This window comes from Pinus tabuliformis, chromosome X, assembly GCF_031772625.1.
Source record: "Pinus tabuliformis cultivar Carrire ecotype Pingquan chromosome X, CPIR1, whole genome shotgun sequence".
NCBI classification, from domain to species: Eukaryota; Viridiplantae; Streptophyta; class Pinopsida; order Pinales; family Pinaceae; genus Pinus; species Pinus tabuliformis.
This window is the reverse complement of record NC_142308.1, coordinates 332,849,156-332,913,474: the sequence shown is the minus strand read 5'-3', so window position 1 is coordinate 332,913,474 and position 64,319 is coordinate 332,849,156. Positions and strand designations below refer to the sequence as shown.

Sequence of the window (64,319 nt, the reverse complement as noted above, 5' to 3'; positions counted from 1 at the left end):
ACACTCATTGGATATGAAATTTAATTCCGCATCCAATGGGTGTGTACACTTGAATTTGAGTGAACATATAAAGAGATAAACCGAAATACAATTAAAAAAAAATAGCTTCATTTCTTTTTCTTTAAAATTTCATATCTATTATCTTACTATTTTAACTATTATTTTATTGTTTTCCTTAGAAAGCCCATTTTAGACATCAAAATTCCATTAATGTTTTTAATATAACTATACCAAGTAGGTCTAGATATCAACTTTTGTAGGAATTAATCATGATGTTAGAATTCCCCACACATGGAAAGAAATGTTGTCCCTGTGGGGAAAAATCTATAAAGTAACAATGCAAAACAAAAATGCCTTAAAGGAAAATGGGACGCCCTCTCTAAATATATATGTTAGGAGATATGGCTTTCTAGGAATAATGTAGTATTCAATCAGAAAAGATAAATCCAACCCTAACAACAACAAAGACAAAAGGACTCTTAGCAAAATATTTAGTTCATAAGTCTAAAAAGGAAGAACAAGCCCTGAAAAGGATGAAGAGGTCCAACTCAATCAACTTCAAATCCAAAATGCCCCTCATCCGCCCTCCACCTTGGTCAATCCAAGGTCATCCACATTAGATAATTTGGCTATGTAATTAGGAATTCATTGACTAGTGAAGGGAATTCAATCCAAGGAAGAACAAGCCCTGAAAAGGATGAAGAGGCCCAACTGAATCAATTTGAAATCCAAAATGCCCCTCATCCCCCTTCCACCTTAGTTAATCCAAGGTAATCCACATTAGATAATTTGGTAAGGTAATCAGGAATTCATTGACTAGTGAAAGGCATTAGGTAAAATCTGAGGTTTAAAATGGACATTATAAGCAAAATGATAAAATACTAATTAAAATAATAAAATAAAAATTCTAATTTTTTAAATAAAGATAATAAAATAGAAATTCTAATTTTTTAAAGAAAGATAATACAATAAGAGTTACGATTTTTTAAAGAAAAAAATGAATTCTCTATTGTATATTCAACTTATCTACTCATAGGTTCTATTCAAATGTCAAGTGTAAGCACTCAATGGATGTGGAATTAAATTCTACATTTGAGCACCCACTTTGCATAGTTTTGAGTAGATCCACACCAAGATAAATTGATACATGAAAAAATGTGTTTCTTTGAAAAATCACATTTTCTCATGTATCTTTAGTTTATCTCGGTGTGGATCTACTTAAAAGTATGCATAATGGGTATTTGTTAAACGCAGAATTTAAATTTGCAACCAACGAGTGCCTAAGCTTGACATTTGAATAAATCTATAATAAGTCAAAAATATGATTAAAAATTTATTTATTTTTCCTCCTAATATATTTACCTTTGAAATTGATATCATCTTCTTGAATTACCCCCTATGCATAGTTTTGAGTAGACTCACAATAAGATAAATTGAAGTTAACATGAAAACATGTGTTTCTTGCAAGAAACACATTTTTCAATTTATTTCAATGTGAATCTACTAAAAAGAATGCATAGTGGGCATTTGGATGCATAATTTAATTCCAAACAAGTATATCTATAAGGAGACAAATCCAAAATACGATTAAAAAAAAGTATTTTTTTCTTTTCCCTCCAAAAAAAATCTACCTGTGAGGTTGATATCATCTTCTTGAATCTTATTAGTTCTTTTAAAGTTGGTACATTTTTGTTTTGATGCCCATTTTGGACCCCAAAATTCCCCTACAGTTAAAAATCACACTTTCTATTCTTCAATGGTGCTTCAAACAGAAATCCAAGGTGGCAGGTGCAATGAGAATACTCTTTAATCCTAGGGGAAATACAATAGCATTTTTTGCATGGGGCCTAGGTCATGTAACAAATAATCAAACAGAGGCTTACACCTTATTTCAAGGCATCCTCATAGCCCAGGAAGAAAGAATCAGATCATTGATGATAATTGGGGATTCTATGATAGTAATCAAAGTCATGATTGATAAAGTGACACCAATGAACAACAAATTGGCCAACATTATACCAATGGCAAAAAGGAAGCAAGTTTCTTCTTGGATTCCTCCTTTTTGATATGTCAAAAAGGGCTTCAATTCTATGGCTAATAAATGGACTAATTTAAACACGAGTCTTGAACCAGGAAACCTTAGGAAAAATGGGGGTAGAAACAACATTTTTTATCCCATCAGGAAACCTTAGGAAAAATGGGGGTAGAAACAACATTTTTTGTCCCATAAAGTTCAGCTTGGATTGACATTCAATCATCATTTAATTCCCCAAGAATAAATGGACAGAGCATCATTCTCCATGCTTCAATATGGGAGCTCGGGGGACACAATATGGTACTTGTAGCATGCAAGCATTTAGACCGTCATCAATATTTAACAGCTCAGAGCTTTAGTATGCTTTCGCAGTGGGAAAATGACGAGAGCAGATGACCAAAATTGGCATCATAGTAGCCTAAATCCAATGAGTATCAACCCTTTTGTTTCACTCGAAATTTCTCTTTAGGCTATTGGTCGGCACCATCTGTGCTAATGTGGATTTTGGATTTGCTTCCGGTGATTCGGAGTTGGAGGAAGATTTTGGTTCAAAAACTCTGTAGGTCAATCTATATAATGAGCCTAACAATAAGCTCCATTTACAACTAAATGCCTCTTTGGTCTTGCTTTGGAATTTGACTTCTAGTATCGTATGCAATTCTGTAAGTCTTAATGCTATAGAGTCCGTCTCTGAATCCCTTTTCGAGCTGGTGATTTGCACCAAGGTAAGACTCAAAGGAAATTGCACTGTGGGACCAGGTTTGACATGTTTTCTTACGGCCCTATCCCTATTCTTCTAGGAATCTCGTGGAACCCTTATGTCTTTTATTAAGCTAATACTGTTAGAATTCCTATGGAAATAGTTTTTTACTCTATGTTCAGTTAGTTCAGTTAATTGTCCTGTATTTGTTAGCTTTGGTTCAGCGTCTCGTTCTGAGTTGGTAATTTGGGACAAGTCTAAAGTTCAAGGAGTCTTGTTAAGAGGTCTACTTATAGGCAATTTTATTGTTGTGTGTCTTTGTCCTCCATATTCTGAAAACTTTTTGAAGTACTCCCTTTCTTTCATTGCAAATTGGGAATCTACCCTAAATTCGAATTTCTCTAAGCACAAAAGCCACAATCCTTTTGGTGCAAGGATATATGTCTTAGGGAATTAACTATGTCTCTAATCTGGACTTAACTTTTAGAATTCAAGGAATAGAAGACTTTTTCCATCAAGGATTTAAGATCCTCCTCTACAAGTCATCTCTCCAACTTTCTGGATAGCTAAACTGCACGGCATGGACAATAGGGACCTTGTGGAATTCAGAAGAATCATAAGTAGGCATGAGGAAAGCATCCATTTCAACAAGAAAATCTTCCTTTCAATTACGACAAAGATCAATGGGATTGAGCTCCATTGTTTATAAGAACGTGCAAATATAATAAACATGCTAATGCATCAAAAGCAAAGAATCAATACTGATGCTAAATGCAACAGGGTGAGAAATTTAGCCTTTGTAAAAAATCCCTATTTTTAGCATCCAATAATATAGCATCCGACAATTATGAAAGAGAAAAAACCAGTAGCCAACTCAAGAAGCCAATGAACCTGGAAAAGCGGAGCTCCCCTTCCTTTGATGCGGGGCAAGATGACTCAAATAGAAACCGGGCCTTTCATTGAATTTTATGTATTTCAAACTCATAAGATTCTTAGGAAATTTTGTGAAGCAAACCACAAGCAAGAACTCTTGGACTGTTTTTTTATGTAGGCTATTTTGTACTGCCATGTCTCGACTTTTGGAACTCTGAACAGCTCTATGTAATTATTGTTAACTCTACTACATTTCACTTATTAATATAATATTTTTTTAGTTTAAATATTTTTACTTTTTCACTATTCATGAATTATAAATAGATAAACTATCAGTGACTTTGAAAGCCGGACACCCCAAAAAAAATCAAATAAAGTTAAAAAACTATTCAGGACCCTTTTAACTAACCTCCAATCTTTAAATACTCATTCCGAAAATTCATATCTGCAATTAAAAGATGCGGACTATATTATACAGTTCTTGTTCTGTGTGAAAATAAACAAAGAAGAGCCGAAACAGTTTGCTGTTGATCTTTCTTGGAATTTAGTAGGGTCAATGTAAATGGTTTATTCCATTATTTACAGTACATATTAAAGCTTTGGCAATTAAGACGCAGATACTAAACCGTATATGCTGTTGATGCTCTTTATCCAAGGAGTTGTTTAAATAATTTATCTTATTTGATTTTGTCCCAATGGTAAAAATGTTCAGGAATGGGTATAATAGTGATTTCAAATAAATTGAATTCACATGAAATAGTTTTTTTTAATCAGAATATAGTGATGATTTCAAGCAATAATTTGATTTTTTTATTATTTAAAATATATTTTTGAATATATAAATAAATTTAACATTCTGAAAAATATCCAAAACATATAAATTCTACATAATTTTACATATTAACTCAATTTTTTTCTACATAATTTATATATGAACTCAAATTTTTTTAATTTTCATCAAATTTTAATTAAAATTAACCAGAAAAATATCTTGAATTTTTTTTATAAGTTACACTATATAAAAGTTTTAAGCCTTTCTACAGATAAATTAAGAAGATTAAAGAATAGATTGCTTGCAGTATCTGTTTTCTAAATAAAAGACAAATAAAAAAGACCAAACAATTATTTAAAATATATTTTTAAATATATAAATAAATTTAAAACCCTGAAAAATATCCCAGCACTAAAATCTTACATAATTTTACATGTGAATCAAATTTTTTTAAATCTTTACCAGATTTTTTTAAACCTTTACCAGATTTTTTTAAATCTTTACCCAATTTTAATTAAAATTAGCCTCAAAAAATATCTTAGAAAAAAAATCATGAGTTACACTCTATATAAAAGCTTTAAGCCTTTCCCATAGAAATTCCCATAGAAATTAAGAAGATTAAAGGAATAGGTCGCTTGCAGTGTCTGTTTTCTGAATGAAAGACAAATAAAGAAGGCGAATAAAGAAGGCGAGGGAAGCTTTCGATTGCCTACGTGGTCCCTTTGCGGGTGCTGACAGGCTCCACATCAGACTCGCCCATCGACATGGACGTGAGATCGGCGGCAGTAACATCAATATTTTCATCGCCTGTGCACCTGACCTCGAGGTTGAACTCCACAGTACAACGTTCGCAGGTGCCATCGCCATCGCAGGCATCGCAGTCCCTGGCGTACAGCATGCGGAGTGCGGAGTCGCTGACAAGAGGGATGAGTCCCAACCTGTGGGCCAAGAATTCGTCCGGAAGCACGCTACTGTTTGCCGTGATATCGACCAGCTCGATGGCCACCGTGGGCACCTCCCCTATCATCACCCTAAGGAGCGCGTTGGCAATGCTCAGATCAGTACCCTTCAGATCGAATTTCATGGAATCCTCTTTCAATTCTCGGATTTCCACAGTGGGGTAGCGCTGGTAAGACACGCCCGCCATTTTCCTGTTTCTGGACCTTAACACTTACACTTCCCCCAATTTTAAATTTCGCTAATCTTGCACTTCTGTTCAAGATGGCCATTATATTTGACTAGTTCGTTATTGTGTTTCTTGTAACTGCCCTCTATATGGCTGCATGAGGTGGCATTTTTTTTTGTTGCAAACAAATATATTTGAGAACTAATAACGAACTAGAACCAAAAAGAAAGGGGTTCGAATGGCGGCACTGCTAAGGATCCAATCACTGCGATTTGTGTTTACGAGCTAACTTGGCTTCCATATAGTGCCGGGGTGGGTGAAATAGAAAATGCGGTTGGAAATCCCAGCAATCTTTAGCTCTCGACTTTGGGAAATAGATGAATAAGCAGTTGCAATCAACAAGCAGGCAAGTTATTAGTGCTTCCCTTTCTGGGTTTCCCGCGCTAAACCTCTCCCAACACAACGCTTCTCCAGTCCGCTCGGACAGTAGTTATAACGGCTTACTACGCCCCTTTTTCTATCAAATAGTACGCAATGGTAGGTAAGTCGTTTGTTATGAGCGTTACTCCGCAATAGTATATAAGTCACTTGTTAGAAATTTGAGTATGCACTAATATATAATATCTGTGAACATGTGAGGTATGTTATTATGTGTGAATATGTGAGGTATGTTATTATTTATTTTTATATGTAGTTTTTAGTTTATTTGGTTAAAATGATATTGAGGATGAAATTATTTAAAATTAAAAAATATTATTGCAAATTTATATATTTAAAATTTCAATTATATATTCTTAAATCAGGTTGTGTTTAGAGATCATGGGTAGTTGTTTGGGTGGTATGCCAGACACATATTTGTTCTATGAGCTAGGTAGGGTGGCAACGTTTGGGAGAGGGAGGTAGACATCCCATCGCTTTAAATTTCACTCATTCTTTATGGACTGGCACAAGTAAGAACGATGGAGGATCGAAGGTGAGGTTCATACCTCAACCTCTTTCAACTTTAATTCATTTGTTGTGAGTAGTTCCTTTGATGAGATATGTGCTAAGGAGGTTGGGTCTTGTTTCTTGATTTCCTGAATATTTATGCTTCAGTGTAATTGGGTCATTCAGTGTCAATGTTTTTCGTATTGTACCTACATAATTCTTATTTTAGGCTGGTTTTTTAATTGGTGATCATTTTCTCATAGTTACCTTTTTTAGATATTGAGTTTCAAGGTATTTCTTATGCTTGTCCTCTTTTGGTTTCAGGTTGTTGGTATTTAGGTCACTTTTTGTCTTGTTTTACCCTGGTGGGTTTTGTGGTAGTACAATGGCTCTTTTATTTGGCTTTGGACTACCGTTCCTAGATTTAGGTCATACTGAGTATACTTTGAAGATTGGGTGGTTTGAAGATTTAGATAATTGCAGCAGGGTTGTCTTTAATTTGTGTGGTTTCTCAATTGGTCATGGGGTATGGTTTTCTAGGTTCTTCTTTTGGAGTCATCTTTGTTTTTTATGTGGGTGGTGGCGGTTATTTTCGTGGTGTTGCATGTCTCTACAGTGACCTGAATTAACCAATCTTCTTGGATTCGAGCCCTTGATTTGGAGGTTGAGGGATGACCTGTTAATTTTGAGGTCTAGATTAGAGGGGGTGATAGTTCGACCTTTTTATTATTATTTTGGTGGAGGGTTGTTTTGGGTTGTTTCCCTTGTCAGGTTGTAGAATCCATTATGGCTCCTTGGCAATGTATGGTGCCTCGTCATGGTGGTTTGGGGCATGTGACTGTAAAACAATCACGACCTTTTACATGTGAATCTGGCAACTCTTTTCGATTTTTCCCTCTTGAAGTTCGCAGGGAAATGCTAATCCTCGAGTCTCAGTAAGATCATGAAAGGGCTGACTTTTCAGATTCTGAAATAGCTAGAGGGAGACTTAAATGGGTTCCTAACTTAGGTTGTTTTAAGAAAAGACAACTCAATTTCTTATATTCCATGTCTCTGCATCAACAATTATATAACCTGCTTCAACTAGTCTTCAAAGATAACCAAGATATTAGTTACAATGTTTTCTCTTGTCTTGAAGACATTAAACGCATTTGAGGAATCACCGTTTCAGTCTTAACAATATTGATGCTCATTTGGGTTGTGTGGAAGGTTGCTTGACTTTGGATTCTACTTCCAGTGACTTAACGAATCCTCCAGTGGATCCTACTCTTCCAATTGTAGTAGCAATCGAGAATGCATTGTTGTCTACTTAGATCCCAACTGAAGGTTATAGTTACTTGTTTTACTTTTGTCAGGACAATCTCCTTCAGTGAGGTATAAGACCCCATTGCACTATATGGTAGGGCTTTGCGAGGGTAATCGACATCATGTTTTGTATATTTTGTTGGTATTATTTTTTGAAGAGTGCAGGGCTCTATGGCTCACTACACTGATGTTTGATATTATCATGCGGAGGTTGTTTTGGTTCTATGTTTCTATCACCCTCGTGCATGTTGTTCGTTCAGGTTTTTTAGCATGAGTTTTTGTGATACGACTTTTCAAGTTGACTTTTATGTTTCTCTTCACAGAATGGTTGTGGATGGTGAGTTGTGCAACTCTTACTTTGTGTTGATTCTCCTTGGCACTGTGGCACTGAGTTACGATGTTTTTCTTTCCAGTTGGCACAACTCTTATGATGTGTTGGTTTTTTTTGGCACTGTGGCACTGTATTATTATGTTAGTTGGTCACTGTGTGTTTCATGAGCTTATGTGTTTCCTTAGTCTGTGATAGACAGATGGTTTATGTGTTTGTCATCTCTTGTGTTGTCTTTTTGGATTGTGCAAGTTGTTGCAAAACTCACACCTTTTTCTTGGGTTGTCATGATGAGTCTATTAGTGAGTTCCTCTAATGTTTTTGTTATCATTGGATATTCATGATGTAACCCATTTTTTGAATCAATAGAATTGTTTCAGCTTACCAAAAAAAATCAATTATGTATTTATATTAAAATGAATTGATAAATTCGAAAAAGTTTTTAGCTATAATTAAATTAGAAATGCAGTTATTTGAAAATAATTTTAAATGATTTACTAATTAAACTTATATCTGGTGAAATATAAATTAAACATATCCTTAACTAAATGTTTATATTTAGAATTTTAATTATATTTTTATTTAGAAATAAATTAAATTTATTAAAATATTTATATATTTAAAATTTAAATTACATTTTTATTTAACATAAAATGAATTCGTTGGAAGCTTTATTATTTTTGTTATGGTATGGACATTAAGCATTCTATATATTGAAAATCTTAGTTTTGTTAATGATTTATTTTCTCGTGGTAGACTAAATATTAACAAAGATGATTTTAACTTGTCATCCATATAAGTCAACGAGGTCTTAGATATATGACAATTGGGTGCATTGTTAGGGCACTCCTAGTTAAGTCACTAGTTCAAATCCTCACCCTATTCGGGTGTTATTCTTGAACATGACCATGATGTAGCCTCATTGTTGTCGAACTTACAAAAAAATTACCCTCCATATATATCAATTTATTTTTAAATTATATATGAATATTAAAATTAAAACTAAAAAAAAATATTTTAAATATTGTTTTGTTATTAGTCTTTAAAAATAATATTGAAAATATTTATGTTGTTTTCAATAATAAAATATTAAAATAATATATTAAATCAAAAAAAAATCCTCATAAATTATTCTCTTAAATTTAATCATAGTATTTTTTAAAATATAATTATAAAAAATAGTGTAAAATAACATCACTAATTTTTTTTTTTTAATTTTTAATATTATAAAAAATATACCTATTATAAAAATTAAATTACGTATTAAACTAAAATATGTTTTACGGTGCATATGTTTTACAGTGCATGTAAAAATAACATTACTAAATTTATTTATTTTTTTAACTTTTAATATTATAAAAGAAACATTAAAACAAATGATATTAGTTTAGACCCCTATGTGGTCAGTTGCTATGCCACAATGTTATAATGCATGTGCAGCGTGTGTAGGATCTGTGGCCTAATTCAGGGGGTACTTTATCAACTCGTGCGAAATATCTAAGGCTTTTCCATCATCCATATACATGAAAAAGACCTTTTGGACAATGCCCTCTATCACACATATGCTCCCTAATATACCATCTTTGATTGCTATCATGGTGTTGTTTGATGCCTTAGCTTGCCCTTGCCTTTGAGTACATTGCCACATCACTATTGGAACAACATTGGCTTTACTGTTGCATATATTGATCCAATGCAAGGCGTTACTCATAATTTGGATTTTGACACACCCCTTTGTCAATGTCTTGTGCATGCAAAACACTCAGCACCACTTCTTATCCATTAACCATCCTCTGCTTTGCACTATCCTTCTGGGACTTCATAGTGTTGTTTAATAAGATGACAAAGAGCATAAGAATATGCAACCGCAGGAGATAACCCATTTGATCATGCCTCATCGCTTGACTAAGAGACAAAATGCGATGGGAATTAGGCAGGTCGCATTGGTTGTGGGTCGCAAATGTGGCCTTGAATGCAAGTCGCACACCACCTGAGGACGTAGGTCACAGTGTAGACGGGTTAGTGTAGGTCACATTTCACCAACGCCATTGAAGAGGAGGTCGTAAAGTTGCAGACTCTGGGAGGTCGTGAGGTCTGCTGGCTCAAAATCATGTGACTCTGCGACTGGTCGTGTTCAGGAACTGCGCCTTGTGGAAGTCACATGTTCGCATTTGACCAAAGGTCACACCTTCAGTTGCTTCTTGAGGTTGCGACTCAGCAACTGGTGAGAGAGGGTTGCAATTGAGGGTCGCATTTCGGAGTGCATGGCTAGGGGAATATACCGCACCAGCGAGGGTCCGCTCACTCTATTGACGCATGACCTCATTACACAGTGTGGCTTTGCATGCATATCATATCATATTGGTTCATGTTTGAATTTGTTTCAAGAAAATATTCTTGAGACATGGCATGAAGGCATGCATCATACTGCTTGCTACATCCAGTACCTGCAAGTATTCGTCACCCTATCCACTAGTCACCATGACTTGTGAGCAGAGAACGAACTCATTAGTCAGCTATTTAGTCAAGTGTATTTCAGATCAGTAACAGCATTCTTGGGTCATATTACACAAGGAGCGCATTGCATTGTTGGCTACATCAAGCAGCTGCAGGTATTCATCAGCTTTGTCAATAAGGCATTTATCAGCCTCAACTAATCTCTGGGTTATTCGTGCCTTTGTCTCATCAAAAGTATCTATAGCTTGGACTACCATGTCGTACAACTAAGAAAAGATTTGGGATGTTGGTTGTCCCTCAGCTATGATGTCTAAAACGTCCTTCTGCGCCAAATCAAATTAGCCAATTATGCATGCTTGAAACAATGATTGGACCACCTCCTTTGGTACTATCCCAGAAACACTAATGAGGTCGGTGTTGGAAATGGATGATCCATAAAAGCGAGCAACACTTTGCAAATACATGATAGTTCATCGAAGATCACCTTCAGAAATAGAACTCAACATTCTCAAGGCATATGAATCAAGATGAACTCCTTCCTCTTTGCAAATAAAACAAAACCTTGTAACTTTGAAGTATGTCTCCATCGTACGACGCAAGGAATTTTGGGCATCTCTTGTCATAGAATCTGCCTCATCTAAGATGATGAGTTTGAAAGGTGGACAAAGATAACCATCATTCATATTTCCAAAACCTACTACAACTTCTGCAAACTCCTTTATCTTTGTGCGTACAACATTAATACCACGATCATCACTTGCATTAAGCTATAAGACTCTTGATTTGTATTCAGGCCCGAAAATCTAGTGTGCGATTGCAAGAGTTGTAGTTGTTTTCCTTGTCCCTGGAGGACCATACTTGAAACCGTCTTCTTTGCTATCATTCTCTCAAAATACAGAGAACACTTGATTATTTGAAAGGTTTTTGTTGTAATATGAAATTGTGGTGCCACTTCCTTTCTGTATTGCGACTAATTACAATGCATCCCTTCGTGCCCCTTTAATGCCTTCCGTTATAGACAGGTACTGATGCAACACGTGGTCTTGGATGATTCAAAATAGATAAATCTCAGTGCTCTATCATTCGGCGTGATGCCAGTTATGCCACATGTATTAGTTTCATTAGTGTATATTTCAGCCAAGTTGCCAGTGCTATGAGTAGGTTGATATTGTCATAGCAGGTCAGTCCTTTTATACAAGTTTGTTTAGTTCCGAACACATGCATTAACCTAACGACCAAGGTGGTGTTAACATATCAAGGGGTTCTTGCCATGATGCAAATCTAGTGTGATGTGATACACATGGGGCATAAGGGTGAGGTTGAAACATGAAGGTGACTCCCATTCTGACCATCTAGGGTTTCAAGGATGCGCATGATGAGGATAACAATACATCAACCCTCATGAATTTGGAATGGGTGAGGATGATAGTGAGGCGAAGTCATTGACAAAAGGTAATCCCATAAACCCTAATGCTACTGATGTGATCATGCTTCACAATAAGATGAGAAGGGTGAAGATGATAAGCACCCTAAAGAATGACGATTAATTCAAAGCAGGGTTGGACCTTCAATCACATAACTCTAGGGTTACAAGGATGCAAGGGGAATATATAATTCCCGCAAACCCTAATGCACATGCTGAGGTGTAGGACTAGTCAAGGACCTAGGGTAATATGTTTTGCAATGACCCTCACTGTGATGTCGTGCAAATTCGATGAGAATGCAACCCTAAAGGCATGCGAATTAGGTCAATATAGGAAAGGGATCACACTTTTGCCAATTTAGGGTTTCTCTCAAACCCTAGTATGGTCAACATAACGAAAGCAAGATCAAAGTCTTGTTTGTTCACACAAGGTTCCACCACTAATTGAGCAATGAGTACTATGGAAAGTTAAGTTTTAAATTCATGGGAGACTCTCAATACATCAATGGAGCAACAAACCTTCAAAACCCTAATGCAATCATAAGGTCAGTATCTGAGACACCACATTATGTGTGGATTCAATATGTGAAGGATGAATGGGCACACCAACAGGGTTTGATAGGAAGGGTCGCAGGGAGTGTAACCAGTTGAAGACCTTATCAAAACCCTAATAGCCTAGGGCAAGCAGAGGGGGAACCAAAATTTTGGGTGTTGTTGTAGCGGCTACAACACAACCCTAGGAGAACTACAACACAGTCTTTCTTGCAATTTTCCACCAAGGCTTCAAGTCCAGATTTTGTTGAGGTATTGCTCAACTTTTCACGAGTATGGGATTTCTCTGTGGGTGATTTATCTGTTCTCTTTTCAAGGAAAGCAATGCAAGTCTAGTAGAACATTATCTGGGTGGTTTATCAACTTACTAAGCAAGCACCGGGTAGTTTATCAACCTCCTTGGAAAGCACCCAATGGTTTATCAACACCTTTCTACAAGCACCCCCAGTGATGGCTACCCTTCCTAGTGGTTTAGCAGCATTATAGCAATCACACGAGTGGTTTATCGACCTACTAGGCAAGCATTGGGTGGTTTATCAACTTCCTCAACAAGTACCCAATTGGTTTCTCAACCCTCTTTCGGCAAGCACTCGTCACCCAAATTTTCTCCACTAATCCTTCCAACTTGGGCATCACAATCCAGCTACTCCCATGCATCAATGTTGAGGTCAACACACCTCAGTTGCGCTAATAAAAAGATTTTGTGAACTTTGTCTTGCATTTTTTTTGCCTCTCTTACACACAACCTTCTCCTCCCATCCTTGCTATACCCTCCTTTCTCTATTATCTTGAATAACAATGCCCCCTTTCTCTGTGTCCTTTTTACTTTTTTTCATCCTCCCACGTGATGGGAATCATTCTCCCTTGAGGAATCTCGACGTAGCCTCTTTCCATCATCACAATTGTAACCATATGGTGGTGGGAATGCTATTATGGTAGCTCCCCCCAATCAAAACTCTCCCTAAACCATGTATATGTCAATCCCATTACTTACACCAACCTACCACGTTTCATTAAATCATTTGCAATTATATTTACAATTACAAAATATACCATTTGTTCATAGTCCTCTATGTTGGTGACTCACTTCATCATTTGTTCATTAGAAAATAGCGGTCACGCAAGGGGTGCTACACCCCAAGAATAAAAGAGGTCGTGGGGTGAAGGATCCTCCACAATCCAAGCATACTTGGATACCAGGAAATGGAAAGAAAATATCTATTTGGGAGGACAACATCATGGGAAAGAAATCCCCTTCTCTCAAGGTAAAATTACACCCTCTAAAGCTATGGATGGATAGTGAAAATCTCAAAACCTTATTGACATTTCAAAAGTGGTTAGTGAGCTCTAATCACTCACTAGGATCGAACATAAGTACTCCTTCTGTTCACCTCGCTCATTTAGTTTCAAAGCTTACTAATGCATTAAGTGGATGCGCATCATGGGATATCCACTTAAGAGATCATAAAAGTTGGGGGTTTGCTGATTACTCTGAAAAAAGGGGCATACATAACTCAGTTATCATATCTTCCTCTACCTTTTCAATCTCGAATCTAGATATTCATTTAGCACGATGATAGGCTTCCCAAGAGTAACATATGTTGTGGGATTATGGTACCTGGAAAGCTCCTCACATCGAATAATTTGAAATAGAGAGGAAATCAAGGACCCTCATACATAACTCAGTTATCATATCTTCCTCTACCTTTTCAATCTCGAATCTAGATATTCATTTAGCATGATGATAGGCTTCCCAAGAGTAACATATGTTGTGGGATTATGGTACATGGAAAGCTCCTCACATCAAATAATTTGAAATTGAGAGGAAATCAAGGACCCTCCAAGTGTGAGTTATGCCAATCTAATGAAACCCTCCAAGTTTGAGTTATGCCAGTCTAATGAAACCCTCCAAGTGTGAGTTATGCCAATCTAATGAATAATATCATCTATGGGAAATTTTAAAGTCAAAAATGAATCTCAAGACAAAAAATGTACTAACAAAATTATCTTTAAAAGAACCAATAGGATTCAATATGAAGTCATCACTAGGAGTAAATAGTTTGTAGGGAAAAGAAAACTATTTTTTTAATTGTATTTTTGACTTATCTCCTTATAGGATTACTCAAATGTCAAGTGTATACACATGTTGGATGCGAAATTAATTCCGCGTCTAATGAGTACCCACTTTGCATACTTCTAAGTAAACCAACATCGAAAAAAATTGAAAATACATGAAAAAAACTATTTTTTTAATTGTATTTTGGACTTATCTCCTTATAGGATTACTCAAATTTCAAGTGTATACACCTGTTGGATGCGGAATTAATTCCGCATCCAATGAGTACCCACTTCGCATACTTCTAAGTAAACCTACATCGAAAAAAATTGAAAATACATGAAAAAAATCGATGTTGTTCTACTCTGAATATGGTTTTTTCATGCATGTCATTTTTTTTCGATGTGGATCTACTTAGAAGTGTGCATAGTGGACACTCATTGGATATGAAATTTAATTCCGCATCCAACAGGTGTATACACTTGAAATTTGAGTAATCCTATAAGGAGATAAGTCCAAAATACTTCTAAGTAAACCTACATCGAAAAAAATTGAAAATACATGAAAAAAATCGATGTTGTTCTACTCTGAATATGGTTTTTTCATGCATGTCATTTTTTTCGATGTGGATCTACTTACTTAGAAGTGTGCATAGTGGACACTCATTGGATATGAAATTTAATTCTGCATCCAACGGGTGTGTACACTTGAAATTTGAGTGAACATATAAAGAGATAAACCGAAAATACAATTAAAAAAAAATAGCTTCATTTCTTTTTCTTTAAAATTTCATATCTATTATCTTACTATTTTAACTATTATTTTATTGTTTTCCTTAGAAAGCCCATTTTAGACATCAAAATTCCACTAATGTTTTTAATATAACTATACCAAGTAGGTCTAGATATCAACTTTTGTAGGAATTAATCATGATGTTAGAATTCCCCACACATGGAAAGAAATGTTGTCCCTGTGGGGAAAAATCTATAAAGTAACAATGCAAAACAAAAATGCCTTAAAGAGAAAATGGGACGCCCTCTCTAAATATATATGTTAGGAGATATGGCTTTCTAGGAATAATGTAGTATTCAATCAGAAAAGATAAATCCAACCCTAACAACAACAAAGACAAAAGGACTCTTAGCAAAATATTTAGTTCATAAGTCTAAAAAGGAAGAACAAGCCCTGAAAAGGATGAAGAGGTCCAACTCAATCAACTTCAAATCCAAAATGCCCCTCATCCGCCCTCCACCTTGGTCAATCCAAGGTCATCCACATTAGATAATTTGGCTATGTAATTAGGAATTCATTGACTAGTGAAGGGAATTCAATCCAAGGAAGAACAAGCCCTGAAAAGGATGAAGAGGCCCAACTGAATCAATTTGAAATCCAAAATGCCCCTCATCCCCCTTCCACCTTAGTTAATCCAAGGTAATCCACATTAGATAATTTGGTAAGGTAATCAGGAATTCATTGACTAGTGAAAGGCATTAGGTAAAATCTGAGGTTTAAAATGGACATTATAAGGAAAATGATAAAATAATAATTAAAATAATAAAATAAAAATTCTAATTTTTTAAATAAAGATAATAAAATAAAAATTCTAATTTTTTAAAGAAAGATAATACAATAAGAGTTACGATTTTTTAAAGAAAAAAATGAATTCTCTATTGTATATTCAACTTATCTACTCATAGGTTTTATTCAAATGTCAAGTGTAAGCACTCAATGGATGTGGAATTAAATTCTACATGTGAGCACCCACTTTGCATAGTTTTGAGTAGATCCACACCAAGATAAATTGATACATGAAAAAATGTGTTTCTTTGAAAAATCACATTTTCTCATGTATCTTTAGTTTATCTCGGTGTGGATCTACTTAAAAGTATGCATAATGGGTATTTGTTAAATGCGGAATTTAAATTTGCAACCAACGAGTGCCTAAGCTTGACATTTGAATAAATCTATAATAAGTCAAAAATATGATTAAAAAATTATTTTTTTTCCTCCTAATATATTTACCTTTGAAATTGATATCATCTTCTTGAATTACCCCCTATGCATAGTTTTGAGTAGACCCACAATAAGATAAATTGAAGTTAACATGAAAACATGTGTTTCTTGCAAGAAACACATTTTTCAATTTATTTCAATGTGAATCTACTAAAAAGAATGCATAGTGGGCATTTGGATGCATAATTTAATTCTAACAAGTACATCTATAAGGAGACAAATCCAAAATATGATTAAAAAAAAGTATTTTTTTTCTTTTCCCTCCAAAAAAAAATCTACCTGTGAGGTTGACATCATCTTCTTGAATCTTATTAGTTCTTTTAAAGTTGGTACATTTTTGTTTTGATTCCCATTTTGGACCACAAAGTTCCCCTATAGTTAAAAATCACACTTTCTATTCTTCAATGGTGCTTCAAACAGAAATCCAAGGTGGCAGGTGCAATGAGAATACTCTTTAATCCTAGGGGAAATACAATGGCATTTTTTGCATGGGACCTAGGTCATGTAACAAATAATCAAACAGAGGCTTACACCTTATTTCAAGGCATCCTCATAGCCCAGGAAGAAAGAATCAGATCATTGATGATAATTGGGGATTCTATGATAGTAATCAAAGTCATGATTGATAAAGTGACACGCATGAACAACAAATTGGCAAATATTATACCAAGGGCAAAAAGGAAGCAAGTTTCTTCTTGGATTCCTCCTTTTTGATATGTCAAAAAGGGCTTCAATTCTATGGCTAATAAATGGACTAATTTAAACACGAGCCTTGAACCAGGAAACCTTAGGAAAAATGGGGGTAGAAACAACATTTTTTATCCCATAAAGTTCAGCGTGGATTGACATTCAATCATCATTTAATTCCCCCAGAATAAATGGACAGAGCATCATTCTCCATGCTTCAATATGGGAGCTCGGGGGACAATATGGTACTTGTAGCATGCAAGCATTTAAACCGTCATCAATATTTAACAGCTCAGAGCTTTAGTATGCTTTCGCAGTGGGAAAATGATGAGAGCAGATGACCAAAATTGGCATCATAGTAGCCTAAATCCAATGAGTATCAACCCTTTTGTTTCACTCGAAATTTCTCTTTAGGCTATTGGTCGGGCACCATCTGTGCTAGTATGGATTTTGGATTTGCTCCCGGTGATTCGACGTTGGAGGAAGATTTTGGTTCAAATACTCTGTAGGTCAATCTATATAATAAGCCTAACAATAAGCTCCATTTACAACTAAATGCCTCTTTGGTCTTGCTTTGGAATTTGACTTCTAGTATCGTATGCAATTTTGTAAGTCTTAATGCTATAGAGTCCGTCTCTGAATCCCTTTTCGAGCTGGTGATTTGCACCAAGGTAAGACTCAAAGGAAATTGCACTGTGGGACCAGGTTTGACATGTTTTCTTACGGCCCTATCCCTATTCTTCTAGGAATCTCGTGGAACCCTTATGTCTTTTATTAAGCTAATACTGTTAGAATTCCTATGGAAATAATTTTTTACTCTATGCTCAATTAGTTCAGTTAATTGTCCTGTATTTGTTAGCTTTGGTTCAGCATCTCGTTCTGAGTTGGTAATTTGGGACAAGTCTAAAGTTCAAGGAGTCTTGTTAAGAGGTCTACTTATAGGCAATTTTATTGTTGTGTGTCTTTGTCCTCCATATTCTGAAAACTTTTTGAAGTACTCCCTTTCTTTCATTGCAAATTGGGAATCTACCCTAAATTCGAATTTCTCTAAGCACAAAAGCCACAATCCTTTTGGTGCAAGGATATATGTCTTAGGGAATTAACTATGTCTCTAATCTGGAATTAACTTTTAGAATTCAAGGAATAGAAGACTTTTTTCATCAAGGATTTAAGATCCTCCTCTACAAGTCATCTCTCCAACTTTCTAGATAGCTAAACTGCACGACATGGACAATAGGGACCTTGCGGAATTCAGAAGAATCATACGTAGGCATGAGGAAAGCATCCATTTCAACAAGAAAATCTTCCTTTCAATTACGACAAAGATCAATGGGATTGAGCTCCATTGTTTATAAGATCGTGCAAATATAATAAACATGCTAATGCACCGAAAGCAAAGAATCAATATTGATGCTAAATGCAACAGGGTGAGAAATTTAGCCTTTGTAAAAAATCCCCATTTTTAGCATCCAATAATCAAGCATCCGACAATTATGAAAGAGAAAAAACCAGTAGCCAACTCAAGAAGCCAATGAACCTGGAAAAGCAGAGCACCCCTTCCTTTGATGCGGGGCAAGATGATGCAAATAGAAACCGGGTCTTTCATTGAATTTTATGTATTTCAAAGTCATAAGATTCTTAGGAAATTTTGTGAAGCAAACCACAAGCAAGAACTGAAAAGAGCAGAGGCGCACAGCTCTCTAACTCAACACACAAACACTGAACACAAGAACATCTGAACACTTGCTTCATTCACAGATTAAACAGGTATATATACAAGCTGGAGAAGTTTCTGGAGATCAGTTGAGTCGGTGGCTTGCTGGAGAAGCTTCCCTGTTTTCAACGGTTTCTAGAATCAACATTAAATCGTTGTTGAACATTTGTGACAGGTAGTTGGAATTAATTAGTTTCTTCCAACACTCCCCCTTAATTCCAACTACATATAATAAACAAGACACTATACTCTTAATGGTCATGCCTGCTGGTCTAAGTCTCAGCTAGGCTTACAACAAAATTTGGATTTTCTACAATGTACAACATATTTCTACATATTTCAAATTTAGCCTTTCCAAGAGGCTTGGTGAATATGTCAGCCACATTTTCATTTGTATTACAATATGATAAGTCAATTTCTTTTGATTGCAATTTTTCTCTTACAAAATGATGTTGTGTCTCAATGTGTTTTGTCCTTGCATGATATATAGGATTGTTTGCCAATTTGATAGTGCTTTGATTGTCACATCTGATTACTGTAGGTGCTTGTTGTGTTTCTCCAACATCTTCAAGGATCCTCCTAAGCCATATTGCTTCACAGGTTGCACTGCATAATGCTTTATATTCAGCTTCAGTGGATGACAATGAAACAGTTGGTTGTTTCTTACTGCTCCATGATATTGGTCCTGAACCAATATTGAACACGTATCCAGTAGTGGATTTTCTATCATCTGGATTTCCAGCCCAGTCAGAATCAGAATAACCTGCCAATTCAACATCAAATTCATCAGTATACATAATACCAAAATTAAGTGTTCCTTTCAGATATCGAAGGACTTTCTTTGCTGCTTTCCAATGGCTTTCACAAGGCTTAGCCATGAACTGACTAAGTATGCTGACAGAATATGCTATATCTGGCCTGGTAGTGGTGAGATAATTTAGACTTCCCACCAGTTGACGGTACATAGTTCCATTCACCTCTTTGGTTCCATCATCACTGCACAATTTGACATTCTGTTCTAAAGGAGTAGATGTTGCCTTGCATTCAATCATATTGAATCTTTTAAGGATTTCCCTTGTATATTTGCTTTGTGTGATCAGTGCCTTACCAGGCTCCCTCCAAACTTCAAGACCTAAACAATAATGCAATTCACCAAGATCCTTCATCTCAAATACATGTGACAACTGATTTTTAATTTCTTCAATCATCTTGCATGCATTTCCTGTTATGATTAGATCATCAACATATACTGATATTAAAGCAACATTCTTGTCTTTATCTTCCTTGATGTATAAGTTAGGATCATTCTTGCTTCTTATAAAACCTTTCTCATAAAAGAAAGAATCAATTTTCACATACCATGATCTTGGTGCTTGTTTCAAGCCATATAAAGCTTTCTTTAACCTGCAAACCAGATGCTCCTGTCCCTGTTTTACAAACCCTTCAGGTTGAACTAAATAAACTTCTTCTTTTAACTCACCATTCAAAAATGCAGATTTGACATCTAATTGGTGCATTTTCCAATTATATTTTGTAGCTAATGCAATCATGATTCTAATTGTGTTCAACTTAGCTACAGGTGCAAAAGTATCTTCATAATCAATTCCCTCCTTTTGTGAATATCCTTTAGCAACCAATCTAGCTTTATGTTTATCAATACTTCCATCAGCATTAAATTTAGATTTATAAAGCCATTTGCATCCTATGGGAACTTTGTTTTTAGGCAATTCTGTTAATTCCCATGTGTCATTCTTCATTATAGAGTTATATTCTTCATTCATTGCATTTCTCCATTCTTCATATTCTTTAGCTTCATCATAGCTTGAAGGTTCTACAACATTCATAACCTGAGACATTAATGCATAATCTTTATACTTTACAGGTACCTGACTTTGACGTGATGACCTTCTTGGAGTTTTACTGCTTTCATCTTTCTTTTGGCTTTGCAGAGTCTCCTCTCCTCTCTTTGGAGTGTCATGACTGCTTGATGCTACTTGTTCTTGATCTTGTACCTGTTCCTGTGCTTGTTCCTGTTCTTGTTCAACTCTTGTGTCTAATTTGACATAATCATCAATATTATGCCATACACTATTATTTATTTTATTACCTTCATTTGCATTCTCATGAAACACCACATCCCTACTTGCAAGCAGTCTATGAGTACTGGGATCAAACAACTTGTATGCTTTCTGATTATCACAATAACCAATAAATATGCACTTAATTGACTTTGCATCAAGTTTTCTTCTTTCATCTTTTGGAATGTGAGCAAATGCCTTGCAACCAAAAACTCTTAAATGACTCACTTTTGGTTTGTACCCATAAAATGCTTCAAAAGGTGTTTTAAGCTCTAAACTTTTGGTTGGACTCCTATTTTTCAAATAAACAGCAGTATTAATGGCTTCAGCCCAAAAAACATTAGAGATATTTTTACCTTGAAGCATACTATGTGCACATTCAACTAGTGTTCTATTTTTCCTCTCAGCAACTCCATTTTGCTGAGGTGTATGTGGAACTATAAATTGTTGCTGAATCCCATTGATTTTACAATATTGATTAAATTCTCTTGATTTGAATTCTCCCCCTTGATCAGATCTCAAGATTTTGATATAATTACCAGTTTGTTTTTCTACCATGTTCTTAAATTCTTTAAAGTACTCAAAAACATCACTCTTCTTTCTTATGAAATAAACCCATGTATACCTAGATCTATCATCCACAAAAATAAGAAAATACCATGCTCCACCAATAGATCTAGTTTGCATAGGTCGACATACATCAGTATGAATTAATTCAAGTATTTCCCTTTGCTTTTTTTCTTTATGTATAGGAAATTCCTCCCTATGTTGCTTGCCAAGTACACATGCCTCACATTCAACAGGATCATTTTTCAAGACAGGAAGACCTTCAACCATAGTGTTATTTTGAAGTAGCATTAAATCTTTGTGATTTAGATGTCCATACCTTTGATGCCATAAATCTACTGTTGATATTGCTGTAGATGCCAATGCTTGATGACTTTTCCTGGTCACATCCAGCGTATACAAGCCTCCAACTTTGGTTCCTGTGGCAATGACTTTGTACTTGTCTTTCACTACACACTGTGATTTAACAAATTCCACCTTCAAATCTTGGTCAGTAATAGTAGAAACAGAAATTAAATTCTTTTTGATATCAGGAACATACATCACATTATGGATCTGTTTCTCTTGTCCATTAGGCAAATTCACACCTATTACTCCATAACCTTGAACTTTAAGTGATCTGTTATCTCCTAGGCAAACATATGTTCCATCAATATTTTCATGATATTCATCAAACCACTCCTTATTACAAGACATATGGAGTGATGCCCCAGAATCAATGAACCAAGCATTCTTATCATCATTTTCCATAGACAATGCAGCATCAGAAACAAACAATTTAAGATTTTTAAATCCATCATTGATATCTTTGTCCACTAAATTTCCATTATGCCTTCTGTTTCTTTGCCTAGACTCATTATATTTCCTTTTATAACAATCTTTAAAATGATGCCCAGGTTTGCCACAATAATAACACTCATCATTTCTCTTTAGAAATTTAGACTGTGCCATACCTTTTTGCTTTGCTTGAAACTTGCCTCCTTTGTTCTTGTCCCATGGCTTGCCTCTGTATGGATATTTGCCCTTGGCCACCAATGCCAAATCTGAACTGCTAGAGCCCAAAAAGTTCTTCATCCTCTCCTCCTCTTGTAGAAGAATTCCTGTCAATTCATCAAATGAAGGGGGTTTCTCTCTAGCTGCAAGACTTGAAACAAAAATTTGATAATCTTGCACTAAGCCATTTAATATGATGGTGACTAAGTCAGTATTAGACACCTTTTCACCAATATCTCCTAACTTATCACTTAAATCTTTGACACGAGATATGAAATTGCTTATACTTTCATTTGCTTCCATTTTTAGAGATAAAAGCTTAGTCTTTAAAAACAAGATTCGGTTTGTATTTTTTGTTTCATACAAACCCTTCAACGTATCCCATGTTTCTTTTGATGTCTTGCAATCTCTGATATGAGGAATAATGTTGTCCTTTATGGACATACGCAACAATACCTTTGCTTTTGTCTCCCTTCTCTCCCAATCTGGAATAGAACCTGCAACAGTGGGTTTGGGTTCTTCCACTCACAATGGACCACAAACTATTTCCTTCTAAAATAGTCATTAACTTAAATTTCCAATTTACATAATTTTCTCCATCAAGTTTGGTGGATTCATTCATATAATTATCAAGCAACAAATTTGCCATGATGAAAAAAAAACTTTATCCAATCACCAAAATACCACCAAATCCAAATGCACCAATTTTTCACTAAATCTTAGAAACCTTTTCACCACTCATGCACCATAAAAATCTTCTTCTTCTTTTTTCTTTTTTTTTTGTCTTTCACAATTTCAATGTTTCCTTACTCAATAATAAAGTGTCAAGATAAACCAAATTTCCGACCAAAAATACCACTGGACTCCTATTTTGTGGTTTATCACATCTACCATACTCGTACCTCCACACTCCTCTTTAACTACTTAAAAATTTCCAAATTTTTTAAAGTTGCAAACAGAGTGGGACATAGAATTAACGAGTGGGACATAAACTGATTTCTGACATTACTGTAGTTTGCAGAAGATAAGTTCCTCCTAAATTAGATTGAACTCTTTACTAAAATTAACGAAAAGTGGGAACTTCATACATGCAGACCACAACACTGATTTTTTTTTTCATATCCACGCACAAGTTCAAAATTATCATACTTCATCCATGTATCAAAAGACTGAAACTACAGACTCTTAAATCTTCCAGCCCACAAATTTTAAATTAAGAGATTAAAACACAGATGACTCCGATCTTAAACATCCACAAATCTGAGACCTTGTAGCTTAATGTGTCTATAACATTCAAGCCTTTGATTTCTTCGCCGTAGTCTTTCAACAAGAAGCTGGAATTTCAGATGCCCTTCGAGCCCTGGGGCGCCTCTTAGATTAAGAACGTCAAGCTGGAGAATTCAAGATTTTCACATAATAATAACATTGGCAAAACAATAATGGGATTTTAAAAATGCCAAACGGCCATCACAATTCTAGCCTGAAGAGACCTTAAGCATCAGCCGCACCAAAACTTGAAAAAAAAAACATCACTCATCAGCATAAAATAAGGCATCCAGCATTTTAACGCACAGTCACAGAACTTACTCAAATGCCGTTTTCTGCCACGGTCGCCTCACTCACAAATATAGAATACTCACACAGAACTTCAACTTCTTCACACGGCGCTCACCACTAAGGTTCACACGACGCTCACCATACTTTCGCAACGTGGCTCCGATACCATGAAAAGAGCAGAGGCGCACAACTCTCTAACTCAACACACAAACACTGAACACAAGAACATCTGAACACTTGCTTCATTCACAGATTAAACAGGTATATATACAAGCTGGAGAAGTTTCTAGAGATCAGTTGAGTCGGTGGCTTGTTGGAAAAGCTTCCCTGTTTTCAACGGTTTCTAGAATCAGCATTAAATCGCTGTTAAACATTTGTGACAGGTAGTTGGAATTAATTAGTTTCTTCCAACAAGAACTCTTGGAATGTTTTTTTTATGTAAACTATTTTGTATTGCGAGGTCTCTCGACTTTTGGAACTCTGAACAGCTCTATGTAATTGTTGTTAACTCTACTACATTTCCCTTATTAATATAATATTTTTTTTAGTTTAAATATTTTTACCTTTTCACTATTCATGAATTATAAATAGATAAACTATCCGTCATTTTGAAAGCCGGACACCCCAAAAATAAAAATAAAAAATCAAAGAAAGTTAAAAAACTATTCAGGACCCTTTTAACTAACCTCCCATCTTTAAATACTCATTCCAAAAATTCATATCTGCAATTAAAAGATGTGGACTATATTATACAGTTCTTGTTCTCTGTGAAAATAAACAAAGAAGAGCCGAAACAGTTTGCTGTTGATCTTTCTTGGAATTTAGTAGGGTCAATGTAAATGGTTTATTCCATTATTTACAGTACATATTAAAGTTTTGGCAATTAAGACGCAGATACTAAACCGTATATGCTGTTGATGCTCCTTTATCCAAGGAGTTGTTTAAATAATTTATCTTAAAAAAAATCAATTAATTTTGTGCCAATGCTAAAAATGTTCAGGAATGGGTATAATAGTGATTTCAAATAAATTGAATTCACATGGAATAGTTTTTTTTTTAATCAGAATATAGTGATGATTTCAACCAATAATTTGTTTTTTTTTATTATTTAAAATATATTTTTGAAAATATAAATAAATTTAACACCTGAAAAATATCCAAAGCATTTAAATTCTATATAATTTTATATATCAATTCAAATTTTTTTCTACATAATCTACATATGAACTCAAATTTTTTTAATCTTTATTAGATTTTAATTAAAGTTAACAAAAAAAAATCATAAATTACACTATATAAAAGTTTTAAGCCTTTCCATAGATAAATTAAAAAGATTAAAAGAATAGGTTGCTTGCAGTGTCTGTTTGCTAAATGAAAGACAAATAACAAAGGCCAAACAATCATTTAAAATATATTTTTAAAACCCTGAAAAATATCCAAGCACAAGAATCTTACCTAATTCTACAGTGTGAATCAAATTTTTTTAAATCTTTACTAAATTTTAATTGAAATTAGCCTCAAAAAATATCTTGAAAAAAAATCATGAGTTACTCTATATAAAAGCTTTAAGCCTTTCCCATAGAAATTAAGAAGATTAAAGGAATAGGTCGCTTGCAGAAGGCGAATAAAGAAGGCGAGGGAAGCTTTCGATTGCCTACGTGGTCCCTTTGCGGGTGCTGACAGGCTCCACATCAGACTCGCCCATCGACATGGACGTGAGATCGGCGGCAGTAACATCAATATTTTCATCGCCTGTGCACTTGACCTCCAGGTTGAACTCCACAGTACAACGTTCGCAGGTGCCATCGCCATCGCAGGCATCGCAGTCCCTGGCGTACAGCATGCGGAGTGCGGAGTCGCTGACAAGAGGGATGAGTCCCAACCTGTGGGCCAAGAATTCGTCCGGAAGCACGCTACTGTTTGCCGTGATATCGACCAGCTCGATGGCCACCGTGGGCACCTCCCCTATCATCACCCTGCGGAGCGCGTTGGCAATGCTCAGATCAGTACCCTTCAAATCGAATTTCATGGAATCCTCATTCAATTCTCGGATTTCCACAGTGGGGTAGCGCTGGTAAGACACGCCCGCCATTTTCCTGTTTCTGGACCTTAACACTTACACTTCCCCCAATTTTAAATTTCGCTAATCTTGCACTTCTGTTCAAGATGGCCATTATATTTGACTAGTTCGTTATTGTGTTTCTTGTAACTGCCCTCTATATGGCTGCATGAGGTGGCATTTTTTTTTTGTTGCAAACAAATATATTTGAGAACTAATAACGAACTAGAACCAAAAAGAAAGGGGTTCGAATGGCCGCACTGCTAAGGATCCAATCACTGCGATTTGTGTTTACGAGCTAACTTGGCTTCCATATAGTGTCGGAGTGGGTGAAATAAAAAATGCGGTTGGAAATCCCAGCAATCTTTAGCTCTCGACTTTGGGAAATAGATGAATAAGCAGTTGCAATCAACAAGCAGGCAAGTTATTAGTGCTTCCCTTTCTGGGTTTCCCGCGCTAAACCTCTCCCAACACAACGCTTCTCCAGTCCGCTCGGACAGTAGTTATAACGGCTTACTACGCCCCTTTTGCTATCAAATAGTACGCAATGGTATGTAAGTCGTTTGTTATGAGCGTTACTCCGCAATAGTATATAAGTCACTTTGTTAGAAATTTGAGTATGTACTAATATATAATATCTGTGAATATGTGAGTTATGTTATTATTTATTTTTATATATAGTTTTTAGTTTATTTGGTTAAAATGATATTGAAGATGAAATTATTTAAAATTAAAAAATATTATTGAAAATTTATATATTTAAAATTTCAATTATATATTCCCAAATCAAAGTGTGTTCAGAGATCATGGGTAGTTGTTTGGGTGGTATGCCAGACACATATTTGTTCTATGAGCTGGGTAGTGTGGCAACGTTTGGGAGATGGAGGTAGACATCCCATCAATTTAAATTTCGCTCATTTTTTATGGACTGGAATAAGTAAGAACAATGGAGGATCGGAGATGAGGTTCATACCTCAACCTCTTTCAACTTTAAAGGATCGGAGGTGAGGTTCATACCTCAACCTCTTTCAACTTTAATTCATTTGTTGTGAGTAATTCCTTTGATGAGATATGTGCTAAGGAGGTTGGGTCTTGTTTCTTGATTTCCTGAATATTTATGCTTCAGTGTAATTAGGTCATTCAGTGTCAATGTTTTTCGTATTGTACTTACATAATTCTAATTTTAGGCTGGTTTTTTAATTGGTGATCATTTTCTCATAGTTACCTTTTTTAGATATTGAGTTTCAAGGTATTTCTTATGCTTGTCCTCTTTTGGTTTCAGGTTGTTGGTATTTAGGTCATCTTTTTGTCTTGTTTTAGCCTGGTGGGTTTTGTGGTAATACGATGGCTCTTTTGTTTGGCTTTGGACTACCGTTCCTAGATTTGGGTCATACTAAGTATACTTTGAAGATTGGGCGGTTTGAAGATTTAGATAATTGCAGCAAGGTTGTCTTTAATTTGTTTGGTTTTTCAATTGGTCGTGGGGTATGGTTTTCTAGGTTCTTCTTTTGGAGTCATCTTTGTTTTTTATGTGGGTGGTGGCGGTTATTTTCGTGGTGTTGCATGTCTCTACAATGACCTGAATTAACCAATCTTCTTGGATTCGAGCCCTTGATTTGGAGGTTGAGGGATGATCTGTTAATTTTGAGGTCTAGATTAGAGGGGGTGATAATTCGACCTTTTTATTGTTATTTTGGTGGAGGGTTGTTTTGGGTTGTTTCTCTTGTCGGGTTGTAGAATCCATTATGGCTCCTTGCCAATGTATGGTGCCTCATCATGGTGGTTTGGGACACATGAGTGTAAAACAATCACAACCTTTTGCATGTGACTCTGGCAACTCTTTTCGATTTTTCCCTCTTGAAGTTCGCAGGGAAATGCTAATCCTCGAATCTCAGTAAGATCATGAAAGGGCTGAATTTTCAGATTCTGAAATAGCTGGAGAGAGACTTAAATGGGTTCCTAACTTAGGTTGTTTTAAGAAAAGACAACTCAATTTCTTATATTCCATGTCTCTGCATCAACAATTAGATACCCTGCTTCAACTGGTCTTCAAAGATAACCGAGTTATTAGTTACAATGTTTTCTCTTGTCTTGAAGACATTAAACGCATTTGAGGAATCATCGTTTCAGTCTTAACAATATTGATGCTCATTTGGGTTGTGTGGAAGGTTGCTTGACTTTGGATTCTACTTCCGGTGACTTAACGGATCCTCCAGTGGATCCTACTCTTCCAATAGTAGTAGCAGTCGAGAATGCATTGTTGTCTACTCAGATCCCAACTGAATGTTATAGTTACTTGTTTTACTTTTTGTCAGGATAGTTTCCTTCAGTGAGGTATAAGACCCCATTGCACTATATGGTAGGGCTTTGCGAGGGTAATCGACATCATGTTTTGTATATTTTGTTGGTATTGTTTTTTGAAGAGTGCAGGGCTCTATGGCTCACTACACTGATGTTTGATATTATCATGCGGAGGTTGTTTTGGTTCTATGTTTCTATCACCCTCGTGCATGTTGTTCATTCAAGTTTTTTAGCATGAGTTTTTGTGATACGACTTTTCAAGTTGACTTTTATGTTTCTCTTCACAGAATGGTTGTGGATGGTGAGTTGTGCAACTCTTACTTTGTGTTGATTCTCCTTGGCACTGTGGCACTGAGTTATGATGTTTTTCTTTCCAGTTGGCACAACTTTTATGATGTGTTGGTTTTTTTTGGCACCATGGCACTGTATTATTATGTTACTTGGTCACTGTGGTGTTTCATGAGCTTATGTGTTTCCTTAGTCTGTGACAGACATATGGTTTATGTGTTTGTCATCTCTTATGTTGTCTTTTTGGATTGTGCAAGTTGTTGCAAAACTCGCACTTTTTTCTTGGGCTGTCATGATGAGTCTGTTAGTGAGTTCCTCTAATGTTTTTGTTATCATTGGATATTCATGATGTAACCCATTTTTTGAATCAATAGAATTGTTACCAAAAAAAAATCAATTATATATTTATATTAAAATGAATTGATAAATTCGAAAAAGTTTTTAGCTATAATTGAATTAGAAATGCAGTTATTTGAAAATAATTTTAAATGGTTTACTAATTAAACTTATATAATTTGACTAGTGAAATATAAATTAAATATATCCTTAACTAAATGTTTATATTTAAAATTTTAATTATATTTTTATTTAGAAATAAATTAAATTTATTAAAATATTTATATATTTAAAATTTAAATTACATTTTTATTTAACATAAAATGAATTCGTTGGAAGCTTTATTACTTTTGTTATGGTATGGACATTAAGCATTCTATATATTGAAAATCTTAGTTTTGTTAATGATTTATTTTCTCGTGGTAGACTAAATATTAACAAAGATGATTTTAACTTGTCATCCATATAAGTGAATGAGATCTTAGATAGATGACAATTGGGTGCATTGTTAAGGCACTCCTAGTTAAGTCACTAGTTCAAATCCTCACCCTATTTGGGTGTTATTCTTGAACATGACCATGATATAGCCTCATTGTTGTCGAACTTACAAAAAAATTACCCTCCATATATATCAATTTATTTTTAAATTATATATAAATATTAAAATTAAAACTGGAAAAAATATTTTAAATATTGTTTTATTATTAATCTTTAAAAATAATATTGAAAATATTTATGTTGTTTTCAATAATAAAATATTAAATAAAAAAAATCCTCATAAATTATTCTCTTAAATTTAATCATATTTATAGTATTTTTTAAAATATAATTATAAAAAATAATGTAAAAATAACATTACTATTTTTTTTTAACTTTTAATATTATAAAAAATATACCTATTATAAAAATTAAATTACATATTAAACTAAAATATGTTTTACGGTGCATATGTTTTACAGTGCATGTAAAAATAACATTACTAAAAAAAATTATTTTTTTTTTAACTTTTAATAATATAAAAAAAACATACATATTATAAAGATTAAATTACATATCAAACTAAAATATGTTTTACAGTTCAAAATGACACAACAACAAAATTAAAAACCATCATAATATTACTCAACATAAACTCAACATATAATTTTTTAAATAAAAAATTTCTATTTAATTATATATATATATATATATATATATATATAATTTTTTATATTATTCCATAAAATTAAAAAACAAATACTTATTTCTTAATAATAATAAATAAAAATTAAATAAGAATATTATGATTTATTTATTATCGAAAAGTTTCAAAACCTAATCTATTTAAAATTATAAATTGTATTTTATTAATGTTATAAAATCCATCTTTATTATATCTAATAAAGAAGATATTAAATTTTAAATCATGGTAAGTAATATAAATTTTTAAGAAAAGTTTTGTTTTTTCATCATTTCAAGTAAGCAATTTGTAAAAATTTATACATTTTCTTAAGTAGCGATAGGTGCAAGCTTTAGAAGACCTAATATTGGATCTGTGTCCCCCTTTTTTTTTTGGCAAAAGACTATTTTTAGTTTCCTTCTTTTTAGATTCGTAGAAGAAATTTTCTTTGTAACAATCACTCCAATATACCAGCTTTCTGTTCCAAACAACGTTAAAAATCCTAGTGACCTAGTATTGGATTTGTGTCCCCTTTTTTTTCGGGCAAAAGATTATTTTTAGTTCCCTTCTTTTTAGATTCGTAGAAGAAATTTTCTTTGTAACAATCACTCCAATATACCAACTCCGTGTTACAAATTCTTCTTAATATTTAAAAATAATGATAATAAAGAAAAGCATAAAATATATTACTATGCAATATTTTTTTTGATAGGTAAGCACCCACGAGGGATTTAAACCAATGACCTATCACAAGGAGTGCCTTTACAGTGCACCCATTCACTATCAATCCAAAGCCCCATGGGCAAATTACTATGCAATATTCAATTTGTAAACATTTTACAAATATATTTTCAATTCAATTTCCTATATCATTGTTTGGAAAAATTCTTTATAAAATTTTAAAATAATAACTTTTTGAAATATACCCTAAAATTACATTTAATCAATTAAGAAATTCTCTTCAAATATATGAATAATAATAAATTAATAATTTATTATTACAAAAAACATATAGGTCACAACAATGTCATTACACATCAAAATCTTGAAAATATATCACAAAAATGAGGATGATTGTCTTTGTTGTTATAAGCTCTCCTTGCATTAGAAAGGACAAAAAAACTTGCGAAATGAAATGGTGCACGTGCTAAAAAAAATCTTTAAACAAATAATTACAACACATGAAGTGATCTACCACCAAGAAAAGAGATTGTATGGCCAGCACAAGTATGATAACAATAAAAGACGAGGAGGATGATTTAGGTCAGGTTGGCATCACAGAGAACGATGGGTGTAAAAAAACCATTGGTAAAGGGTTAGAAGTAAACACCACATGGTTAAAGAACTTGTGGATTCCCATCAAGATATACTTGAAATAGCTAACTCCAATGGCTCCAGCGAAACTCAAACAGTAAGCAGTGGGGCACCTCCAAAGCCATAGGGTGTAGGGAAAGAAATTTCATGGAGTTGAAGAGAAGTCACTCAAACAGTAAGCAGTGGGGCACCTCCAAAGCCATAGGGTGTAGGGAAAGAAATTTCATGGAGTTGAAGAGAAGCTTGGGGTTTCATAACTCCAAAAACCAATAAAATGAACGACGGGCACTATCTAACATGTCACTCATTAAAAGCCACATTAATTTTGCCCTTGTGTTTATTGTCGTTGCATTGGGTTTTGGAGCCCATATGCAGCAACGAGCCATTGTCAATCGCATAGGGAACCCCAAAATCTAAGTTCAAACCTAAGTTTTTTTCTATGTAGGTAGAAATATTTGATGTACAATTAAAAATAATATAATGCAATGGATTTTATATGTCATGCAGTGACATAATAATAGTATATGAGTCTCAATATATCATGATTTTTATGTTAATATGAGATTGGTGATTTGTGTTATTAATATAATGGTTGAATGGTTCCTTAGCATTCCCCTCTTCTTATAAATATTAAGATTGATTCACAATAACATATAAGTCTTAATGTGATTCTTATGTCAACAGTCATAGCAATAAGAGAATGATGTCTCCTATGAACATTATGGTTAAATAGCCACTTACTCAAACTCCTCTCCTCCTTTAAGTGTTGATCCATGGTAGCATATGAGTCCCAACATGATCCTTATGCTAATAGGGGTAGCCATAAGGGAGGCGTGTCTCCTACTAACTCAATGTTAAATGTTACCTTGCTCAACCTTCTCCTCTAAGCATTGATTTATGATAGCATATTAGTTCTAACATTATCCTTATGTCAATGGGGTAGCCACAAGGGAGTTGTGTCTCCTCTAACTCAATGGTTAAAATATTCCTTTACTCAACCTTCTCCTCATCCTCCTATGTGGGATGTGTTGTGTGGATGAAAGTATGTGAAACAATAGTGGGAGGGCACCTTGGAATTGTTTTTATGACTATAGCATCTCTCATCCTCTCTCCTCTCAAATCTATAGATATTAGTCCAAGGCCTAACTTTGTGACTTTGTCCTTATACAAATTTTAATGTGGTTTTCTATTGTTCAACTCTTTGGGAATTCAATGTTATGTACAAGCATTATTTTTCTTGAGGCGTGAGGAATGTGGAAACCAAGACATACAATCTTTTCATTCTTCTAAGATGGAGGAAGATTAAAATATATGTCTAGAACGGCTTCATTCAAATATTTATCCTAGAAAATTAGCTTTATTCTATGCTCTTGGTCTAATTCTAAATAATTCTCCAGCCCTTCCCTTCTCTCCATCTCATGAAGAAGCTTGTAAGTTCACAATCATGAAGTTTCTCAACCTAAATCTCTCTCGCTATGAACTTGGATCCCACACAACTATAGAGAATTGTGATTATTATTGACACTATTAAATATGTACGAGAAGTTCAAAATTGTGTGAAAAAAATCTTCAAGGAATATAATTGAAGTGGTGAGAGCTAGCTCATTTGTGGTGTCAAGGTAAGAGGATGCATGAAGAGCCTAAGTTGGATCAAAACTTATGGAAGCCAACAAAGCTAATTATCATCTCTACATAAAAGTAATGAGTCACATTTTGGTTCTATGATATTGTGAAGAAGTCACAAGTGTCCTGCTATCCTTAGGATGAAAATGACTAAATTAAATGTGGCTTTTATCTTGAACTCTCAAGTCCTTGTTTCTTTGAATTAGTCATGTTAACCCAACACCACATGTTTGTTTAAATTAATCATATCAACCTACCACTGCATGAGATGTTTATGAGTACTTTACAAATTACGAAACAAGGAAGATATAAACAACTAGCGAAGTGGATTCAATGGCCAATTTGAAAAGCTTTTATTTTATTATTAGTTAAAATGTACAATAATGTTATAAAAAAGCAACTAGCCACATGGATTCAATGGGCAATTCTAATACTAAATAAAATGTACCATTTTGTTTTTAGTTGCAAAATTCATAATAATTTTAACTCACAAGTTTGGGGGAAGGAATTTTATTTTTACTTTGTATTTTTGAGAAAAAATGTAGGTCTCTCTCATCATATTAATAGATTATCTTATGAGTAAATTCACAATAAATTTTATTAATAAAAGTAACCATTTCATATATGTATAGAATTTTATCAAAACCTTCCATAAATGGATAAAGCAAAATACAAATCTATTATTATTTAACAAAATGTAGAATAATAATAAATTTATGCTTATTATTTATTAAATTCATCTCTTTTACCTTAAAAGTTAGATGTTTAATTTTTCATATTAATTTAGATATATTAAGTTACATGACATGACACTTTTATCTTTTATATTATTTATAGTTGTTATTTATAGAATGTATTACAAGTTTTCTCTCTTTCACAAAGAGTAACTATCTATTTTTTGTTATATGGAATTGAAACCATGAGATAGTCACTTCAATTTTTCTCACAAATACACTATGAGTCAAAAACAAACTAGTTATAGTAAAACCCTATTAATCTACCAAGGCAACAACCCGAACGACATGTAAAAAGTAGCAGATATTAAAAAGAACATGACAATAATTGTAAATCTATGTTATATTAAGTTATATTACATAATTATTAAACTAGCAATTGTCCCAAAAGGTACAAATAGAGGCCGATAGGATTATTAAATTGGAATTGTTGAATTTTTTTAGAAGAGATATTGGTTCAATCAGCCTGGTCGCCTACACTGCCACAACTCTTCCCGGTAAACCCTGACAACGATTCTGCTTTTGTAAAAAATTAAAATTTGCACCAGTAAACGTCACACATATACCTATACAACTGGATTGTTGATTGATATCATTAGACGTTGAATAATTTAAGGTAAATCTAATCGCTATTACGCATTTGTGAAAAAACGAAAATTTGCACCAGTAAGCATCACAAATATATACAGTTGGATTGTTGATTCATACCTTTGGACATGCTCGATTAATGAATAATTTAGGGTATAATCTATTACGTAAACAAAGGATCAAAGGGGGAAGGGGTGGGGTTTGTGTACTGGATCAAGCCTCTGAGATTCATGGGAGAAACGAAGGAAGAATCCCCGCCCAAAACCTCCTCTGCAATCATCCACTGTACCCTCTCAGTTGGATGAAATTTGTCCCAGTAAACATATTCCTTGGGATCCTTGCAGATTGAGCACCCTGGACCCAACCCACAGCCTACATGGCCATTGTATGGACCATCTCCACAGAAAACTTGTTGACCCACCCCGTACCTCCTAGTCTTCGTCATCCAAAATGAGGTCTAGTCTGCAGCACCCTAGGCTGATGGCCTAGGCTACCCTGGTTCGAGTCCTCCTGCCGACAGAACCCTCATCGCTCTCTTTTTCACATCCCCCCTCAAGTGAGAAAGGATTCATAACCCTATATAATCTTATTAATGAATATTATTATATATAATATAATATTAATATTAAGGTTTAATCCTATTCATATTACCAAAAATAATTTAAGAGAGTCATAAACTAAGCAATATGGGGATTAACAAAAAAAATTAATTAATTAATCTATAAATAAATAAAAATAATTTTTTTAGGAAGAAAGCGTAGGAATCTAGCATCTGTTGATACTCCAGCCATCATCTCTATTTAAATTAACAAGTCTTTTTTTTCAATTTCTAAGGCCTCTCTAAATTTACAATAATGAATATGGTCAATCCTCGCAATGACCTTAGCCTCTTCAATGGAGATGTGATGATTGGTTTTTTCTGCATGCTCTACCAAAGCAGAGGAGCGAGACCTTCCATGCCTGATGTCGGCAACATGTTCACAAATCCTTTGGTTAATGGATTGACCGGTCTCACCAATATAAGGAGCTCGACAAGAACAGGGAATGATATAAACACCCTTCTAATCCTTGGGGTTAATCGGGTCCTTAACAAAATGAAGAGAACTTCATATAATGTTAAGAGGTCTAAAAGAAGAATGAATCTCATGCTTCCTCAAGATCCTAGCAATTTTATCCATGGTCCCTTGAATAAAGGGAAGATGAACACCAGAAGACCAATCCTTGGGGTCAATCTTACTCTTAGGACCCTTTTCAGCATTTTGAAAAGCCTTAAGACCTTGAGACCTACTATAACCATTCTTATTAAAAAATTCCAAGAGGTCAGTTTTCTCATCTTCAAGGTGATTTTCGTCATAAACTTGCAACGCCCGCCGAAGTAGCTAAGGTGTTGAGAACGCCTATCTTTTGAGCAGGAAAATGATGGGAGCTAGCATGGAATTAAATTGAGTTTAATTATTTTAGAGAGATGTTACAATGTTTAACATTTTGACTTAGTCAAATTAAAATTAAAATATAAAATATAAAATTTTCGAACCCATGGTTTTTCCTTATCATATTTTTAATCTATGGTTTTTTCCCATGGTATTTTTCTCTAATGTGAGTTATTTAAAGGTTAATATTTAAACTAATCTAAATTCATTTTAACTCTACATCTACCAAATGCCAAAAAAAATCAAATCTCTTTTCACTCTTAAAAAATCAATACCTAAAAAAAAATCCCTCTTAACACATAATAAACTTACAACTAAAAATAAATCTAAACTAATTTTTAAATATAAAATTTAAAATTTATATTTCAATTAAATTATAAAAATAAATTAATAATACATTGCATTTAAAAAATAAAATTCCTCAAAAATCTTTGCTTTTCTGAGCTTTTTTCTTTCGATCTTTGATTTTTATGATCTTTTTCGTGCTTTCTTGATTTTTTTTTGCATAGAATCTTTTTTGAGCTTTTGTGCTTTCTTGACTTTCCGTGCTTTCTTGATTTTCCATTGTTTTGTTTTCTGGTTTAGATCAACGATTGAAAGTGTTTCATCTGATCTAACGGATCAAAGTAAAAGTGTTGACGAAAAGTTGATGCATAATAGAATCTTTTTTGAGCTTTTGTGCTTTCTTGACTTTCCGTGCTTTCTTGATTTTCCATTGTTTTGTTTTCTGGTTTAGATCAACGATTGAAAGTGTTTCATCTGATCTAACGGATCAAAGTAAAAGTGTTGACGAAAAGTTGATGCATAGGAAAGGCCTATCGGCCTAATTAAGTAAAACCAATACATTTTGAGTAAACACTCCACTTTCATTGGACATAAATTGTAGACAAAGAAATTGCTATTAAAAAGAGAATATTTTAAAATAAAACTAATAATAATATGATCATTTAAAAAACATATAAACAATTTAATGGGGTATTTTGAGTGTTCGAGTGATTTGAGAGTCATATAAGAGGTCTCACAATTAATTCCAGAGTTAATTTTTCTTATGTCATTTGATGTCCTTGTTATATTCAATGTCATGGTATGTTCCAATAGTGTATTTACACTAGATATCATCCACGTATTACAAAAAGGTGTCAAGGAATTTTTTTTTTGCAAATTTTACCAAAAAAACATAATCAAAATAAGTTTTATAAAATTAGAAAATTAATATACATGCACATATAAAAGAAAGTAATTTACTTTGAAGAATGTATGATTTAGAGAAGAATAAAAAAGACTTAATTTGTAAATAACTTATTTTTAAATTTATTTTTGAGGATGCATGTGTCCATCATTGGGAAAACTAGGAAGTGGGAGTTGTTGACCTAGTCTACATGAATCCTTTTCATTGAAAGCTTAGTCACCACCAACCATATGCCTCTTTGTCAATGGACCTCTCAAACTTGGATCTTGGAGGAGGACCTTCCCAAATTTCTATTGAAGCTACCTTCTAGGCTTTCATTAGTTCTCTTTGTCAGTTGGTGGGAAAGCCTCAACTCTCAAAATTGGTCAAGCACATGGATTTCATTTCGGAAGCTTCTCTCATAGAAGTTGTTGTGTCTCAAATTTGTGTCCCCAGCTGAAAGGGTTCCAATCAATGAATTTATTGGGTTATGGCCATCCCCTCATTCCATGGACATATGGATGAAAAAAAAACTAGATGGCTATGATTATAGGAAATCTTTCCTATTACTTTTGTAGATAATGGTTTTACAACTTTATGTTTTGACTTCGAGGAAGATCGAGATCTAATATTCATTAATGGCCCCTATTTGATGGATTATAAGGGATCTCAGCAACTGGATCCCTAATTTTGATTTCAATATTGATGTTCCCTTCATGGTATCGATGTGGGTTTTCCTACCTCACCTTCCTCTTCACTATTGGAATGATTAATCTTTAAGATTGATTGAGAGTGCACCAAGTAAATACATAGATAGATCTAAGCCAAAAGCTAGAATATTTATTGGCACACATATCTTGGAGTAAAGCTAAAAAAGGTTTGTCTGAAGTGATTAAGCTTACTTTAGATAACTAGAGACATTTGCAAAAGCTTGTCTATGAGAAACTCCCATTTAAATGCAATATATGCCATGTATACAAACATTATGTGAAGATTATTGAAAGGCAACGTTGATATGAACCCATTGTAAAAAACAAGAGAAATGGAAAATAGGTAAGAGCACAACAACTTCCACTAAACATTTAAGACAAGCAACAACCTCATCCTCTATGGCTCATTTTGGAAAGGGAGTGCTTATATATCATAGATATGATGTATTGTGTTAAAAAAAACCTGTAGTTATTTCCTTGTGGATGTTACCTTCCTCTCAACAAGTTATGATTCACATGGATAAGTCATTCCTCAACTCGATTTGCGCTCCTTTGATCAATCCTCCTCTATTCAAAGGTGCACCTAAGACTATCTCCAAGCCCCCCTTGAATAAGGTCTCTCCAAGTGCATCATTTATCTTATATCACTTTATATATCATAAATATGATGTATTGTATTAACAAAACCCCATAGTTCTTTCCTTGCAGATGTTACCTTCCTCTCAACAAGCTATGATCCACATGGATAAGTCATTCCTCAACTCGATTGGCACTCCTTTGATCAATCCTCCTATATTCAAAGGTGCGCCTAAGACTGTCTCCAAGCCCCCCTTTAATAAGGCCTCTCCAAGTGCATCATTTATCTAATATCACCCTCCTTTGTCATCTTCCTTAAGCAAACCTTCACAACCCTCTAGGGTTGTTATGAGGCAAAAATATCAATAATTAGAGGATGATGAATTGGAAGATGATATGATTCCTAAGGAACATGGAAGGAAATCTTACAAACAAGAAAGGGAAGAAGTGATTAATAAAGAAAGAAAAAAATGTTGTATTGTAATCTTCTATAGAGAGTACGATGGGTAGAAGCAATAAGTACATAACCACAAGAAATATAGGAATGCAAAAGAATCTAGAAAATGGAGGAACTAATAAACATTTAGTTAAATAAGAATAACGATCTCCTAGAATTGTCAAGGAATAGGAAGCAAGTATAAAATAGAAGCATTCAAATACCTTTTGAGAACAAATCCTCGTGATGTACTGCTAATCTAGGAGACTAAGATATTGCATTATGATAAGTTAAAAATAAGAAATATGATTTGGCAGGAAAGTGAAGGCATGGCTATTTCTTCGAGAGGAGCTTCGGGAGGAATTTGCACCATATGGAACATTCTAAAATTTGAAGCTATTCAAATCAAAGAACACAATGTTGGGTATATATAGATTTGGAATGTAAATATTCAGATGACCACTTTAAAGTCTTTAACATTTATGCTCCCTTGTAATAAAGAGACAAGCAAGAATGTTAGCATTCTATTGAATAAATAAGAGAAATTCTAGATATGGAACATTGTATACTTGTTGGATATCTTAACATGGTATTAACATCAAAAGAAAAGTAGGAGGAAACATTGTATAAGATCCCTTTAGGAAAAAATATGAGGATCTCATCGTTAATGGGATATATTTGATGTCAAACCAAAAAGGCGAAGATTTATGTGGACAAACAAAAGAACAAGATTTGGTCATATTCCAACTCGACTAGATCAACTTCTTATTCATGGTTACTTTCTAGAGGAAGATATGAGATAAATTTTTTTGTTATACCATTTGAGATTTTGATCATAGGCCAATGTCATGTACCTCAAATATTAAGAATTATATCAAATATTTTCTTTTTCTTTTTTAAATATTGTATATTTAATTCACCAACTCATTAATTTTTTTTGTTTCTTAAACAAAGCATTATTGTTTCTACACCCCCCCCCCTGGCAAATTCACAATTGTACTTAAATGAAAAGGAATCCATTCCCATCTCTATTTACGCATTTATCCACCACTGGTTAAGTTAACATAGATGTCCTTCTTGAATTACTCTTAACAACATAAAATAAACTGATTTTCCTAAGTCTCTATTCCCCTAAGCTCTTTAGGCTTCCCCACCTAAGCCTAGGTCATGTTTGCAACTTATAAAAAAAATTGGGTTTCCATTAGGCATTTATCATCACGTATTGAATCACCAAAGTTGTATTCATATATACTTTATATTAACTATCTCTTCCCATGGCATGACACCATGATTTAATAAAGGTTCAAAAACGATTTGACCACTACACCCTTGGCATTAATTTGTTAAAGTTTTGTCGTGGATGTGAATCCTTTTCTAGCACATTTGTCTAACACTATGTGGATGCCACATTGTTTTGGACCATGTGGCCTACCAGAAGTTGAACAACATAGAATGGTTTTTTTATGGTTTTGAGGGTGAGGATCTTCTCGAGGGGTGGTTAGGTAACTAACCCCCCCAACCTCCGACTCTACACCAATTGGAATCAAACAACTTTGGTGTTCTTAGCTTTGCACGATTCGAGGGTTTGAGGGTTTATTCTTCCCTTGGCTATTTAGTCACTAGACAAGTATACAGACATTTCCTTGCCTACTTGGACATAATTTTTCAGAACAACGCCCAATAAGATTGAAGGGGAGTTTTCACAGCATCAACACTGCAATTTTTTACTACAGGTATGGTCAGTCGGTAATTCTTTCCACGAGTTATGAACTCATTCTTTAGAGTTATTTTTTTTGTTTTCCTTATAACACACTCCTCCCACATTTACCCAAGCTAATTGATCCACTAGGGTAAACATGTGACAAGAGGCTACTATGATGTGATTCAACTCCCCAAGTACAGTTAAGGAAGTGGAACCGACAAACACAACCAAATTGACCTTCCCCAAGAGGTAACCAACCCTTCCAGGTGCTTAACCCATGAGACAAATTAGCTTTGTATTGTCCTAGAGCCTCAGTCACTACCATGACAAGGCATGCATGCGACAAAATCCTTCCAGTAACTCCCACATAAAGAGTATGCTAGAGATTGTGGACTTTTCCAGATAGTTCTAAGCCAGCAACCTCAGATTTTGTGCCACTTTTTAAGGGCATATTAGGGCGGAGGGGGTGAATCAGTATTTTCAAATCATTAAACTTTTCAATTTCATATCCAGATTTATGCATGCGAATTTACTGAAGGGAACCCCCATATGCATGCAACTTTTATTAAGACAACTAGTGTATATCCAGTAAACTTACTTTTGAGTTAATTCATCTTTTGTTTATCTTGAGCTAGTGCACCAGTACTCCATTAAACATTAAATAAGCAGTAACCATGTACAGTAAGAACACAATAAACCATCATGCATAAGCAACACATCAACACACATGAACACCAGGATTTTTAGGTGGAAACCTAATGTGGGAAAAAACCACCGTTGTTGTCATCTCTGTTTTCATCTTTTATTATAATGAAAAACTTCTTACAATCTTATACTAGCGCAGACTCATACCAGCACACAGGCACCCACCTGTTGAAGGCTACAACCTTCTCTTGTTCCTAGCACCCACTAGAAGGGAGCTCTAACCCCTGATCTCGTTTACCGGCACCCACCGGAAGGGAGATCCAACCCCCTCATCAGATTTACCAGCTACCACTAGAAGGAAGCTTCAACTCCCTCACTGAACTCTTCAACCCTCAACACCTCCGTGGACAATGTTTCATAAATTTTCATATTGGATCGATATTCTACAAAACATCACAACTTGTAGGCCATGTTTTATCATATTTTTAGAATTGACCCACTACCATCATTTAAGCCCAAAAACCAAACATCAAAATTGAAACTGATCACTACAACAAATCACTCAATCATCAACTGAAACAACCAATCTCTGACCCATCTGAATCTACCAATCACTGGACCAACTGAGACCCAAATCAACAAACTTATTCTCAAACAAACAAGAGCAGTTAGATCATTGCAACCAGGGTACTAATATAGAACCCAAACACTGCATCAATTTACTGAATCAACTGAAAGCCGGTCAATAAAATATCAGAATATATATGCTACTTTGTTGTAGCGAAACGCGTGTATATGCGACTTCCTTGAAGCATACCTGCGTACAAATCTCAAAACATTGAACCCTGAAACTAAACCATTGTCACTCTGAAACAAACATTGAATCATACACAGATCCACTGCATCATTCTGAAATAATCACAAAACTATCCCTGATCTTCAATCACAAACATCTAGTATCTTCATCATTCTTCAATCAATCAATCCTCATGAAAAACATCACTATTAAGCCCAGATCATCAAGTAAGACTTCATTGACAGATAATAGAAACACAGCAAAATAGATTAAATTGATCAGACATATTTTTTAACAAAACCCTAGCTTATATACGTGCTTTCCTCAAAACATTTTCGCATGTATACGTGTTTCTCCATAATCAAACCCACATACAAATATGAATATATATACGCGACTTATTGGTATTAAACCCACGTGTGCATGCGCCTTTCAAGTTATCAAACCCACGTACAGATCTGCAATTGCTGGCACGAACCTTCATTGCACAACAAAACTTCAGACATACCCAGATCTTGGCATACACAAAAAAAAGTAAATAAATAAATAAAAATCACACGTCGAGACATTATCATCACTGATCAAATCAGCGCATAATCAACATTGACATTTCATATCTATTGGATCTTATCCATCATAAAATTCTTGGGTGCATACTTAGTTTTAGATCAAGCAAATCATTAACAGCCCATTACATGCATATTTGGTTTAGATCTAACTATTCATAAAATATTCATCACTTGCACACCCAAACACTTTGATCTTCATCTCCTTATATATCTTAGCTCGTATCCAATACCACAGGTCAAAACCATACTAATGTCGATGGTATTCTAAGATGAGATCAAATATTTGTTGTTGGGATCAATACCACACGCAGGTCAATACCATGGTAAAGACCCTTAGTATTTAGAATACCATGGTGTGGAATATGTACGCACATTTGCTTCTTCATATCCTTGTGTGTATGCGACTTTTCTTTACAGAATCCACGTATACTCTACTTTTCTTCACCAAACTTGAGTGTGTACTTGACTTTGCTTCATAGAACCTGTGTATACTCGAATTTACTTCACCAAACCGTTGTATACTTCTTCAAACATCATCTTTATCATTCTTCTGCCTTTGAACTGATAATCCTTTTTTGTCACATCTATATTGGCCTAAATAATCATCCTGCTACCATCATGTTAACAAGTTCATCAAGTAGATTTCCATTAAAATACAACTCATCAAGTAAGTTGCCATCAAGGACAACACATTAGTCATAATGCTAACAATATCCCCCTTTGGACTTGATGGAAACCACTTTGGTGTTTGGTCACCACCACTTTTAGATACCTGTAAAATGCATCAAGCTAAGCACAAAGCTTTTCAAACACCAAGTTACTCTCCCCCTTTGACATCAAGGTAAAAGGGTTGACCAATAGTTGAATGAAGGCTTTGCTTCCTATTTTGATATGAGTGCTGTAAATCTAATTTGAATGAGTGTGAACAATGAATATTGACCATTATCCCCCTGATCGCATGCTGAAATTTCTGAAGGATATACAATAAAATAAATGATTATATGACTCAACTGCATATGACTTTTCCTATCACCAAGGAATCAAAATTACATTAATCACCCAATCATAGTGGGTTTACATATTATGACATCAAACACCTAATCACAATGGGGTTACAAATTACATCATATGCCCAAAAAGACTTGTCCACAATAGTCCTTACATGATTGAATTTGATAATGACTACATCATAGGTATTTACATGACTTTTACATCAAATGACAGATATGACATGTATAACCAAGACCAAAGACCACTTTAGTGAGGTAGCAAGACCAATATAGTCTTCAAAAACCATCATATACTATGTAGGATTTGTACCATAAGCTTATGACAACAACAATTCATCTTCAATATGCAAGATCAGACAATGTAGTTTCAATATCATCAACTTGTGACCAAGTATGCAGCAACAACATAAGTGAGTACCAAGCATATCATCATAAAGTAAGTTTGGATAATGTAGCATCATTATTCAACATCATCAAAATAGGCCATGTTTCGTGCATTAACCTTTAGGATATGTCTTCATGAAATCCTGTAGTAACACCGTTTTCTTCATGCAAGAAGAACTATGAAATCCTGTAGTAACCCCGTAGACTCCTATATATAGAAAGGAGGTCTTTTCATTTGTATCATCCAAGAATTGTTCATTTATGTAATGTAGAGGAGGTTTCCCCCTCGAAGAGGTTGAATTCTAAGGCGTTGATCTATCTTTTCTATCTTTTCTTGAGCTGGTTCCATAACATTTGGTATTAGAGCTTTGGATTCTAGGGTTTCGCTGCTCCAAACAGGTCAACAGGTCATCGTGGCATTTTCACTATAACTTTTTTTCTGCGACGTTTCAGAAGTTGCAAAAAAAATCCATTTGAGAAGAAATTGCGCTGAACCTCGGATCCGAATTTCAGAGCTTTTCGCGCTATATTGGCGGAGATATGATATGAGGAAGTTGGTATTTTTTGCAGACTCCTGAATTACATTCCAAACAGGTGACCTGGGGAAAATCGTCATAACTTTCTCTCTGGGGATCAGATTGAAATTTCGTAAGAAGGTACAAAAAGAGGACGTACTGTAGTTTCTTGTATGCATTTTTCAGATCCAAAAGTTGAAACGGTGACTCATGGCATGTCGTACAAGTTCGCTCTACTGAACTAGTCTACAATCAAGTCACTGTGGGAGATTTCGCATAACGCTTCCTTGGAGAATCCAATTTGGGTCAGACTTGTGGAATTGGAAAGAGGACATAGAGAGCTACTGCAGGTCACAAATTCAGAACTAGATGATTGGAAAGTACAGAGATACATCAGAGGCAATATCAAGCTCCTACAAAGTGAAAAAAGATGTGTAGATTTTCTTAAATTTTTGGTTAAGCTTGGTTTGAAAATTTATTTTGAAGGAATTCAAAGGGCATAGTAGAGCATTATTATCGGTAACTGATGCCCCGAGGAAAGAAAATGCAAACACCTAGTAAGCAACCTGAAAGCTCTAGCATGACTCATGAAGAAGAGGAAGAAATGCTACATGATATATCAAAATTACAAGAACAAGTGCAACAAATGTCACTGTCACAAAAGCTAACAGAAGCTAAGATAAATGGCGTGGAAGCTAAGATGAATGGCATGGAAGCTAATATGGACAACTTGAAGATAGATTTGAACACAAATTTGAAGACAGACATGGCATATTTGAAGACATATTTGACAAATTTTCTACAAGAAATACTTACCAATGGTGAAAAGGTAGTAAAGGAAACTCATGATGCGAACAAAAGAAATGTTAAAGGAAACTCATGATGCGAACAAAAGAAATGTTAATCATGATTTCTTAGACTCTAATGTGGGATTGAAAACCCACCATATTCCAAAAATCGATATGAGGAAGTTTTATGGCAAGGATCCCGCAACATGGATATTACAAATGGAGCAATTTTCCGATCTCAATAATGTGCAAAACACACAAAAGGTACGTATTACAACTTTATATTTGGAACCAAATCAGTTTGTATGGTATCAATGGCTTTGCTCTCGTAAAAAAATTATCACTTGGGCAATTTTTACGGAAGAATTGATAGCACATTATGAGGATACAAAAAGCAACACTTTTTTTAGCCAATTGATAAGTTTCAAACAAAAGGGTTCAATAATGGAGCACATTGAGAAGTTCCAAAAATTGAGCATAAGGGTAAAAGATATTCCAGAGGAGCATAGGATTAATGTGTCCATAGGGACTTTAAAGGATAATATCCAACATGATGTTCGCCTTTGGGAACCTGATTCATTAGAGAAGGCATTCAGGTTCGCAAGAAAAATGGAAAGCAAAATTATGGCAACCAGGAAGCATACCACTCACAACTATAAAGATGGAAGAGTGGTTGCTCCTAGTCTTCCACAACCTATAAGGTTGACACAACAACAATTGGAAGAAAAAAGAGCAAAAGGGCTTTGTTACAGTTGTGATAGCAAATACACTAAAGGTCATAAGTGTGCTGAGAAGAAATTATTCTACATAGATTGTGAAGAGGAAGAAGAAAAGGAGCAAGAAAGGTCAAAAGAAGAGGATATACTCCACGAACAAAGACTAGATAAAGAAGAAATGAATCCGACCATATCTTGTAATGCATTGGCGGGAATTACCACTCATCAAACCATTAAGATAGAAGGACAAATCAAGAAGAAAAAGGTACTAGTGTTGATTGATTCAGGAAGTACCCACAATTTTATTCATTGTAAGGTAGCAAAAGAATTGAATTTCTTCTTATACCCAGCACCAGAGTGTCAAGTGATGGTTGCAAATGGAGAAACAATAAATTGCTCTGGAGAGTGCCATAATATCAAGCTATCGATGGGAGAATATGTATTGACTAGCCCAATGCTTTCCATTCCAATGGGAGGTGCTGATGTTGTACTAGGAGTAGAATGGCTACAATCCTTGGGTACAATAGCTCTCAATTTTAAAGAACTTTTCATGAAATTTTCCGTGGAAGGAAAGGAAGTTGAATTAAGGGGTATTGTAGGGAAACCGGGAAAGATAATTAGCTCTAATGGTATGACAAAGCTTATAAAAAAGGAACAAAGGGGTGTAATTGCACAATTATGTTCGCTAGATGTTTCCACATTGCAATCATCTATTTCTCCAGATCTCCAAAAAGTCTTAGACAATCATTCCAAGGTATTTGACACTCCCAAAGGTCTCCCACCTATTCGTCATCATGATCATGCTATTCATTTGATTCCAGGAAGTGTTCCTCCAAACATCAGGCCGTATAGTTATCCCTATGCCCAAAAGAGTGAAATTGAACGTATGGTTGCAGAAATGCTAGAGGCTGGTATAATTCAACCGAGTCAAAGTTATTTCTCTGCTCCAGTAGTATTAATGCACAAGAAGGATGGATCACGGCGCATGTGTCCGGATTATAGGGAGCTCAACAAGCTCACTATTAAAGATAAGTTTCCCATTCCCGTCATTGATGAATTACTAGATGAATTGCACGGATCAATTTACTTCACCAAGTTGGATATTCGTTCAGGATATCATCAAATCAGAATGAAGACTGAAGACATTCCGAAAACAACATTTAGAACTCATGAGGGTCATTATGAATTTTTTGTCATGCCTTTTGGCCTTACCAATGCACCTTCAACATTTCAAGGTTTGATGAATCCCATTTTCAAACCATTCCTTAGAAAATTTGTGTTAGTATTTTTTGATGATATACTAATCTACAGCAAGTCTTGGAAGGATCATGTTGAACATGTTGACAGGGTGCTACAACTATTGGAGGAGAAACAATTATATGCAAAAAGATCCAAATGTTTCTTTGGAGTACAAGAGGTGGAATATCTGGGTCATATTGTATCTCATGAAGGAGTTAAGGTAGACCCTAGCAAAATTAAAGCCATTAAGGAATGGAAAATCCCCACATCCATAAAGCATCTGCGAGGATTTCTCGGGTTGACAAGGTATTATCGCAAGTTTTTTAAGAATTATGGGAGAATAGTAGCACCTCTAACAACATTATTGAAGAAAGATGCATTTTCATGGACTCCAGAACAAAGGCCTTCGAACATCTTAAAGAGTCAATGTGCCAAGCACCGGTCTTAGCTACACCGGACTTCACAAAAACCTTTATTGTGGAATGCGATGCTTCAGGAAATGGAATTGGTGTTGTTTTAATGCAAGATGAAAGACCCATTGCTTTTGAAAGTCGTCCAATCAAGGGAAAGTTTTTACACAAAGCTATTTATGAGAAGGAAATGTTGGCAATACTCCATGCAATTAAGAAATGGCGACCCTACCTAATGGGAAGACACTTCAAGGTAAAAACGGATCATGATGGCCTTAAATACTTTTTAGAACAAAGATTATCCTCTGAAGAGCAACAAAAGTGGGACACAAAGATGTTGGGTTATGACTTTGAAATCATCTACAAAAAAGGGAAGAAAAATGTGGTGGCAGATGCACTCTCAAGAAAGGATGAGGATGTGGAAGCATTGTTTTGTGCTATTTCTAGTATCCAACCAGATTGGATAAACAAAGCAAGGGATGAATGGAAGAAGGACGAAGAAGTATGGCCACTTATTCAAAAGTTGCAAAAGATCCCAATTCAAACAATATTGCCAGAAATTGAAGAGGAAGGAAAAATCATATTGGAACCTGGAGCAGTCACAAAAGCAAGAACCCGACAGCTACGAAATCGATCAATTTCAGAGTATCTCATCAAGTGGAAGAACTTACCCGCTGAAGATTCCACATGGGAGGACAATAATTTTATACAGAAGCATCAAGAACTACTCAAGCGTTGAGGACAACGCTTTTTGAAGGAGAGGGGCATGTTAGGCCCCTATACTACTAGTGTTACCCCTTATTGTTATTAATACAACCCACTTATTATATTGATGTACCCATGTAGTGCCCATATTGTTACTATTGTGCCCCATAGAAGCCCACTATTGTTATTATTGTGCCCTTACATTATTATTGTTATGTCGGCTCTCATTATGTTATGACCCCTTAGACTTCTATATATAGAAAGGAGGTCTTTTCATTTGTATCATCCAAGAATTGTTCATTTATGTAATGTAAAGGAGGTTGCCCCCTCGAAGAGGCTGAATTCTAAGGCATTGATCTATCTTTTCTATCTTTTCTTGAGCTGGTCCCATAACATTATTCAACTCAGAACTCGTGTATATATGCAACTTGTATTCATAGGATCTGCATACAGAAAGTGAACTACTGAAACTTCACAACTTCAGCTCCCCCTATTCCTGTACTCAATGTTCATGTTTATCGTTACTACTCTAGATGCACTTTCAATAGTATAAGAAACATGAATATCACAACAATCATGGGAATAATCATCAAGACAAAACAGGTATTATACCCCCTAAGATTACACATCATTGATCCTGAGGACCTGATAATCATCTTATGTTCTCATGAGGTCATGTACCTCACATCACTTATGCAACCACTTTTAGAAGTATTCTTTTAAGAATGATGAAATCCAATGGGCACCATCTTCTTTTACTTCGAACCTGAATCCTCCTCATATTTGCGATAATTCTATTCTTCAAGCACATATAATTTGTCTAGGTTTCTATATTCTCTTGATAGGACTTTTCCCATTTATTCATCCATAACCTTGCACTTGGTTGATGTAAACATAATTATGTTTCCTTTATCTGCTATTTGACGTACACTTAGAATATTCTTCTTTAGCCCTTGAACTAATAAAGCATCAACTGCTCCTCTATGTTTATTAATTCTGGCTTTACCCTTTCCCAGAACTTTGTCTGGAACATTAGTTCCAAGAATAACATTACCATATTAATTTTTCTTGAGAGACTCCATATTACTCTTATCTCCAGACATATGATGAGAGCATCCTCTATCTATGTACCATTCATCTTCATCTTCAAATGAGCAGAGAGCAAGACCACAACTTATATGTTCTTCTTCTTCTTGCTTATTATGAGAAATGTTTGTGGATCCATCTTTTTCAGGTCTTCTGACATCAATATTCTTATTTGGTTGCTTACCATGTTGTCTACGACAATCCATAGACTTGTTCCTGCATTCTTTTGCTACATGCCCAAACTTTTTACAAGAATAAGATCTTATATGGGCAGAGGAATCATAATATTTCCATTTCATATTCCTTCTATTGAAATCAATGGATTTGTGACCAAATATATTCCAAGAAAGACAATACCCCTTAAAGTACTTGGAAGATGATGATCTTTCTGTGAGGCGATTATTAGCTTGAAATAGTCTACTTCTGCAATTGGCTGCAACATGTTCATAATTATGACATATAGAACATTCAACATTATTGATCAAAGGAGAGAATCAATTAACATTTCTATAATTAGGAGTAAATGATTTTATTTGAAGGTTCACTTTCTTGGTTCTTGATCAGGTTGACTTCTTATCTCTTTGTTGAGCATTTCAGGTTTTGCATTGTTACTCTTTAAATTCCTTGCCTCAACTTGTGAACTAGATTCTCCTTCAACAGTTTCATGAAAACCAAGACCAGATTTGATGGCGGGAGACCTTTGACTACTAAGAATATTATCCAAAATCTTAGTACTATCTTGAAATCGCAAATGTTTATCTTTTTCTTCTAATTTACCTTTTAGGATGTTTACCTCAACCTGATATTGTTTTTCCTTTTCTAGATATTGCTTCTTCATAACTTCTTCAACCCTTCTTCCTTCCTCCACTTGCTGCTTTAATTTGAGAATCTCTTCTTTCAGCCCATTTTCTTGTTCTTCAAATGCTTGAAGTAGTTTTTCATTCCGCTTATCTGATTTTTCAAGATCTTCTCTTAGAGAGATGATCTCAGTTCAAGACCTTCACAATATTGTTTAGATACCATACCAGCATGATCCTTGTTATCATATGCCTGCAACTTATCTTTAAGATTAACAATATTTTTCAAAGCAAGATCAAGTTTTGTTCTAAGATTGAAAATTTCTTCTAACCTGTCTTCTTCTAAATCAACAACTCCATTTGACATAACAAAGGTTGACACATTCTTAAAGATAGGATTACCTGATATTACCCTGTTTGGGATTTCTTGTATCTTATCCCATGCTTCCTTTGCAGATGTATAATGCATAACCTTATTTAATGTTGAATCAGGTATGCTACAAAATATGTTACTCAAAGCCTTACTGTTCTTTTGCACTTCCTCATCTAATGGGGGAATCTTGGTGTAACCATTGCATACTAGATACCAAGCATCAAGGTTCATTATATTAGACTTCATCTCTTCTTTCCATTGTTGATAATTACCTTTGCTTAGCATAGGCACATATGCATTGTCCATCGTTTATGACTTACCTTGATATTCTTCTTCTAGAGACATCATTTTTGAATCTGTCTTCCTTGTAGAGTGCTTACTTTCAATTTTACCCATGAGTGCAAGTTCATTTGCTTTACTATCATCATCACTATCATTATTGCATAGACAAGGAAATGGATCACAATTAGCACAAGAGTCCATACCTAATAATTCTTTATTACTGTCTTCTTCATTCTTGATCAATAAAAAGCAGGTTACTCCCAAACTTGAATATTTGCTGACATCTGTAACTTACCACATATGATATATCCATGTCAAAATTTTCAATATTCTTTTCTTTTAGGCCATTAAACACATTACTACTTCTATCTTCAAATTCCATAAGTAAATGACATTCTTAATCAAACTCACCTTCTTCACCATTTGAAAGACCATCACTATCGGAGTAATTGGCCTTAAGAGATGCAAGGATGGAGCTCTGACTGAAGACCTGACTGCAGCCTAAAGCAGGTTAGGGTTAGGGTTTGTACTGCTCCACCTGCACTGATCATCCCAGTCATGCATCTGTTTGTGCCCTGTCTCTGTTACCTGTTACCATCAGCGATACCCGAGGCGGCCCTTCTGTCTGTTTTTTTTTGTGTACGTAGCATCCCTTCGGTGAAACGACTTACCGTGGAGTATCTGGAAGTTGGCACGTATTTTTCGTTACTGTCAGCTACGGACATGGAGATAGACCAAGTCGACTATTCGTAGGATCCCTATGCCTCAGTTTCCATCTAGATGTCTTCTCCTCCCCCGATACCGGATGTGTCATTTTCTCAGCATTCTGTCTCCTTTGGCGTTTTCCCCCAGGCGGTTACCTTGCCCTCGCATTCTAATCCGGGAACCTCATGTCTCGCTGAACCCCTGCCTGACGACCCCCTCTCATGGCCAGTTTCCGCTACCCCTCCACCTTCATCAACAACCCTACATTTCATGGAAACCTGCATTAGCCTGAACCCCTCCATTTATCCCCTGGGTTATTCGTTGAACCCTCCGGTTGGCATTTTGACCCATTTTCCCTCCTCTGCTCCTGAAGGTAGCCACCCCAACTTACCCGTCAGCCCGTCTCACTTCCCTGTTTCGATGCCACCCACTTTCGGTTACTTTGAAGGGATATCGTCCGGGGTTGAGGCGACCACGTATGAGCACCATTCTGAAGAACATATACCCCCTCTGGTATCCCCTCAGAGCACCCACAACGACAAGCTTCACGGGAAAGGCAAGAAGACAAAGTGCATGAAGGCCAAATACCAGGACATTACCCTTCGATTCGGTGAATACATTAAGATGGGAGACGTGATTGATACAATAGACAGGGTTCTGGTTGGTCGCGTTCGTGGACGGACCTTCTCTATGGCCAGACTCAAACAGTGGACTACAGAGATTTTGGGTCACATTCTGACTAACCTCCCATCTATTCAATCTCTGGCTTGGGGCTGGTTTGCCCTTCTTTTTGCAAGGGATGACTACACCACATGGATCTTATCAAAACTTTGGCACATAGAGCATACCTTGGTCCTGCTAAAGAGATGGAGCCATTTATTCGATCCTGAGAGGGAGAAGCTTGGAGTAGGGCCTCTGTGGGTATTAATTCTTGGTTTACCCCTTCAATTTTGGTCTGATAACATCCTTCGCCGAATTGGGAATGCCCTGAGCACCTATCTGGAGCATGACAACTCATATCTATCTTCAGGAAATATGTCCCTGGCGCAGATTCTAGTTCACCTTGACACCAGGGAAGGCTTAGAGGAGCATATCACTCTGACTGGAAGCACTACTCGTGCACTCAGATTCTTGATTATGAAGGTGTTCCATTCCGTTGCATACGTTGTCACAAGGTTGGCATTTATATAAATAATTCCCTCTAAACAAGAAATCCTCAGCTACAGGACACTAGACAGAGGACCTAGTCATTCGCTCAGAGGCACCTGAACATCTGGCGACCACCAGTACTACTTCAAAAAAGGCTTCCAAAGTGACTCTAAAGAAGCGTGGCAATGCTCCCACTCGGCCACCCTCACCTCCCATGACCAGGGCTTGAGCGGTTGCGGCAGCTACGCTCTTTTCGGGTAATTCTTATCCTTGTTCCTTTGTTTATTCCATTTCTTCCTATTTATCTACATTTGATTCACCTAGGTAGCATCATATTTTCACATCTACTCCATCCCCTCACTCTTTAGCTTGCCCTCTTAATCCTCCCCATCCGACTATCTCTTGTACCCCTCCCTCCTTCCCAAAGCTGACCTTCCCCGTTGACCTCTCATCTGCCACTCAATTTTGTGAATTGTTCACACTCCTACAATCTTTGTTCTCTCAATCAATCCTTGCCTCTGGATTCCTTAAGTATTGGTTTATTGTTCCCCTCTATTCCCCTGAAACCTCCTCGGGGCTGACCATCTTCTATATCCAAGGCCAAGATACAAGTTGGCATGGATGTCGTTGCAAGTTGTCAACTCGCCATTGACTAGGTTCTTAGAGCACAAAACACCCTGGTGTCCTCCCCCTCATGAAGCTGCTCTCCTTCAACTGTAGAGGGTTAGCTAGTCCTGCAAAAAAACTAGCTTTCCACAGGCTCCTAAACATTGAACGAGTGGATGTTATCTTCCTTCAGGAGACTTTGGGTTTAGCCGAGCCCATCACTCACTTACTTGAAGCTATGATACTGTTGAAGCCCCGAAAATCGGGTCGACAACAAGGGGGATACCCACCCGGTCCGGACCTTGGTTGGCAGCTCCTTATCCGTTTGGTATAGCGGGTCCGACTGGGGATAATGGGACCAGTTTCCCAATCTAAGGGGTGTGTGTGTGTGTAGAGTTGGATGATGTTGATCTAGGAGTACTTAAAGCTAATTTAATTCAAACTTCTAAACTAACTCTATGCTATTGTAATCTAATGAGAAATAACACATCTAATCTACGCTAACCCGGGGTGTATTTATTCTATTATGCGATCTAAAGAGATTTCGAACAATAACTGGTAATAAAGATCATTCAGCTATCATAAGAATAGAAATCAATTAAGATAAACCACTCTGCATAAAAAGTTAAGCAAAACAGTTGTGAACAGCATATCGCATAATAAGTTATTCATATATCAAACACAAATAAATGACTCCACCGTATATAAGTGCCAAATGGTAACCCACACATTCATGCATTAACATATAAACAACTGAAAACTGTATATCACTTTAAGAATATAAGCAGAAATGGTCAAGAGATAAAAGTACCATTTATGACTGGTTCCACTCATAAGCTTCAAGCAACAACGATTTATCTCTACTTGTTCTAACATCTACTAAGAGTACAAAAGTGCAACATCAGTAGCAAATATCAAATGCAAACATTGATAAATCTCGATCCAACCATTCATCAAAAACCCCCTCCGAGGGTGCAAAAGTGCATGTTCTGAGGACAAGTTTTTTGACAAATTTCTGGACCCTTCTCCAAATGCCTGAGAAGGGTTTAAATACTGCTAACTAATTAATCTTAATTACATAAATTTAGGACACGGTTTTAAATGACCGCCCTTCTACTAAAGCAAAATTATTTCTAAAAATTGAATCTAATTCCTAACCGTTTCTGTATTTTCTCCTTAGTGTTGTAAGCATGCAACATTCGCCTGGGAAGAGTCGGCTGGTCGTCTTCTCCTTTCGTTTGAGCTACGAAAATAGAAATAACAAGCGTTGGCACCACTTTCTGGTAAACTAGAAGATATTTTCGAAAATCTTCCTCTGGCTTGGTGTATTCACTGTGTGTATACTTGGTAATAACCCAAATTTCTCTCAAACTGATTCTGCTTTTGCTATTTCGGTTTCCGGCCTTGCGAATGACTGAATAAGTTAGGGACTTTGCTCTCTGAACAATTTTTTGTATTGAAAACTGCCTCCGTTCTTTGTTCCGGGCTTTTCTGGTGCGTTTTCCCTCTTTAGTGCCTTTTTTCTTTTTGCTTTACCGGGCATAAGATTCAGGATCTTTTGCAAACATGCTGCTTTTGTGCGCCTTTGATTCTGAGTTTTGGATGGCCTATTGACATCAGTATCTGTTGAGTGATACTCTGGAATCTGTGGTCCTGTTGCATGTGGCATCCGTTTGTGAAGGCATCTCTTCTCTGTTCTCTGAGCATTGACGCTTTCCCCTTTTCCTTAGATGTTTCCTGCACATTGCTTTATGTTATTTGTTGTCTTACAGTTTACGCAAAGGAAAAGAGTAATGATGAAAAGATTGACATGAAAGCTTTAAGCTCTAATGAATGCATAATCATGACACCCATAATGAACTGACTCTTCGAAAAACACAACACAATCCTTCTTGGATACTTTGGCGTACAATCATTAATTTCTTTTAAGGCGCGCGCCCAATTTTGGTCTACAGACAGCTTTCCTTGAATACTGTGCCGAGGAAATCTTGCGATGGGTGATTTCTGCGACTCGCATCGCAGTATCGAGGATCACGTCGTCAAGATGTGTCATCGCAGGAATTGATGATCGCATTCATCGCAGATCGCAACATCGCAGATCGCAAATCGCAAATCGCGCTTAGTCATCCAATCATTGTGTGCTGCTTATGCGATGTTGTGATATGCGACGTCGCATATCGGCCGTCGGAGATTCCTTAAGTTTTTTCATTTAAGAGTGCTTCATAATATATGTGATGCGATGAATTTCGCGTCGCTTCTTCGCAGCTTATTATGCGCATAGGAAAACGTTTCACTCTCTTCTCGCGATGCGATACAGCTTTAGGGAGTTAAAATACAAAAAAATTTGATAAAATGTTTTTTGGATTTTTATTAAGGGTCCCCATTTGCTTGGTGTTATCGCTAATACCAAACAAAGAGGGGGGTTGTTGGTGGCCACAACAATGGCGATTCACTGTGAAGAACCAGTTATCTCTGCTTTTCTATTGAATTTTCACTTCCAAAGCAGAAAAATTTTCATACGTCTAAATTTTGTTATGGACAGATAGAGTACATTACGCCTTATCCTATCAATGATATTTTGTCTCAACCTTTTCATATTCCAATTGTTTGTTTCCTCAGGCTTAGTCCTTGTATTCACATCAGACATTACTTGGTCTTTTAAAGAAAAATAAGGTCTTCTCTGCATGCTGGCTTTTAAAATATGCCCATTTGTCGTAGGTAGAGCCTCTGCTGCCCGCAAGCGTCCATAGCCTCGACAGGGTTACCTGTTACCCATCAATGATCCTTTATCTTGCTTAAGGCTATTTACAACTTTTCAGAGAAAAACCCCTTTTGACACTTTTTCCTTTTTTATTCTCTAAAGAACAATGTCTTGGTTTGGTGGCCAAATTATGACACAATCATTCACTTGATTTACACTTTTGCTGAACAAGCTGGCTCGTGATGAGACCCCTTGTCTTTTGATTGCAACAATATTGAGTCGTTGCCCTGTTTTGGTGGACAGTATTAGCAAAGTCAGCAAGTTATAATATCTGTGATCATGATAAGCCGGCTCGTGATGAGACCTCTTATTCTTTGAGATACAGTGTTTTCTCGGATTGTTCCTCTGAATGCTGCGATTTCCTTTAGCAGGGAGGAAGTCATTGTTTTTCCTTAAGAAAGCTCTGGACGACAATAATAGAGTTTGAAAACAGCAGTTTTACAGAGAATATTTATTTTATTATTGATACCTTTCATTGTGCTGATATAAAACAATTTTTTTTTTTACCAAAGGTTGCTTTCATCAAATTTTTTGAAGTTGAAACTAGTATCATATCTAGGCTAAAGTTAACTCTACCTGTCAATAATAAAGATCAGATTTTTCGAAAAATTTTGCTACTTGTACAAGCGAAAAAGCTCAAAATCTGATAGAGAATTGGTGTCTTTTTCATGAACCCCTTTAGTAACCATCTACAACTGGTTTTATTTATAAGAAAGAGAAAAACAAATAAAAACTAAAACTATCCTACAAAATAGAAGAGTGATCTTCTATGGAAAATATATTTTAAGGATTTGTCCATTAACAGGCAAAGAATCCCTTCGACCTGCTAAATCCTGCAACACAAACGTTGATGGGCCTATGACTTCTACAATCTGAAAAGGACCAAGCCACATCTTCTGAAATTTTGTATGTTTGCCCTTTTCTTCATGAGCCTTATCCCATTTCAAAACTAAATCTCCTATCTGAAAATTCTTTCTGGTCATTATGCTTGAGTCAAAAGAGGATTTTATCAGCGCTTGGTGATGAGTATGGGTTTTCTTAGCTTGTTCTCGTCGTTCTTCTAATTTAATTATTTCCATTTGTCTTAGTTGTATGGAGGAAGTAGATACCTCATCGATGTGTTGTACTAAAGACAAAGAGGGGATGACTAAGTGAGTTGGAAGAACCACTTCTTTCCCATAAACTAAATTAAAGGGAGAAGTGCCGATTGAAGCTTTCTTCGTTATTCTATCTGCCCATAAAGCATTTACCAACGCTTTGTGCCAATTCTTTTGGTTCTGGTCAACTGTTCTTTTAATAATCTTGATCAGGTTTTTATTTGTCGATTCAGCCAATCCATTACCTTGCAGATAGTAGTTGGCTGAATATTTCAGCTTGAACCCTCTTTTAAGTGCAAACTCAGTCATTGTATTTCCAGAAAAGTATGAGGCATTGCCGTTGGCAATCCAAACCTAGTGATTATAAATTGATCTATGAATTCAATAATGTTTTCAAAATTAGTTGTCTTGAGAGGAACTGCTTCTACCCATTTAGTAAAATAATCTGTTGCTGTGAGGATGTAGCTATGCTGCTTAGAAGAGTGAGGAACGATCTCACCTATTATGTCCAAGCCCCACTGACTGAATGGTTGCTCGATGTTTACCAGTTGTAGTGGCATGGACGGTTTCTTTTGTCTCCCTGCAGCAGTCTGGCAGACTTGGCATTTCCTCACGTAACTGTGTGAGTCTTTGAACAGCGTGGGCCAATAATATCCTGCACGTAAGATTTTATGTGCAGTAGCATCTCCAGCATAGTGTCCGCCCGCTGGTCCATCGTGGAGTTCCTACAAAACCTTTTCGGCTTCAGTTTTCTCAAGACACCTAAGAAGCACAGAATCATAATTCCTTTTAAACAGAACATCATTTATGAGCTGGTATTGTTTAGTTTTCAATCTCAGATCTCTTTTCTTGGTGTGATCCAGGTGTGATGGAGCATACCCGTTCTTAAGATAATAAATGGTGTCAGCATATAATGATTATGCATCGTTTAGGCTTATCTCATACGTCTGTACCTCTTCAGATGAATTCACAGGAATTTGCGATGCTCCAGCCAACATTTTGCAGAAGCCTTGACCTCTTACAATGCTTGCTGGTTTGATCTCAAGATCGTATTCTTGTAAAGCGGTGATCCAATTTGCTCTTTTTTCACCCACATCCTTCTGTATTAGAAGGTTTCTTACCGCTGGAAACGATACTATGACCTTAGTATGGGATTTAAGTAAGAAAGGTCTGAAATATTTGATCGCTTTGAAAACAGCATATGCCTGTTTCTCCATGTCTGAATAGTTGAGTTCAACACCTTGTAAATTCGAGCTAAAAAATGCGATTGGAGCTTCCGCTTTCTCTTGATTTGCTTGAGTTAGAATCGTGGCATATGATTTCTCTGAGGCAAATGTGTATAAGATAAAAGATTCTGAAAAATTCGGGGTTGCTAAAGATGGAGCATTAATGATAGCTTGTTTGATCAGGTTTAATGCTTCATGCTCATCTTGACCCCATTTAAAATTTGAATTCTTTTTAATCATGTTTTGCAAAGGAGAAACAATCCGTGAAAAATCTGGGACAAATCTCTTCACAAAATTGATTTGACCAAGGAAAGATTGCATGGTTTTTTTGTTATGCGGTATGGATATTTCAGAAATTTCTTTGATTTTGTCAGGCTCAATGTGAATACCAGATTTTGACACTATGAATCCTAGAAGTTTTCCTTCACTTAATGTGAAAAAAGATTTCTTTGGGTTAAGTGAAATCCCATACCTTAAACATCGTTGAAAGATTTGTTTCAAGTCTTTGAGATGGTCGCTTCGCTTCTTGGAGTACACTGTTATATCATCCAGGTAAATCACTACAAATTTATTGACTAAACCCTTGAATACGATGTCCATGCCTCTCTGAAATGTAGCGCTGACATTGATCAAACCAAATGGCATCTTCCGATATGCATATGTGCCCCATTTAGTTCGGAATGTGGTTTTTAACTGATCATCGGGATGTACCAGCACTTGATTGTATCCTGAAAATCCATCCAAAAAAGACATTAATTCTGAGCCTGCTACTGCCTGTAATATCTGCTCCATAGGTGGGAGGGGAAAATTGTCTTTTTGACAAGCTTTGTTGAGATTCCGAAAATCGATACAGATTCTAATATCTCTGTTTTTCTTTCTAACGGGTACCATATTGGAGACCCATTTGGAATGTCTGACGGGGAAAATTATTCTGGCTCTTAATAACTTATTTAGCTCAGTTTTTATCTGATTTTCTAAATTGGGGTGGATTTTTCTGAGTTTCTGTTGGACAGGTTTTTCATTGTCAATCATAGGGATAGTATGTTGAATGATAAAAGTGTCGTATGTCTTCAGCTCATCGTAATTCCAGGAAAAAACATTTTTGTATTGTCTCAAAAGACGGATATACGCTAGTTTTTCTTCAGGGGCTAGGCCGTGGCCTAGATTAACGTTTTGTGGTTTATCATCGGTTCCTAGGTTTACTAATTCGTAGTTCAGAGTTGAACTATAGAGCTTAGAATTGGTAGACCTTTTAAACCGACTTTTCAAATCATATAAGTCTTCTAACTTAACCACCGATTTAGGTATAGCATTATCAGTGCTATTTTGTTGTATTTTTCGATCATGATGGTCTTCGTCAATTATTTGATTGGAGTAGGATCCTTCAGAAGTGAGGAAATTTACAATGTCAGGATCGTCATTGAATACTCTCCAGTTTGTAATGTTGTCAGGGATGGACGGTCTAAAGATTAATTCTATTGAGAATCTATCTGGACTAAAATCTTCGGAGGGAATAAGTCTAGAGGCTACGTTAGCTAACAGGTCTGCGCTCACATTTTGGAGTCTTGGGATTGATGAAATATTGAATGTTATGAAATGTGCAGTCAGATCTTGTACTAAAGATTGATAGTGTTTCAAATGACCTGATAGGCAATGTATGGTGTTACGTACCTGTTTGACGACAATCTCAGAGTCTCCGAAGACTTGAAGGTACTTAACGTTCAACCCGATTGCTTTGTATAGGCCTTGCACCAAGGCCTCGTATTCCGCTATATTGTTTGTGCAATCGAATTCAAGTCTGCACGTAAGCATGGTCTTGTTTCCTTCTGGGCTAATCAGAACGCATCCTGCTCCTGCTCCTTCGTTAGATTTAGAGCCATCAAAATATAATTTCCAAAACAAAGATGTATTTATAGATTTATCTAAAAAATTAACACACTTTGAATTATCAGTTTGGGAAAATTTTTCGACTTGGGACAAAACTGAATTTTCTAAGTAAGGTGAGGTATGAGCATTGAAATTGCCGAGGAAAGAATCTACCGAGTAATTGCCTATGATACTGCTGTTGTATGCTATTGCTTCATTTTCTCCCTCCAATTCCGTCACTATGTACTTCTGGTGTAACTCTCGTTCAACCTTTATTTGATTCGGTTTACCATTGTAGGGTAACCACATGTGCGACCAGTCGGTTGAGAAGTATCCATGGAGTTTTTCGGACCAATCCCTGCTAAGAATCAAGCCATAGAATTCTGGGATATCAGCTACTAGAATGTCGATAACCTGACATACCTTCGGGTTAGGCGACAATCTTATGGTCACTTGATTAAGTTCACCAATCACTTCGACTTGAGATCGATCAAGCTGAACTATGCGTACTGCAGATTTTTGTGGTTGAAAATTCAACTTGGCACATATTGATCTGGGTAAAATATTCGTTGAAGCACCAGAATCTACCAAACAATTGTGCACATTTTTATTGAAAATTTCATAAGTGAGAAGAAAAGGGGGAGTGTGAGACCTTGATCTTCCTCCAATCAAGGCGATGTCATTTGGATCAACCTTATTGATCGTGTTGGTTGGAGGTCTTCCCATGTTGTGGGAAGCTGCAGCTGTAGGAAAAGATGTAGTAGGCACGGCATGTAATTCTTTCATCATTATCTTCTGTTGATGTTTCAATTTGCTCAATTCATAAAGAGTGATATTAGCCCTAGTCCTTTTCATGTCATCAATAATATTGTACTCCATTTCATCCGACACAATCATTGTTCTTGATGGAGGTGTTTGGTCTGATTGGACTGGGCTAGATTGAGCCACTTTAGCGGTCGTTTTCTTTGTTGCGACTTTATCTTTTGTTGCAGGGCTTGCGCCCTTCTACTTAGGGGTAGTTTGGGGAGGATCAAGTTGATTTTTGCTTCGTGTGCTAACCGGAAATGCTTCTTGATCTTCTTCTTGTGGGAGGATGAAATCCCACATTCCTTGTAGTTCCACAACTTCTTTGTCATCGGTCTTCCCTTCAGTGGTATTCTCTTCTTCTTCTTCTTCTTCGGATTCGACGTTTGAGATAGCGTTTGGTGGTTTCACATCCATTGAAGGACTTCTTTTAAAAGCTCTGTAGGGCTTTTTTGAAGAAGTTTCTGCTACTTGTTTTTCTATGTCAATCATCTCATTGGACATGGTTTTTAACACTTTTTGTAATCCTTCCAAATCGAAAGGGTCTTTCGTTTGTTTCTTCTTGGGGTCTTCCTTGAAGGAGACTTTCTTAGATTTGCGTTCCTCTATCGCAGATATTTTTTCCAGGGCTACTACGCGTTTCTCTACTGCTATCACCTCTGTCAAGTTTTCAACTAAGGTTGTCTTATTGCCCTATCCATGAAGATTGCCAAGTTTGATGGTAAGGCCGTAATATACCATTCACATCTTACTTCTTCGCTGGGTTGGGAAGCAGCGGGAATTTTGTTGAGGATTTTATTGAACCGTAAATTGAAATCTTTGATGGGTTCTCTAGCCTCAGCTTTAAGATTGGATAGGTCATTGATTAACGTCGCCGTTGATCTGTCATTACCAAACTTGGTAAGGAATTGACTTTGAAAAATGTCCCAACTTGTGATAGACCCGGAAGGTAATGAAAAGTACCATGACCCAGCTGTTCCTTGCATTGTATAGGGAAAAAGCCGAACAATAGCATCCTCGTTGGTAACTCCGTTGAGATTGACAGAAAGCATGAAATTATTAATATGCTCTTCAGCTAGCATGCCTGCTTCTGGATTGAATTTGGGTAGCCATTTCTCAGGATGGGTCGGTATTTGGCTCAGGGGTGAAGGCATTAAAACTGCCCCAAGATTGTTCCATGGAGACTGGGCCATTGTTGAGCTGCTAGTAAATGAAAGTGCAGAGGATGATCCCTGAGGCTAGGAAGATGAGGATATTATGATCTTTGATGATTGAAGAGGAGGGGTTGTGGAAGATGGATGAGTGGTTTGGAATGAAGATGTGGGTGGCTGACTTCGCGGTGAGGGAGTTGAAATGGACGACGTAGATGAAAGAGTCTCACTATCAGACTCTCGTGATGTTTTCCTTGCTCTTTTCCTGGTGGGGAGAGGGAATTCAGTTGGCTGGATGCCAAATTTTTCACTCTTTAATCTGGTCAGGGGATGAGCAGGATTGTACTGCAAAGTCACGCTGCTTTGAGATTTATCAGACCTCTGTGTAAAAATAGAAAATCCCTGGAGTTTGCGAATCAGAGTTTGAACTTCAGGGGGTTCAATGGTAAATTGGTCTAAAATATTAGGGTATGTAGTAGCGGTTGATACTCGAGCGACTTCTGACTCTGGATTTAAACGCACTGGGGAAGTCGGGGGAGTTGATGAGGGCGATTTACTCTCAGAATGGTATTTAGATTTTGATTTAGGTGCCATTCATAGTTCGGGCCCTCCTTCTAGCACCAAATATGTTGAAGCCCTGAAAAGCGGGTCGACAACAAGGGGGATACCCACCCTGTCCGGACCTTGGTTGGCAGCTCCTTATCCGTTTGGTATAGCGGGTCCGACTGGGGATAATGGGACCAATTTCCCAATCTAAGGGGTGTGTGTGTGTGTAGAGTTGGATGATGCTGATCTAGGAGTACTTAAAGCTAATTTAATTCAAACTTCTAAACTAACTCTATGCTATTGTAATCTAATGAGAAACAACACATCTAATCTATGCTAACCCGGGGTGTATTTCTTCTATTATGCGATCTAAAGAGATTTCGAACAATAACTGGTAATAAAGATCATTCAACTATCATAAGAATAGAAATCAATTAAGATAAACCACTCTGCATAAAAAGTTAAGCAAAACAGTTGTGAACAACATATCGCATAATAAGTTATTCATATATCAAACACAAATAAATGACTCCACCGTACAGAAGTGCCAAATGGTAACCCACACATTCATGCATTAACATATAAACAACTGAAAACTGTATATCACTTTAAGAATATAAGCAGAAATGGTCAAGAGATAAAAGTACCATTTATGACTGGTTCCACTCATAAGCTTCAAGCAACAACGATTTATCTCTACTTGTTCTAACATCTACTAAGAGTACAAAAGTGCAACATCAGTAGCAGATATCAAATGCAAACATTGATAAATCTCGATCCAACCATTCATCAAAAACCCCCTCCGAGGGTGCAAAAGTGCATGTTCTGAGGACAAGTTTTTTGACAAATTTCTGGACCCTTCTCCAAATTCCTGAGAAGGGTTTAAATACTGCTAACTAATTAATCTTAATTACATAAATTTAGGACACGGTTTTAAATGATCGCCCTTCTACTAAAGCAAAATTATTTCTAAAAATTGAATCTAATTCCTAACCATTTCTGTATTTGCTCCTTAGTGTTGTAAGCATGCAACATTCGCCTGGGAAGAGTCGGCTGGTCGTCTTCTCCTTTCGTTTGAGCTACGAAAATAGAAATAACAAGCGCTGGCACCACTTTCTGGTAAACTAGAAGATATTTTCAAAAATCTTCCTCTGGCTTGGTGTATTCACTGTGTGTATACTTGGTAATAACCCAAATTTCTCTCAAACTGATTCTTCTTTTGCTATTTCAGTTTCCGGCCTTGCGAATGACTGAATAAGTTAGGGACTTTGCTCTCTGAACAATTTTCTGTATTGAAAACTGCCTCCGTTCTTTGTTCCAGGCTTTTCTGGTGCGTTTTCCCTCTTTAGCGCCTTTTTTCTTTTTGCTTTACCGGGCATAAGCTTCATGATATTTTGCAAACATGCTGCTTTTGTGTGCCTTTGATTCTGAGTTTTGGATGGCCTATTGACATCAGTATCTGTTGAGTGATACTCTGGGATCTGTGGTCCTGTTGCATGCGGCATC

At 35.8% G+C, this 64,319-nt stretch overlaps 3 pseudogenes; all 3 read right to left on the bottom strand.

Moving 5' to 3' along the window:
* Positions 1-5,089: 5,089 nt before the first annotated feature.
* Positions 5,090-5,849, bottom strand: LOC149139806 (DNA-directed RNA polymerases II, IV and V subunit 3 pseudogene; annotated as a pseudogene).
* Positions 5,850-10,606: 4,757 nt separating this feature from the next.
* Positions 10,607-24,741, bottom strand: LOC149139805 (replication factor C subunit 2 pseudogene; annotated as a pseudogene).
* Positions 24,742-25,817: 1,076 nt separating this feature from the next.
* LOC149139804 (DNA-directed RNA polymerases II, IV and V subunit 3 pseudogene) lies at positions 25,818-26,255 on the bottom strand (annotated as a pseudogene).
* Between the last annotated feature and the right edge of the window lie 38,064 nt (positions 26,256-64,319).